At 41.8% G+C, this 63,409-nt stretch overlaps 1 protein-coding gene across 1 annotated transcript; it reads right to left on the bottom strand.

Moving 5' to 3' along the window:
* Window positions 1–1,679: 1,679 nt before the first annotated feature.
* On the bottom strand, window positions 1,680–42,319 carry etv4 (ETS variant transcription factor 4). Its single transcript, XM_008303541.1, has 12 exons — window positions 42,153–42,319; window positions 41,457–41,547; window positions 41,213–41,260; window positions 35,722–35,775; window positions 18,712–18,841; window positions 16,494–16,676; window positions 15,993–16,390; window positions 11,518–11,586; window positions 9,840–9,887; window positions 7,963–8,135; window positions 5,021–5,122; window positions 1,680–2,213 (listed from the first exon to the last, which is right to left on the bottom strand). Exons 1-12 carry the CDS (start codon window positions 42,207–42,209, stop codon window positions 1,986–1,988), a joined length of 1,581 nt encoding a protein of 526 aa, XP_008301763.1. The 5' UTR covers window positions 42,210–42,319; the 3' UTR covers window positions 1,680–1,985.
* Between the last annotated feature and the right edge of the window lie 21,090 nt (window positions 42,320–63,409).

The following is a 63,409-nucleotide window of genomic DNA, read 5'->3' on the forward strand; positions in this document are numbered from 1 at the left end:
AAAAAAGGTGAAACTGTACACAGAGGAAATGGCTGGGACTCTACAGAGACATGCACTGAAATAAGTTTTATTAATTAACATCCGGTAATTAACACATATGAGAATATGCAACGGTGAATGTATTCCAGGTCTGAGGCGCAGAAGTCACAGTATTTAACAAACACAAACTTTATGTTATGAAAAACTGTCATTTTAGTACAAACAGCCTGGAGCACACTAATTAAACATCACTGCATTATTATTCAGACACAAGCCGGTCGTGGGACGTTGTGGAGACGCGACAGGAAGCACCCCGAGGACGGGTGTAATACTCTGACTGACCAGCAGGTGGCACAGCTTCACCCTGCAGCGCCGGTGAGTCCTCAAGGATTCATTTAAGAAACTTTGATTACATTGTTCAGATTAGTGGTTATTATGAATTAAACTGTTGGCTGATGAGCAGAAAATTAATCAGACAACATTTTGTTAAGAGGAGACACAGCAGTACAATAAGTATTTAATTAATAGATATCAAACTTTTCCAGCTGATTACTTTCATTAAAACAATTATTATTTGTATTATGAGTCCTGTGACATTTTATGTTATGTAAGGTATAGTAATTGTATATTTACATAAATATATATATGCACTAATTTGTACAACACAAATCTGACTTTTGGATAAAATTTATTCATTCTTTTATACATCTGTTTTTTATATTTATGTATTTCTCTGCAAAGAAAACACTTCCAACAGTCCAAATGTATTTTCACTTTGTTTTTAGGGATAAAATGTTCTATTTATGAGGCCGTGAACCTTCAGAATATAGACGAGGATTAAACTGGAAGTGATGCTCAAGTGGAGACTCCTGACTGAAAAAAAACAGCTTATTTTCAGGAAACAGCCTTTTAAAGATTTGTTTCATGATACGTGTCTTAATAAATAATAATCATACACGTATATGAATTCCATACGTTATTATTGGAACCTTATTCTGAACCTTTTACAGGTAAAAGGTGTAACTAATAGATTAAACTTCCCCAGCAATAAAACAAACACTTGTTAAATGTAGTAAACAAATCTCCCTGACTAATTAAAATATTTGGTTTAAGATGGAACTGTCCCTACAAGATTAAATATGTAGCATGAATTTACCTGATCAATTAAAACACTAAAATAAATATCACCTAATATATCAATTAAGTTGACTAATTTAAATCTTAAGCACATGTTTCCTATACAAATTCACCCAATTAACTTAATTATTAACGTTTAGTCATTAAGATTGTCAACAAGCATTTTTTATTGTAACAATTATTTAGTCTCTTTTCTATTGAAAAATAAATAAAAATGATGTTTTCCCAGAAGCCAGCGCTCCAATTATTCCGCCGTCCTTCACCCACAGACGGCAGATTAATCAACTAATTGCTTCGGCTCTGATTTTGACTTATTGGGTCACACTTCAAATTAAATTGTCGTCATTTACTGTTAATGTGTTGGGCTGCCGCGAGCAATTAATTTAATTAACTGTATTTTCGTTTTCTCTTTCTTCAGGCTGGTGTGCATGAAGGAGGTTGTTTATCGTTTAAATGATCCAGACAGCGTCGCTCCTACTTCAGGTGGGCGTACCTCATCATGCAAGTTAAACGATGAGATGTAATACAAGAAAGTAAAAAAAAAAATACACAAGAGCTTTAACTTGGGTATTATTATGGGTATTTATTAAGCAATCTCTTCAACCACAGTCATGTTTATGGATCGAGTAGGCCTCGGATGTGAGAGGAATGCAGCTCTTAAAAACAAAACGGAAACAAAACAAAAAAAAAATCCCTAACGAGATTAATTTAAAACAAAAACACCATAGCCTTATATACAAGTGGATGGGGTGGGCATGTGCAAGAGGTGCGTGGGGGGGTTTCAGGGCGTGTATGATGATTGGTTGGTACAACAGGAGAATTTCTGGAGGCGGGGGGGCAAGAGGAGGGCAGGTGGAGGTGGGGCGGCTTTAGTACATGTAGCCTTTGGAGTAGGGCTGAGGGCCCATGTTTTGGGGGGCTTGTTCGGGGGTGTAGGGCACGCCCTCGTCCAGGTGCGACAGCGGCACCGTGTCCTCCTCGTTGACGTAGCGCTCGAACTCCGCCTTCAGGCTGGGCCGCTGATTGTCGGGGAAGGCCAGCGAGATGAGGGCCTCGGGCTCGCACACAAACTTGTAAACATAGCGCTCCCCGGCCACCTGGAAACGACGAAGGGAAACATGAGACGGGCGTCCGACACAAGTCTGTACGTAAAGCAGGTGTGTCGTTAAAGGTTGCGGTGAGAATTTTTTGAGGAAATTCTGTTTAGATACGACAGAAAGAAGAGAGGCTCTGTGATGTTTTCATGATGTTATGACATTTTATGAAATGAAAAATGCTTTATTTATCCCAGAAGGGAAATTCAATCTTGTAAAAGCTCACTTTTTTTTTTTTTTTAAATCAATATAACATATATTTATACAACAATAATAATAATCATTCATTTTATATTTATTTATTTATATATTTATTTCAATCATGACATTTTATTAACCCCACCGTGGGGACACTTGCAAACATTCAGGAAATATCACTAGAAAAAGTAAAGAATTCAAAAAGCATATTTTAATTGTCCAAATTGCTCTGGATGGAAAAAACTCTAAATTCTTTTAAGAGTAGAAATACTGACAGAGAAGTATTAATGCTGCACAGATTTGTCCACAAGTAGAAAAATAACGACTCTGCACATAAAATGCTGATATTTGTAGCTAATTATTAACTTTTTAAGGACCGACACCCAACTGAATCTAGATCACAGCAGCTTTGTGATGCTTTGACGATATTACAACCTTTACCTACAAAAAAGTAAACGTACTATTTTGAATTGTCCAAACTGCTCAGGATGGAAGGAACTATATCGTACAGATTCTTTTATGAGTAGAAATACCGACAGAGAAGTATTAATATTACACAGATTTGTCCGCAAGTAGAAAAATGCTAATAAAATGCTGATACTTGTAGTTATTTCTTCATTTTTCCGTGCTGTGACTGGTTCTACGGTGACTGTTCAGCTATTTAATCCTGCGGTGCTGCGAGTAATGAGTCTAGAAAATCAAAAATTTTCACTTTCTTAAATCTGTTCCAGCACATTCTGACTTGTTTAGATGTAGAAGTCCGCCGCCCAGCCAGTAAAACTACAACAACTGCTGCATGTAATCAATGTCAGGATCATTAAAGACACCAACACTGCATGACTGCTGCCACACGTTAGGTTTTAATTGCTGTAACATCGACTGCATGCAGGATGGATGTTGTATTGACGCTTCCTAAACAATCACAACCCAACAGCTGGACATAAACATCCAACGACAACCGGCAGGGAGTTAAAACAGCAGCAACTTCTCATAGAAATCAGACAGGAATGTGAAACCGGCCGCTGAAATCCTTCATTTAAATCACTTCCCAAAACCTAAGATGCATCTTTTTGTGTTAAATTCAGCAGAAAACGTGTGGTTTGAAGCCGGACATGGGCGAGTTATCGTCCTTATTTTTGCTCTATTTGCCTCCATATCGGTTCTTTCCACATGTAGAAAGCTCTGCGTATCATTTATTACTAGTAAACCCTCGTTTATAAGTCGTACCTACTGATTTTACGCGGTAATTAAACACGAGCATATGTTTTATGGATCGATTATCGGCCAATACGAACGACTACATTCGGGTGGAATGTGTTTTATTCTCCTCCCTCTTAGTTATTGTTCTTCCGCTCACAATCCAACTGATAAACTGCTAATCAACAGCTTCGGACTGTTAAAAATCACTATAAAAACCTCCCTTTGGCACACGGGGGAGGAGATAAAACCAGCTGCAGGGACTGTTCACGACCCGCCGGCCCAAACGTTGTTCTGATTATTGGTTTAAAAAAAACTGATCTGTGAAGAATTAGTGAAATAATTTAAAGCTTTTAGCTACGACTTAGGGAACAACTTTCTGTTTTAGTTGCTGGTGGGTGGTGCTGGACTGCATTACGTTCAAAAGTAGTGATATTTTTGCACCTTTATGGATGTTAACGGGGTGGACAAAATATTAGAAACCCTCTTAAATGTAACTTAATCCACTACACCTCCTCAATAAGGTAGAATTCAATCAAGTCACTGTTACTCAAATAGCACATTTACAACAAGAGATGTTTTAAATGTAAACTTTCCTGTAGAAAACTTAATGCAGAAAAAGATGCTTTGAGTCATTTAGAAACTGTCATCACACAGCAGCTCCTTTGTTTGCTGTCAGCTCAGTCTGCAGCACATGTAGCAGAGCACACAGCTGAGCAGACGGTGGTGCCGAGTCAACCGGTGTCTTTACATTAAAGGACGAACTAATTTGTGATTTACAGTGCTTAAAAGTTAATCAACATATATAAACAATATCAGAATTTCTGACTACTGAAAGCCCTAAAAGTCCACCATCGGTCAGGCTTTAATTACTAGTAATTATTTTTTAAAACATTGTGATTTATGATGAGAAGTTCCTCAGTAATGTAAATATTAAAGGTTAAAACCCGACAAAATTTGATAAAATACTCATTTAAGAGGCTAAATTACACAGTATGGTCTTACACTGTTATTGTTATGCAAGTTTACCTGACTAGTTTATCTGTCTGATAAAGTCTCTAAGATTTGGTACCATTAAAATGTTTAAAGTGAACCTTATATGTTTATCGAAGACACACTTCAGCAAACAGGTTAGAATGCAAGTTAAATGTAGGACTTTAGGGCTGCAGAAATTAAATAATTTCAATGCAGGGTTTTGCAATTTCAAGCCTGGCATGAAAGTCACTTTAAGACACTTTAATGGTGTGTTGTGGGAGTTTTAAATCCATTACGTAGTGAATTTTGAACCGAAGCAGCTTAAAAAACACCCAACAGTCAGAAAAATCTACGCAAAATTAGATGTTTTCCTCAAATTGTTGAGCTTAAACCGACAAGTTCTGTGAGTCTTCTGCGTGTGGAGTTTGCATGTTTTGTACCTTTTGCATGATTCCCTTCTCGTAGTAGTAGCGCAGAGAGCGGCTGAGCTTGTCGTAGTTCATGGCTGGACGGTTCTTCTGCATCCCCCACAGCCTGGCCACCTGAGCGAGGAAGGAAACCCAGTCACACCTCTGAAAATAAAGCTTAGCGGGCCAAGTTTTGGTCCCTAAAACAATAAATCAGGTGATTGTAACTCTGCTGTGCGGCCACTAGGGGTCCTCGTTGACGAGCCGAACCGCCCGGCGCTCTTTAAATTCAACTGTGTCAACATGCCAAGACCAGGGCGAGTCCCCACATGTGGATTCACTTCCTTTTTATGTAACCCATTACCACTTGAATGCAACCAGAGTCCCACAGTGTTTGCAGTGAAATAGGAGTCGGTGAAATACAGCTCCGGCCCAAAAAAAAAGAAAAAAAAGCTCCGCTGATAAAGGAGCCACCACCTCTGATGGAGAATGAATGTCCCCCACAACAAGCCCACACAGGCTGCCGGGAGGTAAATCAGGGCGTCCTGCAGCAGCAGCGGCTCAGCTTGACTAACATGTTGGGGAGAAGCTGTAAAAGTTGGGGGAAGGGAGGCGCTCGGATCCATGACTCAGGGAGACAGGTTGGATCCCACAGCAGCCCCGTTTGATCCCTGAGTGAGCTCTCAGCCCTAATTGCTCTTGTAAAAAAAAACTCTCATTCATTTTTAATGTACAGTAAAAAGATAATGGAAAAGCACGATATAGGCTGGTCCATATTCCGCCCTAAATGGACGCCGTCTGATACGGTGGGGGGGGGGGACGGCGATCAAACTGCAGACTTAAACATCGCGAAAACGTCTCGACTGGAGAAACGCGAGGAGGCGAGAGGCAGAGCGGGACGGGGGTGTTGGATGTTTCCGCGATAGCGCTCGTCCTTCATTTATCAATCCGGCGTTTCATGTGTTGAATAATGAATGGGGGGCGACTAATGGAAGACGGATCAGAGAATAGAGCAGCGAGGAAAGTGGCCAAATCCCACTCCTGATCGCTGTAATCTAGGTAGCACCTTCAAAACCCCCGTAAGCTCCTTCCAAGAATAACTTGGCCCTTATCGCATTTATATTAATGTCAGGATCTTTATCAACACGATCCTCTATCTGTGGACGTACAGTAATGGGCTGATGCTGATGCCTTCTAAATTATGTATCTGCCTCTCTCTAAACATTTAAAGTGATATTATTACTACTGAGCAAGCAGCAGCCAAAAAAAGGCCTTTAAAAGCTGCAGCATCATCAGCTGATGAGTCCTCCAAGTCAATAAAAAAAGAGAAATAATCACTATTTACGACTTGGTTCGCTTTCCAAAAACATTCAGGACTCAATATCTGACCAGTTTAATGAAAAGATCCTAATTAAAGCATCGAAATCAGGGTTGGATGTCGTTTATGTCGTCATGTTTCTGCTCATCGATCAGTATTTATTTTGATTTGTTCTTTGAGTTGCAGTAAAATCCAGCGTTTACAACAAGTAGGTTGATGAAGTAAGAGTACTTTCAGTAGATTTCCCTGATTATACCTATTTAAGTTATATTTTCACTGCAGGACTTTCACCTAAGTAGAGTTTTTCCTCTCCGTCTATCAAGGTAAACAAACATTTCATCATAATTACATGAATTAATACAGTTAGTTTGTTTTTCGGTGGTGATGTGAGAGTGGAGTTCCAGCATGCATCTCTGCGCAATTAACCAAAATATTGTCGCAATACAGCAAAGCGCAACATCCAAATTGCAGGATCTGCTATATTTAAGCATAAACATACAGTTATAAACGAGGCGTCGTGGCGCGACGGAGACGCCCGACCACATAAATCACTCTCCACATATAAGGAAACATGCTCTTTTTTTTTTTTTGGTGCAGACTAAAGCAAGAATCATTGTTTTTATATTGAATTCACTGATGTTACAGTTAATATGATTATTTATTTTGCTTATTGTTTGGTCCTACCTGCATGTTTCGCAGCTACGGTTGTAAAGTGTTGCAGCAAAATGACTGTATTCAGCCTTAATGAGAGTCAATAAGCAGAAAAGTTACTGAAAATCTGTCAGAGAAGACAAATAAAGAGTTGCTGATGGTGTAATTTTGCTGCCTACAACAGTTGAATGTTAGCAGCACAACTACGTGAACTAATCTTTCATATCATCGTGACTATTTTCGGGTTTATTCTGGCTACTTTACTGTCGTGAAATCCGGGTCCAACCATAGGGCTGGTCCGAATAGCAATTTCTGATCTCCGGACATTCGGTCCCAATTAATGACGAATATTCAGAATATTCGGGGGCGGCGACGGCTCTGTTTCCGCGGTGGCGGGGATATTCGGAGATCAAGTTTGATGTCCCGATTCCAGCACAGCGAACGAAGAGTCGGCTATTCGGGTCCAGCCCGAGTCCTACCACAAACTTATAAACCGTTTTGTGGCAGCGTTTGTTAAATTAATTTTCGTTTACCTTCTAATCGAGCAGCTCAGAAATGCCTGATTTACGCTAAACTCACGATTTACTTCAGACAAAGGCGTTAGGAGACGGGAAGGACTCGTTGGGCAGCAGGTCATATCTACGGTACGAGGACAGTAGTGCACGTCCTCAGCAGTACCGTCGATGCATAAAAAGCATGCAGCCCTACATTAGTGTCTAATGGTGCAGATGGATGTCCAGGTCCATGTGGATGAAGGGTAGGGGTTATAAAGCAGTGCGAGTGAAATGTGTTCGGTAGCCGACTCGATAAGCAGATTAAAAATTGAAATTTCTTAACGATTCCTCTAAGAATCTGAGTTTCTCCAATCAGAGAGCTCCTTGGACAGCCTCTGCCTCCATCTAAGGTCACCGATGATCACGCAGAAAACATGAAAGCATCAGGAGACAAAGCACCTCAAGTTTCCCCCACCAGCATCGACTCTAAACCGCTATAACTCCAGACGTACCTCCTCGGGCTCGATGAGTTTGAACTCCATGCCGCGGCCGGTCCAGGCGATGAAGTGGGCGTTGCCGGGGTCGTCCAGGAGGGCAACCAGGAACTGCCAGAGCTGCAAAGAGCCGCGGCGCTGGTAAGGCGTGCCCTCGCGAAAAACGCCGCCCCCTTCCTGCTTCACCTCACCTGCACGAGAAACCGAGGAGACGCACTTTTAGGGTCACATGCTTTTACGTCTGCCACAGATGTTCTGGAAGGTTCTGAACGCGTTGCCTTGGTTGCTCGGCGGTTAATCTCCAGCCAAGTTCATGCGATATTTGATACATTTTCAGCGCAATAATGCATCAGACCATTAAGATTCAATCATTAAATTATGGCCTAAGTGCTTCTTACATTACATATACAAACTTTGACTCATAACAGCTGAAAAATATAATAATGCGTCCAGCACGTCGACGGGTCAACCGATCTGTACGACTGCACACTAAACTGAAATCCTTGTTATCGAGGGAAGGCTCGATGTGTTCAGTCAGAAGATTAAACTAAAGGTCACACGGTGCGCACTGGTAGAAATAAAGAACATGACGTTTAGGAAACACTGTGTTTTAAAACAGTTTTAAAACATTAAAGCTGTCATTTTACAGCCACACGCTGCAAAAGAATAAATTAATATTTGTAAAAGTAAAGATGACTGATTATTGGCTCGTGTTGTTTCTTTCACAAAACATTTCAATTAATACTTTTTCTGCCATTTTAGTAGATATTACCTCTAAAGTAATCTTTAATTCACACAATTTTACTTTCAAGTTAAAGGCAGATTTCTGTAAAATAGCATTTTTTGCCAATTTAAAAACAGCAAAACAATTTTAGCGCCAAACATCGATTGAATTACCGTGTTGATGTGGAAATTATTTACTTGTCAACATGTAAATAAAAGCTTTTTTTCTGGGATTTTACTAAATATTATCTGTAAAACAACAGTTTTAAATGTCTTCACGAGTTCTGAATCCTTAATAAACAGAACTTTCCAATAAAATAATGGCAAATGTGTGTAAAAGAATATTTTTTGCTGATTCAAATACAGTAAAAATTGTGTAATTAGATGTTGAATGCATGACCAGATTTGTGGCCATTAAGTACAGTTTTGGTCTATTTTTGTTTATATATATATAAATAAATAGTTAACAAGTAAATTATTACTTTTTTGTGATTGTACCTGATCTTATCTGTAATTAAACAAAACGGAAAATCTGTTTAGAAAAAAAAGTTTTAAACAATTAATATGCAAAATATGAAAAAAAATGTTTACGGCTAATTTAAATTTAAAAATGTATAATTTAATGGTCACATATTATAAAAGAACATAACTATTTGTAAAAATACAGATTTTGGGGTGTAGTTTTTGCCTGTTTTGTTTTTAAACGTATCTGTAATTTAACAAAACAGGCAGTAAACTGATGGAAACTGCAGCTCGAAACCTTCATTTTTACCAGTGCAGAAATAAAAGCAACCCTGAGTGATGCAACAAGCAGGTAAACGGACACTGATTCGTGTTTGGTTCTCGGTTGTTTACCGGTCACCCGATACCTCGTACACAAGTGTGGGAACACGAGAAGCACAGCTAAGTTACCGCTGCCGAGCACTCGCACACTTCACCGGTTCAACCAGTGCCGACGCCCTCGGGTTCTTCACTCAATCTCCTTTAGCGTCAGCGAGCAGCAGCAGCATCACGAGGAAACCAAACCCACCGGCCGAGAACCCTCAACACAAGCAGCTCTGATGTCCACAACGTGACGTCGGGTACAGAGAGCGGAGAGCGTGCACGCCTCGCTGGGCCGGGCCGGGCATTGAAAGTGTGAATGCAGAGGGATTATGGGTAGGCGGGCTCACCTTCGAACTTCTCTGGAACCACGCGGGAGTCATTTTCAAACAGATAGCCTGAGAGACAAGGGGAGAATTGTGTTAGAGCTTCAAGTGGCCTTGATCCTCGCTGCTCATTTGGGATCAGTGCCAAGCTGTGAATACACCAACATACAAGGATCCACTCACGCATGAATAACATTAAGCCAATAAGTGTGCACTCTTCTTTTACTGGAGTTTACTGGAGCACTTCAGGGATTTCATGTGAAAGGGACTCGAATCTTTGCTCCCAAGACCTCTGAACTCCTCCCTAGCGTCCTTCAGGCCTTTAAACGTCTCCTGTCGGCTTCAATACGCTTAAAATAATTGAACAAGAATTTAAATTACCCAAAACAGTCCCGCAAACAATGGGAGAGAAGGGAGGGATTGTTTTCCTTTTTGCTGGGGAAATAGTGTGCTTTTTTCCAGGAGTTATGTTTATTCAGGGATTCTTGAGGCAGGGGTGAGGCGAGAGCCTCTGCCAATGGAAACATAGACACACCACCGGTTAGCCAATGGAAACAGGGACGCTGTACGCCGGTTAGCCAATGACCGCAGAGCTCGAATCAGCGAAGGCTCGATGCAGATAAAGAAGTGGAGGAGGCTGGGTCCATGCAGCACTGATATCACTGTGAATCCTTCGACTGTCCAACAACAATAATTTGGCAAAAAGCCTTTGAAGCTGGTGTGGGTAGGAATCTGGAAATGGCGTTTAACTTTGGGAATACAGTCCTCCTGCTGCAGCCCTCTGGTTTCTGTCCTAAATGAAAACATCCTGATCGAGGTTTTTTTTGCCACCGATGTCATTTATTTTTCGGTATCGGTTGATTTCTAGAGACGAGGTGGGCAGTTCTGTGTCGGCGAGCAGAGAGCATTGGAGGATTTTAGCGAGTAAAGGGGCACCGTGACAAAGTCTGCCGTGATGCTTAACGACCTCCAGCTGGTGTACGTCAAATTGGAATAATGTTCAATAATTTTTCATACAAATGAATCAGTTATTTATGGATTACGTCTGTAGCGTGATCGGGTTTAGGTTCATAAAAGTTGCTTGTGTCAAACCTGCTCCTAAAACCCTTCCATCAAACATTTTTAGATGTTTTTATCGACCAAACAACTAAATGAGAAAGTAGCTGATGGATTATGTGACAGCGAAAATAATCGTTGGTTGCGACCCTGATTAAAAGTGAAGAACTCAACATGCTGACTGGCTTTTGGGCGGGACATTGCTAAAGACAGAGCCAAACTAGAGCATTTTTAAATTCAGTTATTTTATTGGTAATTGGTTTTAAAAGAATACAGACACCACAAATCAGAAAAATGCTATGTACCGGATCTGAAAGATGCTCGACCGTAGTCCATGCTACCACTGTTTTCTAACATCTGGAGGAACGTGTATCTGCATCTATTTAACAGCCAATAGGAACGACACAGTTTCTCCGAAAAGGCCTGTCATTGGTTAAAGTCTCTTGGCTAAATTTTCTAAAACCAGAAAACAGTCGCTAAGAGATGCAGATGTCTAGTTTCCTCTGGGACCATTTGAGCTGTAGCATGTTTGATGGGGGGTTTTTTTGGAACTTTTTCACCACGTGGCAAAAACATACAACAGCTTTGATGTGCAGAACGTGAAGGTTTATACCGATAAATCGATTAGAAAATGCAAAAAATTCACCTTCATTGCTGTGCTGGGGGTTTGGGTAGCCCTCACTGTGGTGGTACATGGAGGGACATCCAGGCACATCTGTAACGGAAACAGTTGAGGAAATGTTTCATTACATTGACTTTTAGGTTTATAAACAGAGTGGATGCGTTAACTGTGCATGAAGCTGATTTTAGGTGGTGACTGATCAGAGTTTCTGCTTCCCAAAGCAACATCGCTATGAGTCGTATTATATGGATATACTGTGCGATTGTGTGATCACTGCAAGGACAAACTCTGCATTTATCATATCGCTTCTCTTGTCTCTGCCGGTATTTTTAGGCCATGAGCAAGCACCTTCACCAGACCAGAAAAGTGGTACAGTATACAGTGTCTGCACTTTGTCTGGGCACATCAGCCACTGACTCAAATAGCTGGAATAGATTTTTTCGTACCGGTTCTCAAGAGGCTCCGAGCGAAATCCTCTGCAAGTTGGGACACTTTGTGGAGCACATTTAATACGTCGTGATGCGAGAGCATTGTTGCTGCGTATCCTGTGACTGCCCTGCTCACCTTTGTGTCTGGGCTTTTCTTCAGCGCACAAACAAAACGGTGACTCACGTACTCTCCTCCAGTGTGTTTGTCTGTTTTTGTGCCGTCTGTCAACTGTATCAATGAGGCTGGCGAGTTCATGAAAACTGAAAGGTGCAGCTCTTCGCCTGTGGCTCCCGCCGTGACTCACTCGCGGGGAATGCAGCTGCAGAGCGGCGCTGCGATAAGATGCCACTGGGGAAAATCAAACCCTCCATTCCAGGGCAGCAGCACTCGATCATACTGTAAATAATACGTCTGGCCGGCTCCCACCGGGGCAGCGACGGGCGAGATTGGGTGTGAGAGCACCGGGGTTAATTGTGTACCGAGTGGCACGACCATTTTGTGTCTTTCAGACGACACAATAGCAGTGATTAAGCGATGGAATGCCAGTTTGTATGTGAAACTAGGAGCCTCCTTCTCTAACCCTGCTTTTAAAACGGGACCGTAGACTTGTGGCATCCGTCTGTCATTGTTCGCATTGTTGAGAGAAAGCGCCGGCTGCGTTGTCTTTACACGCCGTTTGCTTTAATGCGCCTCCTTTGTGTGCCCAATTACTTCTTACGTGATCGTGACCTTACAGCTCTGGGATGGAACCGAAATCAGGTTACAATAACAGAAACCGGTCCGGGTTTTGTTTACAGGAAGCATCAAATTAAAAGCTCTTTAATATAATTATGATGTAATAATTATTAATTATTATTCAATTAACTAGCAACGCCAGACTTGAAAGCTATATAAACTCTTAAAAATGGGCAAAATTTCACCATTAATAAGAGAAAAATTGGGAGATTTTTACCATTTCAAACGGTACTTGAACAAATCGTGTGTGATGTGTCGTTCTGTAAGCTTAAAATCTTTATATTTTTATTTAAAAGCACTTTATTCTACATGTTTGATCTTGAAATTTTACCAAAAATACTCATGAGATTCGTTTTAAAAAAAAAACAAAAAAAAAACTTGAAGCCATCTGTCACATGACAAAAAAAAACTGCAATATTTCGGCTGAACTGCAGGTTGTGTTTACACGGAGCAGATAGTAGACACGTATGGAAGCAAATTAGAGCCACTGAGAGAAAAATTGAATGCATGCTGCAGTTATTTTATTACTTTAGTAAGTAATAAAATAACTGCAGCATGCTTCAAAAACAGTGAACAGAGGAGCAAGCTGCTGGACGATACATTCAACGTGGTGAAACATCTTAAAGAGCTGATACCTAGTTTGTGGAGGTAGTTAAAAAAATGTTAAATATATGTAATATGTAGAGCTGCTATTTCTTTTTTCGAGCTCTGGTAACTGCTGTAGACGCTGTAACTACACTGTACACAAGTGCTTTTTCATTTTTGCTAAGTAAATTGAAGAAATGTAACTTTAGTTTTTTACGACTTAGAGCATTATAACTGCGTCACAGTGCATCAAAGTCACTTCTGAATTCTCTCTCCTTCTAGCCATGGTTGTGTTGTTTCCATAGAGGTGCAGGACTTTATACTACAGTAAAAAATGAACCCACAGTGATGCAACCACAGCAAAGAAGCTGCTCAGCATTCGGAGGGTTAAATGGTAGCAGACTGACGTTTCTCACTTCTGCGGATGTTTTTAATTGGATTTTTAGGACTACCGGGAATCGTAACTCTTTAACAAATGTGTGTTTTTATTTATAACTTCTGCTGAAACCAGCCTTTCTACGCTGTACATTAAGGAAGTCAAGATGTCTCCTTTTTACTGTCTGACTGATAAACTCTGATCTTTTCCCGATGAAACTCATATCAGAGACGCTTTTGAGGAAACTCCACCAAACTTCTCCTCGGTTATCCGCAGAAAAACATCCTTTTGTGCCTCGTTCTTTTTCCAGGTTGTTGCTACAAAAACAGTGAGTGTGCTGTTTTTTTTTTATTTGCATTAGATTTTAGCTTCGTCCACTGATGTTGGTGCACGACCTGCAGGCAATCTGCAGCAGCTTTTAGGACGGACGTGTTTCTCTCTGTGCTTGTTTTAAATTCAGAGCTGCTCTCTGTGCTCACCGCTGGTAGAGCTTGTTGTTAAACCTCCTGAGCTTCTACCCCACCCCAGCCTCCCCATTTACCCTCCTACCTACCACCCCCCCCTTCACCCTCTCCCAAAGCCCAGCCAGTGAGAGGTTCGAGTTACTGCGGCCACGCTCATTTTTCCATTATGAGTTCATCTGCCTGCAGAAAAAGGAAGCCGCTGGTGCAACCTGAAACCCTGGAGCACTCCACCAGGGACTCTAGTCTTTCCAGTGCCCTCCATTTTCTCAATGAAATTCCTCTGCCTCTCTCTCTCTCTCTCTCACAGAGGAGGAGGAGGAGGAGGAGGAGGAAGGAGGGAGGAGTGTAGCTGCAGCAGAGAAAAAACATTTTTTTTTAAGTGTCAGAGAGTTGAAAGGAGGAGTTTTGGAGGCTGAGCTGGGTAGGAGTCTGCATACAGTGGAGAAGTTTGTTTGCCTTTTGGACATTTTGTTCTAGGGTTAGCGACGCACACCGGGGAGGGTTTTTTTTTTCCCCTCGTTAAGGGACATTTTCGAAGCGGTGCCAAATGATAGTTAAGAGATAAACTGTCAGGATGTTAGTTCACGGACTGCTCTCACCGCTTTTATACGTGGAAATGTGATTTTAAAACACATTTAACCCGTATTTCTCACTTCTTCACTGCAATCCAAAGCAGAAAAAACTTGCCACGAGGCTCACTTTATTGTAACACGACACCCTCTGTAACCTTGAGAGTTAATTGAATATTCGATATAAGTCAATAAAGTGTCCATTCAGTCACAAGAGAACTGGTAATGGTTCTGCTAACAAGAATATCATGTCCTACGTTTGCTGGTTCAACCCTCGTTTTCTCTGATTCCTGTCACAGTTTATTAGCATCTTGCTGCATCTTTTTCACATTAATGTTTAGACAGAACAGGCAGGGAGGATGGAGCTCTCACGGAGAATAGGAAGTGATTCCTTTTTAGATTTTAATTAACCAGAAATGTTCTTGCTCCAGTCCTCCAGTGACTAATCGTGCAGCTAAAGATGACAAAAGTCTGACAAACAAGACTGACAGAAAGCTAACTGTCAGCAAATCACTTTCCAAGTCATTCATAAACCTGAGAGAGACGCACATTCTCTGTTTTCAGCTTTTTAGATGCAAAAAGGTTTATGCTTTCCTGTTTTACGTTTAGAAATATTCATCATCTCTGGATTTTGGACAGTCTGACGGTTTAAAAACAAGGAACAGATCTGCAATTAATGATCATTCTCACTGTTGAGTCATATTTGTGTCGTTGTTTGGTCTATAAAATGTCAGAAAATGGTGAAAAATGCAGATCAGTCTTTACCACGGGTCAAAATGACATCCGATGCAGATGTTGTGTTTTGTCTACAGCACAAAGATGTTCAGTTTACTGCTGAAGAGGAGTAAAGACACCAGAAAACATTCAGATTTAAGAAGCTGAAATCATAGAAATGTGACTTTTTTAATTACTTAAAATAATTAAACTGCATTACTCTGATTTCTCCACTGTTCAGACGTATCTTAGGACCATCGACTAATAGATCTGAGTCACCTTAGATCTATTAGTCTCAAACATATTTCTAGTTTTAATCCTACACTGACACAGGCTGCAAGTTATGTCGATTATTTTCTCATTTAATCATGAAAAATGTAAATCAGTGTTTCCCAAAGCCTCCAGAAAGGTCTTGTTTTGTCCACAACCTGTCATTAAGGTGGAATAAAACCAGAAAACATTCATATATAAGAAGCTGAATCAGAGAATTTACATCATTTGTCCTCTTTAAAAAAAAAAAAGTTTCCCAAATTGATTCATTTAATAGCTGATCATTTTGTTTGTTGGAATTAAAACCACAGAAACACAAAACAACAGTTGACATGAACATCGGTGTGCTCGGCTCACCAGGTTCGTAGGTGTAGTCTGTGGGCTCCTGCTTCACCATCATGTGGGCTGGTGGGAACCGGTGTGGGTGTGAGTGCGGGTGTGGGTGAGGGTGGGGGTGAGGTCCCTGTCCTCCCCCGTGTCCCGGCCCGGCCATGTGAGCCGCCCGCTCGTACAGCGGGTCCAGGTATTCTTGCTTAAAGCTCTGCTGCAGGTAGGGCATGCAGGGGTCGGAGTGCTGCCGATGGTAACCACCTCCACCACCGCCTCCGCCTCCACCTCCACCCCCAGGACCTCCGCCGCCTCCCGCACCACCTCCACCGCTGCCAGCCGGGGCAGAAGGCATCCGCTGAAAGGCCTGCCCTGGCGGGGGGAACTGGGGGCACATGGGGTCTCCTGAAGCACCCTGAAACCTGGAACTGAGAAACCAGACACAAACGCTCAGTTCGGGATCTCAGTCGATAAAAATGTGCAACTGGATATGCTGAGTCCCTGCTGCCGGGGTTTTGCGTGCCGTGTCACCTGGCGCTGATGGGGTAGCTGTTGCTGGGGAGCGGCTGGGAGGTGGCAGCAGGGTTCATGTAGCCAGCGTCGGGCCGTCCGGCCGTGGCGGGCTTTGGGGAGTAATGCTGCTGCATTGGAGACATGGGGGTCCCTGGGCAGGAGCTCTTCGCTCCACCCGCAGCCCTTTTCTGCTCATAGGCACTGTGGAAAAACACACGTATGGCATGAAAACACGTCTCGGCAGTCAAACCAGACAGCAGCTTTCTCTCCCAGTCAATACAACAAACATTTTACGGGGGTTTCGTCAATAACGTGTGGTCAGAGTTTCAGCTGCGTCGGCTTATTCAGCGCTGGGTCGTCGTACAAACCGATGTTGTAGAGATAAAATCACTGTCTCATTTATTCTGCCTTTGGTAACAGTGGATGTCAGTAAATGTGCGGGGAGACAATGAATCATCCTTTTGAGCCTCCCGAGAGTTCGGCTTCCACTTTAATGCAATGGAGGTAAATGGAATTGCAATTATCGGTGCTAAAAGCATTAAAACATGATGTTCATAGTTCCTCGGCAACGTGTCTTTCCAGGAACAATGTCCTGGTTAATCTGGATAACTCGGTGTGGAACGTTCTCTGCTTCCTAATGAAGAAAGGGTCCCTCTGAAATATGTGTTTTCTGGATTATCCAGAGGAAGCCGTTTCTGGAAAAAGGAGGCAGTGGTTTTCCGTGGGATTGAATTCCCCTTTGTACTGAGGTGGATGCAGAAATCCCAAAGGTGCGTTACAAAACCAAGAATATCTGCATGGCTGCTCACCGCTGAAGGTACATGGAAAAAGTATGGTTTCGTTTGCTGGCAGTGATGCTTGAGTACACCATCAGTGTAGGATGACCTTCAGGCTACATCCACACTAGTATGTTTTAGAACCAGATGAGCGCTGTAGCACTGATTCAGAAATATTTGTAGTGCATATTGAGGCACAGAAAATTAATAAGGGTGACTGCATTTTCAAATTAAAACTCCTTTCCAAAAGTCTCTGTTGTAGGAGTCGTAAACACAGCAAATTTTGTGCACTCCCATGTAGTGAAAATCCATTTTTGTTGAGTTTTTTTATGTCTTAAAAACCTGGAGTTAAAAAATAAAAGCTGCAAGAATGAGAAGACACTTACTACCTCCATTCATCCAGCTTCCTTCAACTAAACAACCTCCCAGCTTTACAAGAAATGTGTTCTGTTGGTAAATAGAAACCAAAGAACCAATAATCGTCACCTCAGTGTCATTATTTACATTCTAAAGCTGCTTATTTTAACTCTAAAATGTCTGAGCTGCGACCAAAACACACCAAACGTTCTGCTGTTGGCCGCAAGAGCGAACACAAGAGTCTTCATGCACTCCCAGCATCTGAGGAGCTAAAGACCCAGCAGATCGCTTTTATTATCGGTGGTAGTGTCTCACAACAAAAGGACAATCCTTAGTGTTATGTGTTAATGTGTGGCATACGTTACTATTAGCAGAGGGACATTTAGAGATGTTGTAAACTTTAGGCGCGATTGTAAACCAGCAATCAAGTACTGGGTATATTATATAGTGCGTTTCCATGTTGCCTGTTCTGTTAGCTTGACTCCTGCTCTCTGTGCTCACATAAACTACATTTTAATGCATCTGAATTCCCAATAAAGCTGCCCTCAGTGACGTAGTTCTCAGACAACAGAGCGAGTATGAGATATCAATTGAACCAATAACATGACTTGTTAACCAGGAGTCACTTCAGAGTCGTGTCTTAGCTACAGCTCTGCAGATAAAATGCTGATTTTATAACAACATAGCAGCATCGTCTGACGCACTCCTCGTCCAAACAACAAACATTTCCTGTCATAACATATAGAATGGTTCCTTAGAGCAACAGTTGGAAGCAATAGGAAGTCGTGGACATTCATATCTGTGTAGCTGCCAATTGTTTTGCTGTCAGACGCAGAGAGAGTGTTCTTCCTGAAGGGGAGCAGCTCAACTGAATTTAAAGTGTTAGTCACTGAAACAGTGTGTTTACATCGACTAGAGGCTCCACAGACACGGTGAAACGAACCATCTTTGTTGCATTTTGAGCTAAACAATTAAAAGACACATTCCGGGGACATGTGAGGCTTATTATTTTTGCAGAAAAGGGGCACCACATGTGACCTTTAAAACAAACAAACAGCAGCATTATTGTGGATGCAGCGTCAGCGAGGAGAAGCTGGAGGTACCTGGCATAAAGGCACTGCTCTCCACTGGGGTAGCTGAAGGTCTGCTTGTGGCTACAGGACTGGCTGGGGTCGGAGCCCGGGCTCTGCGGCTCCTTCTTGATAGTGACTGGAGGGCTGTGAAATGCCACCGCTACGAGAGAACACACAAAGCAGAGATGAGGGTTGGCGCACACACACACACAACACAACACGACACACAGCGATTGTTGGTACGTCCTTTTGTGATGCAGCCCTGCCCCGATACTGCTGTCATTAAGCTTAAAGGCAAAAGCAAATTCTTCTGTCGGCACAGGAATCTCCTCTACGTGCCAGCCAAAATGCTTAAGTGACTGTCAAGTGCAAAACACGGGGCAGCAGACAGACGCGTATAAACACACACTTCCACCAACACAAAAAAAGACACACACATGCTCACACACGACTGCATTCCTGCAGCCGTTTGGAAGCCCGGAGCGTCCTCGCCCACTTTTCTTCGCTCTTCCAGACACAACAGCAGCCAAAACTTCCTCTGTCAAAGTCCAGCTTAAAGCTAAACAACCGGGAAGTCTTGATGAAAGTGCACGTCACACGTTTTGTTGGGTTGACGCAGATTCTTTCCGACCACATGTTTGCAATTTCTTTCTACCTTTGAGTTAATAGATTTTTAAAAAAAGAAAAAAAAGAATGACAACCCTGATAATGCTCCTAAAAAAGCTTCAACTCAGCGAACTGTCCATCAAGCTGGACTGCTGGAGGGGACCTTTTGCCTTGATGGCCACAGAAACCACCCAAAGTGGAGCTTCAAACTGCGCCGAGGGCTTGTGTTTATTATGTGAGGGGAGGTTTTCACCCGGAGAACTGTACAGGATGTTTTTCTGGTCCCGACAGGGTAAACAGCAGCAGCTGTGCACTTCCAGCTGGGGAGGCATGTATTTATGTGTGTGTGTGTGTGTGTGTATAAGAACACTCGGCGAGAATATGTGTGTGCACAGGAAAAAAAAAAAAAAAAGGAGTGTGTGTGTGTTTCTGCAGTGGGTGTGGAGCTGACGGCCACACTGAAAGCTCACCCCAGGTAATTACATAGTGTCGTCCATTCACAAAAAGACGAGGAGGGAAAAAAAAAAAAAACACGTCTGGCTGACTGAATGAAGTGACGGTTCCACCAAGACGAGAGAGTAAAAAGGAAAGTAGCGCGAACACAAAGCGAGCAAAGATTACAGCACGAACCGCAAACAACGTTAAGGAGTGGCACCTGAACGCTCAAAAACTGGCTGCTCGTTAGGAATTTAATAAAACACCGAGATTTAAACGGTTTCGTTAACGGCCGGCGCAATGAGTCAATCAACAAAAATTTAGAACTAAAAACATCATAAACTGGCAATTGATCGTGTAATTTATTAGGTATAAAAGCCAAACATCCACCTGATGTTGTTTAATCTGCTTTGGATTATTGCACATTAACCCTCTGAATGCCAAACGGTTTTTTTGGGTTTTTTTAGCTGCTGCCACATTTTTCCTCACTTTAATATGAAGTCCTGCACATTTATGGTAACAGATCAACCACAGCTAGAAGGAGAGAAACTCAAAGGTGTCCTCTGTGCAGAATTATCAATTTCACCGGTCACAAATCATAAAATAGAAAATGCAAATTCCTTTGATTATTTATTTTGCAAAAAAATATTCAAAGTGTGCAACATTTTGTGCCCACAAGTGCTACCAGCACTGTGGCCCCACACATTATAGATGTTATTAACGCAGGTTTATATTTTTACACGTCTTTGCTTATCTCCTCTGTGTAAACCCTGCCTGCAGCTCAGCCCAAAAGTCTCTGAAGTTTTGTCACGTGACTTTTACTTGTCGCTAAATCAATAGTGCCTGATGCGCCAAGCAGTGAAGAATTTCTTGTTTTTGACACAATCTGTTTACTGCAAACTATTTATTTTTGGCAATTGTTTTTTAAACCAGACAAAGATTTTAATGAAATATTACGATTTTCAGCTAAGATTTGGTGAATCTTTCTGATGGAACCACACGTCTCACGGGGCCAGTTCAAGGACCATCCTTCTGGCTCGGACAAATGGTGTAATTTGGGCATTTTTTAAAAAACACTTTTGCCATTCAAACCCAAGGTTCAGTTTAATTGGTACATTTTGCAGCCCTAGATTCATTTTCTTCTCCTTAGATGTGTATAAATGCATTTTTTTAAGTATTCAAAGTGAAAGTGGCTCAGCAGCAACAACCATGGAATCAAAGAGCTCCCCTTCCAACGAGTACTTCTGCTTTGTCAAAGCTGACATACCTTCCTGTCGCGGCCTCAGATGTTTATTTCACTTTAACCTGTTTGCCTTTGAGAATGCAAAACCTATTAAATGATAAAGTGAGGCTGACAATCAAACGGCGCTGCTCATCATCACGGCCTTCCTTCCTATTTTTGGCCTGCACTCACTCTCCCATGGCAGGCAGGCAGGTGAGGAAGTGTTGGCTTTAGCGGAGGATCAACAGGATTAGAGAGCATTTACCCAGATTTCCCAGACAGACGCGATGGGATTCCAGCCTCCTCTAAGTCTCCGGCAGCTCAGGCACACACAGGGTGGCACATGACTGCCGCTCTAATAACACGAGTTTGTCTGTTGACATTCCCCCTCTTTTCTCCGCCATGGTCATGAACTGCAAACAATCCTCAGAGAGCGTACACAAGTCCACTCGGAGCGCAGCCGCTTAATGCGATTGGCAGGAATATTGCCCCTTGATGTGGCTCTCGGTTTATGAGGATGTTCCATTTCAAACAGTCCGGCCTGGGAACGGCGTCGGCTGGCGTTCGGTGGGCTTTGGGCACATGAGAGCGTGACCCTATTTGTGCTTTCTGGAATATTAATTAATCTGGCAAATGAGCACCAGGCAGCTTTCTTTTTTGTGTTTGTGTAGCTGCCTGTGACTGCGATTGCTGTCGCGTGCGTTTCCAATTAGATTGAGTCGGCTGATATTGTGGTAAACAAATGCTGGAACAATGAATACACTGATTTCTGTCGGGCTGGGCTTTATTAGAACAGTAATGTGATCTAAATGTGAAAGACCCCCTCTGATGAACACTCTGTTCTTTTTTTGCCTTTTTTAACCTCGTTAGCGTGTTCATATGCTGTTGTTTATATTCTATCATGAGCAAATTAAGCAGTCAACACTACAACCGAGTATCTCCACCTTGAAAGACTTCCAGGTTCATATTTAACAAACCCAACAAAAGAAAAATCCCAGTGAGCCCACAGGATGGGACTTTCTGTGTTTTTCTTCAGGATCAGTTTCTAGTTGAAGTAAAGGGGTGAAAAAGAAGGAAGGACTTTATTGAGCTGCAGATTCTAAATCAAGAAGCAGTGTAAAGTACCGTATAAGCCACAATAAGGGCATTATTTCCATGAAAAACCTTCTAAATATGTAGCTTTGACACATAAAGATGGGTTTTTAGGGGTTTAATCAATGACTGGGGAGCTAACACGCTCACACTGCTCATGTACTAATATTTAGCAGGTATAATATTTATCTCTCATAGTCGACACCGTCTTTGTTTGGTACATTACTGTGACAACAGTCGCTAAATCAGACTAAACTATGAATACACCAGAACTAGAGACACCGTCTTTCTTATTTCATGCATCATTGCGTGTAAAAATTTGGTGATTAAGGTGGTTTGGGTTCAAATGAGACTCTCTCTAGAGCCAGAAAATGAGCTTCCCACATGTATACACCCCAAGAACTGGAGTCACACTTATGCATACGGTTTAAGATGCACTTTGACGCTAGAATGCAAGACTTTTGCATATAAATTAACGTCTGTTAGATTCAAGACACTAATTAAGCCCATCCGTGGCAGGTAACCCTCACTGTATTTGGCAGTATACCAGAGTTTTAATCTGGTATATGTGGTGACATGCGTTTTCTGTCAACCAGCAATGACTGGTTTGCCAGAGTTGAAGAGGGGAGCAATGGAGATAAAGAAGGAAGGAGCTTTTGGTGGAAAAACCTACAAAATAAACGTTTGAAGCTCTAGAGGAGCAGAGTTCTACACTGTAGGTTTAAGATACAAGACTCACGTTGGTATAAATCACTGGATGAAACTTTGATATAGCGCTGAAATGAAAAGTCATGGATCACCAAAGTTGCTGGGATTCATCCACTGAAGCTCACAGATATCTGCACCAAATTTAATTCCATTCGTTGAGATATTTCAATTGTGAAGGGCCACCGTTACCTTCGAAGCCACGCCACTTGCCAAAAGCAGAATTTGGGAACGAATCTAACATCCAGCTCCAGGAATAGCCCTTAAAACAAACCCTGGTCTCCACCAACTGTGACAAACTCTGGCATATTACAGTAAATCTCACTGTCCAAATGATGTCAAATTTGCTGCTAAAGTTTATAAGGTGCTGGCAGTCTTGTAAACGGATCCGGGGAGAGTTATGTTCTTCGGGTTCTCTTCTCTTCCTGCTTTTATTTGGGGCAAAACGACCTCTTATAACTGCTTTGTTAAAGGTTACATCACGCTTTCACAGAAGATCCTCATATTTCACTGCTTCTTTTCTGCATCGAATGCAAAGGGGGGGAAAGGAGGAGGAGGTTTGTGAACTTAAGCACCGGAGCGTGAACAAACCTGAAAGGTGTTTAGAAGTGAAAAGACAGATACAGTACACAATAGCTGTTGCCTTGTAAAGCAGACAAATTTGAAGCAACACAGAAGTGTGCGTGCTCAAGCAGGATCCATGTGCATGTGCTTGTTCTCATTCAACGCCTCCTGAACTGATAAGACAAGTCTAGAGTGAGGAAGAACCCTTTGACCTGATCTCCTCCTTCCTTATTTCGCGGTATTCTTTACTGCCTCCCCATTCTGAGCTCCACGTATAGAGATGACCCCCCAGCTGAAGGCAGGCTGGGGACGGACTTTTTACATATGTAAATGTGGGCTCTTAGAAGGGGGAGGATGCAGGGTGAAAGGTGATGGTCATGGTTGAGTGCTTTAGGAAGTCGAGGGATCATTACATTGGAGATGGAGGGGGTTGGTTCCCATTCAACGGACACCCACCACAAACAAATCGCATGAGCAGGGATGACACTCCCCACCAACACCACACAAAACTCTTATCCACACAATGGGCCCCCTCAGCTGAGCCACACGGAGGGTAAGAAACACAAAAAGCCCTGACAGGGAGAGGTTTTAAAGCGGCAAAAATAGCATTTTTACGAGTTTTTAGATTGCAGGAGACAAAATTATAGGATTAAACTATATCTGTCCAAACATTTAAACGTTTCTCGCAGACCCGGCTATGAACTCCTCCGTCTTCTTTTGGACAGATTATTTCCTACCATTAAAGGCCGTAGCGTAGGGAAATCCAACCTGAAGACAGGAGTGCATCTGGAGTTTCTTACATTGGATGTTTATACACAGCTCGGCCAAGTCTTAAGCCTCTGGAAGTCTGCAGCACACGACAGCCTCGCTCACAATAACTCATTGGACATCAGCCCCAATGTCAAACAGGGTGACTGGATCTCGCTAAAGCGAAGAACATGCGAGCGTAACGTAAATACGCACTTAATGGGTGCCGTCGTACGAACGCGATCCAAGTCGGACTCGTCTTCGGGGCCAATCTGGTGATCTGGTTCTTATCTCGCGTGATATGTAGCCGTACATGTGCAGCCTGAGATTGCACGTGGCCTCGGTTCGCCGTGCAGACGCGCTAAAAGCTGGAAACACGGGCTACACTTGGTTCTTCCCACTCTTGCCGATTGATCCCCTCGCGTGGATCAATAACAAGGATGCCAATTGTGCCACGATGGTTTTAACAGTTAAAGAGGAAGCTATTGATTCATGCAGGCTACAAATGACATTATTTGCTTAGCTGAATACATAGGCCCATTGTGGTGGAGGCACAACGGGGGGAAAACAACTGTCAACACATGCATTATGGGCTCCACACAACCTGGACTTCAGTGGCAATTCAAAGTTCTGCTTTCGGTGGTTTAGTTTCTCAAACGAGGTCGGGTTCCTTTTTTAAATTTCTAGCTTTGTTTTTTCTTACACTAAACATTTGGATGAAAATAGATTGCTGACAGCACAGTATGTGATCCTGTAGATGCACAATGACGTGAAACAAAAGTGAAAATGTCCAAATGTTTCGGCCTGACGAGTGTTAGACGGATTGTTTCACTGGTGTAGTAATAAGTAGATCTACACAGTAAAACAACACAAAACTTCACAACACAGAAGCTAAAACGGCAGCACTGGTGTTGGTTTTACCCCTCTTCATGATGCTGCACTGTTCAAGCGGAATAATAAACCTGAATCATCAAGACGTTGGTTCAACAAGACACGACAACAAGGCAGACATCACCACAGGCTCCATTTGTATCTCAGTTTTCCAACTAAAGCACATTTTATATGCATTTTTTTTTGGTACAAATTCAAGTTATTTTCTCTATTTTTGTGCATAAATTAGCAAAACAGAGCATATTAAACCCTATTTTTAAATCGAGGCTATCAAGGATAATAACACTGTACCTCACCGAAACCAAACCTAAACCGCTTTCTAGCCCAAGCAGATCTTTTACATTAGATGGTCCTTTGCTTGAATTTTGGCACGATGTATTTCGAACGCACAAATCTACACGGTGGTGTTTACGCAACTGCATTTGCAATTTGGTTTACTGCTGCTTTAGCATCAGGCGTCATAACGTTCACGTGTGTTCAGATTTTTCTGCAGTGACTCAACCGCCGTTTTCTTCAAGTCGTAGAAAGAAAAGGTGAGTCCGGTGACAAAAGCATGTTTTACATTCTAAGTTTGGGCAAAACAAAAACTCAGGTTGTAAAAACTGAGATTCTAATTTCAGCGAAAGCGCACACATTAGGTTTCCTACTCCTTTAGCATCACACGTTTATGTTTCTTCACATTTTGTGCTGCGGCTCAAACGGCACTGGTAGAATAGAAGAGCAAAAAAAGAAAAAGAAAATGCAAGTGTGATTGCAAACTCATGTTTTAACTTTGGGCAAAACAAACACTTGAGATGGAAAAACTGAAAATCTTAAGATGACTTTGCATTAATTAAGTTGCACCAACAAACTGTTTATTTGAGGGGAATCAAATAAGCAATAATAAATAAATAACAAATAAGCGTCCCTTAGCAATTCTAGCATTCTAATTCTATTCTTTTCTATACAATGATTTAAGTAACGTACACCAGTGGCATTAATACCACTCAACCTACTTTTGGATAAACTTAATTCAACTGTGTGCTACCAGATGCATCAGTTAATGATTGGTCCAACTATTCTCTGTTTCAGTGTGAATGCAGCATCACTGCTGTACAATATAAAACTAAGCTTGAAGAGGACAACCTCAGTAATCAGAGACCATCACTAACTACATCGTCTACAGTTACAGCGTCTTCACGGGAATTCAGGAGATCGGGTTACTTATTTCTGCACACAAAGCACAGCTAACACATTTGCCGCCAACATAAATCTCTGTGCACACCAGCGTTCCACACGGCAAAACAAGACTGAATCTGGTAGTGGCTCCGCTCCGTCCAAATGTGTCTTAACAGTGTTTTTGGTTGTAGCCGAGTGGAAAAAATTCAGAGCGAGGGGAGGGAAGGGAAGCGAGGCGATACAATATGATCCAGACCGTTTCGACTGCAGAGGCTATCCAGCCGTTCCACTGGTGCGTGGAAACATGTGCTGGACATGTGTGCGCGCTTCTCAGGTCACTGCACAATCAGGAAGACAGAGCGAGACAAGCAGCCCGGCCAACGCTGACAAACTCATCCTCATCTCTGAGAGCCGGCAGGCCCGAGAGTGGCTTCGGTGTGCGTCTGCTCGGGGGAGTGTTGGATCCATTAGTGTCTGCTCTATCTGATTTACAGGTCGTCCTCTCTCATCTGATAATGGTTCAGGCTCCTTGAATATTTAAAGAATGGTTGTCAGATACCTGCCAAACAAGCCTAACGAGATTGATGGAAAGCGCAGTGGTACCAGCGAGACAGATGATTGGCCCAGACAGCGCTGTGCGGTCGCGCTCGCAAAGAGGTTTTTGTTGGTTTTCTCGTTGGCCGTTAAAGCTGCTTCTGGTGCATCATGTCGTGTTGGCCAACAGGATGCACGACTGAATGACACCAATCATGGGAAAGGCAGCAGCACGGCGAATTCTGCCGACATCATAGTTTCACTTCTCTTTCACTAACTGGAAATACATCACAGTGCCCGCCGAAAGGCGAGAGAATGTTCTCGTCTTAACGCTTTCTCAGAATCATTCCTGCACTGCGGCCTCGAAGCTGCTCAGGAAGCCCGACTGCACTGCAAAAAAATTCATGTTTTTAACAGTTTGTGATTGTTTTTTTTTTTTTCTTTTAAACATTTTACTGTTATTTTGCAGATTCTCCCTGTTTTGCAAAACCACAAATAATAACTAGTAAAACAAAGAAAATGTTTAAAATTTATATCTTAACCATTCTTTTCAAAAGCCCCAAAATGTAAATATCAAAAAATAAAAATCTGTATTTTTATAAACTTTAATTTGTTCTTCTAATATTTTTTACTGTACATAAATGAGCAGGAAAAAAAATTTTATTTTGCATTTTTAAAATAAAGAATAATTATTTATATTAAGGCCTAAAAAATGGTAAATAATATATTAAGTGTTATTTTAAAGATTTTTTATGTTTTGGTAAATTACAGATATCTTGTAAAATCAGAGGGGAAAAAAACATTAATTTACATGTTGCTGGTTTTAAAAAAAAATTCCACATCAAAAATCTGCTTTCCTATATTTAAAAAAAAAAAAAGGTTCTTTTACAATTTTTGACAGTAAAATTAAACTACTAACTTACAAGTAGACTATAAATTTTATTGTATAAGGACATATTGTCGACATCAAAAATCTGTGTTTTTACATAAAAAGTAATTTGTTCTTGTTCAATGTTTGACTGTAAAACACCATTTTATTATGGTATTTACATCTGCTAAAAATAAAAGTATGAATTTACATGTTGATTGTAAAAAAAAATGCACATAAAGTGTACATCAAAAATCTGTATTTTCACAAACTGACTTTTTATTTATTTTTTTTATTACATGCAACTATAAAATGAATCTACTTTACTGGATGTAAATCTGCTCAAAATATATTTATTTAACAGATATATTTGACATTATTTCAGCTGTTTTTCATTGTAGTTTTTCTGGCACCTTTGCTGTCAGATTATCCAGATTTTTGTTTGTTTGTTTGTTTTACTTTGTAACTCGGCAGAAAAACAGCCCAAACAAGGATGTGATTGAGGAGAACATGGACTACCGACTACACGGGAAGGAAAGTAGGAATTCATACAATAACAAGTTGATATTTCCACTTTCTTGGCAGCATAGAGGGATCACGGTTTAATCGGTAAACGTTCTGACATCTCATGTTTTCCCTATTGTCCACTTCACTTTGAATTGTGCAGCGTTGGCTCTTTATAAATGGCCATTGACCAGTCATAAATCTCGCTGCACCGCTGCTGTTTAGTGGAGCCAATACAATACATTTCTGTCTCGGGACATGTGCAGCTAGAGGGACATCCCGTCACAGGCGAGGGCTGGATGTAATTAATCTGGCACAATATTGACTCTTCACTCTCAATCCCTCAGCCCCCAATATAGCTGTCCCCTCTTAATGTTTAATGTAGGGATCGATGCAGCCCCACGCTGTTACTGAAATGATATAATGAGCTGCCCACCGGGGCACCGTGGAACGACTGTGTTGCAGCTTTTCCGTTCTGTTTGCATCCTTCTGAGTGTGTTCTGAGGTGGAATCTGCCTTATCAGGAGGAGATAAGGCACACGGAAAGGCCCGGACACCTTCCCTGAAATTATCAGCAAACATGCCACATCCACAGTTCTTCCTTCTCGCTTCTCGCAAAGCCCTCCGCCTCGACCTCCCGCTCGCCTTCCTCGATCGGGATCTCGACGGTAATGCCTCGTTTGACCCGCTCCTGCCCCTCTCCTTCCACCTATCTGCCTCTCGGCCTGATTTATCTGCGCTTTATCTTTATCAAGTCATCTATCAAGCCTCTCCATCTCCTCCTGCTCCTCTGCCGGACCGGCGAGGAATCGATATCTCGCCGTACGCTGGCTCTCAGCTCGCTCTGCACACCTTCTGGTCTGTGTCAGCAGGTTACTATACGTTCACCCCTGCAGCCTCCTCCTCCTCCTCCTCTGATGCTCACGTGCACGGTGGGTTTCAGTGTGTTGATATGTGTGTGTGCGCTGAGCTGAAACTGTAGCTGCATCCACGTTAAGAAATAATCTTCAGCCATAAGAAAGCTGTTGTTAGTGTAAAAATGAAGCAGGAAGTTGGTCAATTAGAAAAGAAAGACCAGCAATGGCGGAAAGTAAGACAGCAGCAACAGCTGCTATCAGAAACAACAACATTTGTGATTCTGTGCTGAATCAACCAGCCTTTGTTTCCTTCTTTTACACCCAATCAGAAAGCAAACACCGGTTTCCAAAAGCCTCCATTTCCACCCGTCAACCCCAATTTTCAAATCAAAACTAGGAGCCAACAAAAGTCATTTTAGGAGTCTTAAGATGATGGAATAACACGGACGACTGGGTTAAACACAGCACAAGTTGTGCGTTTTAAAATGAAAAGGTCTTAGTGTGGATGTAGCCATAGCTAACTCTGGAGCGTCTCAGCCTTAACATGTATTATAGTTTGGTCAAGTTGTGTTTTATTTAGTTTTTGTAGAGGTTTTAGTCCTTAATATGTAACTTGTTCCAGCAAAACTACACCATAAACGTTATTTAAACTTCTAGAAACACTTTGGCGCAACAGTTCTTGTCCTAAATGTGCAAAAAAAAAGATTCCTCAACCTGACTTGACTAAACAGAAACAGTGCCTTCACTCCTGTAGCTGCTGGTAAAACTGCTCCAGGACTGGAGTCACATGTCCACTCAGTGTTTACTTTCATTTTTATTCATTGTTTGGTTTGGTTTAGACACCAAAAATACTTGGTGAGGTTTAGACAATGGCTGGATAACATAACAAGCTTTTAAATAAAACACACTGTTGAAGATTAAACCAGATTTTCTGATGTCTCTAAACCGTTAACAACTCCAACAAGTTGTGATTTTTCTCTTTAAACTTGGGTTTTATTTCAGTGAAATGATCCAGTATCTCAGCAACAACAGATTTAAGAACAAGAATTTTGTTTTTTCTGCTCTTCTCTCCCATTAATCATCAGGTTTAACTGCTGATCCTTAATATAAAACTGGATATAAAGTAGTTTAAACCTGCAGCAGTAGCACGCCGCTGACACACCGATGATTCACTACTAATAATCTAATATCAGTCAGAGGGACCAGCCCTGGACTTCAACAGCTGCTCTACAGTTTGCAGAATGTACTTTCACTTAAATTATTTATGCAGTATTTTTTTACTTTGACGCATTCCTACTTGCACTCGTGCAAAGCCGAAATAAACTGACGTGCAACGAGCCCAAACTGGACTCTGCTGCGTTTGCACATTTGACCCACTTCCAGTATCTCCCCGTAAGTGATCACTTGAAGTCGGGCTACTGTTATTCTTTGGGCCTCGCCCCTTCTCCTCCACAGCATCTGTTCCCCCCCTCTCCGAGAAAGAGAAAACATTCCAGCTGCAGAAAGCGTCCCAGCAAATACGTGCATCGCAGGGATGCAAACACAAACCCTCTTTTCCCTTTGCACACCTCTCCCGCCAATCTCCTGTAATAAAACGCACACTGCCGTCCATTCACAAAGCTCTGCTGCTGCTGACAGTCGGGGCTGCGCTGCCTGGCTCGAATCCCCGCGGCCCCCTGGCTTTGACAGGGCTGTTCTGAATCAACACGGAGAAGCTCGACTTTTACTTCCCCACTGGAAGCTGTTAAACGCCTATTACGCTACATGCCAGGCCATTACTAACTCATTTTCAGTGGATTTGATTGACTTTAAATACGACTAACTTCACTAGAAGTAGCTCGTGGCGTCGCTGCATCAAACTTTTTTTTAATATTTGTGCTAAAAAAAAAAAAAACAGCTACAACAAATACAGAAAGCCTGTTTTTTCCACAGCCAAAACAAGAGCTGTTGCACAATATTGTCTGTAATGCTGCAGAAAAACAGGCTCCTCATAGGTGTTGTTAGTGCTGGAATAACTCATGTCAATGTCATGAATGAAGGTTTACTCCCCTTAATTCAATGTGCTGCCTCAGCCAGTCTTTCACAACCAACCCATTCATAAAACTGCAGGGCTGAAGTGTGTGTGTGTGTGTGTGTGTGTGTGTGTGTGTGTGTTTAAAGTGTACGCCAGGCCGTGTGTGTGTGTGTGTCTATGCATGTGCCCGAGTGAGTGGATGAGAGGCTGTCAAAAGAAATCATGTGTTCACGTCGGAGAAATCAACCATTTTACCCGTAAACAAAACAAAATGCCGCGACAGCCGTTGAGGAAGCCTCGCCTCCCCGGAGCGAGCGCTTATTTGTGCATATCTGGCAGGCACCTGGCTGTTTTTGCACACTTTGTTGCGTAGCAGCTGTATTTTGGAAAGTGGAGAACACAGAGCTGCATGTTTCTCTTTTTTTTTGTGGGGGGGAAAGAGGGAGTCGGTGGAGGGAAGGAGGGGCTCGCATCGCCCCACGCTCCAAATAGGGCCTGATTGGGCCAGTTCTGATCCAGAAAAACAGCCCAAACAAGAGGAAGGCTGTGAATTCATGACAAAGCAGAACACGCCGAGCTCGCAGGGGCGTTCTGGTTGGAGCTGCGGTTACTGGGATTCCTCCTCCTTTAGCTTCTTCGTCGATCAACAGAAAAATCTGAGTTTTATGATCCTTTAGATCACTTTTTTTCACGCAAATGCGTCTCATTGTTGAGGATTTACTGGCTTCCCCTTGTCAGAATGTACATTATAGCTTATATAGCTTTGGGTTTTGGTCGAACGAAGCATTAAAAAACTTTTTCACACGTCTTGGACGTTCTGTAAACTAAAAAGTCGACACAATAATCACGTAACTCCACTGTATATAAAGTAGAGTATGGTAGAAATTAAGGAAATGTTTCAGAAATTGCTGCAAAGCATTAAAAAAACAAAAGAGATGTAGTTTAACACTGAACCGTGTGCTTGAAAGGCTTTTATTTTCTCCTCCACTTGCCAGGATTACAGCAACTATCAGAGCCATAACAGTAAAAACGTACATTTAAATTTTTTTTTTTTTCTTTACGCCATTTCCCATTATATTTGATTTATTTGTTTATTTCTTGTTTGTCTTGTTGTTGTGTTCTAGCCTACGAGTGTCTTTAAAAGCGCTATATAAGTATTATTATTATTACTAGAAAATATTTAAAGAGTTCATTTGCAGAAACAAATAACTCCATCGTCACAAACCTTCAGAAAACTCACTTTTCCATCGTCTACCTGAGACAACATCAAACTTAAGTTGTCGTTTCTACTGAGTCAAATCCACTCAGCTGCAGTTTGATTGATATTATCTCAAGAAAACAACAACGTAAAAGTTTTCTAGAAATCTACAAAAATGGAGTTATCTGTTTTTGCAAATGAACTCTTCATTTTCAGTTTTTTTTTAATCAACTCGTGAAAAAAAAGGAACCAAATCCGAGCTCAAAATTGCTCAATTTCCTCATTATTTTACACGTTATTTAAAAACTCTAAAAGATAAACTGTTCACAGTAATTAATTTCTGTAAAAAAAATAAAATAAAAATTCTGTGTTTCTCATCACACCTGAGCAGCAACCGACAGCAACGCGACAAAAACTGAGCGACTTTTCGACTGAACTGCAGGCAGTGTGTGCACGGAGCAAAGAAAAGCAAAGAAAAGTAAAACGTACTCGGACGATAATGATAAAGTACGCAGAGGTTGTTGGAAGACGCATTCAGCACGGTGAAACTCATGTAAGTAGAGCCAGCTAGGCTCCAACTTTTGTGTGTGAGTGCATGAAATAAATAACATTTCTGTTTTCATGATTTATGTCATTCTAACTTTGTCATACTGCAAAAAAAATAAATAAAAGACGTTTCTAAGTCGTCTCTCCTTCTCGTGCTGGTTCTTTTGTTTCCATAGAGGTGCAGGACTTTATATGAGCTCAGAGTGAGTAAAAAAAAAAAAGGACAGGGTTGCATGTAACTGTGATATTTAAGGACAACTGAATACAAAAAAAGAAAAGCCTCAATAAAAATCAAAAAAAGGATTAGGTGGATTTCGAAAGAGCCTTATTGCGTCGCCGTCTCTCTTCCTCCTCTCTGAGAAGCACTGTAACAGCATTCTACGGCCACAACTTCCCATATAATTACTGCAAGGCACAAAACTAAACAATCGTCCCACACAGCTCTAAAATCGCTGGATTAGTTCACATCTTGGAACACTCAATGCAGAGAGAGAGAGAGAGAAAAGGGAAAGGGGAGGACGGCGGCGGCGGCGGTGGACGGACGGACGGACGGAGGGGCGGGGGGTCCAGATTTTTAAATTTGACTTCGTTTGTACAGACACAGGAAGGGAGGGAGGGGTTTGGAGTATCCACTTGGAGAGCGAAAAAGGGGGGGATCTGTAGTACTGTAGGGCCTTTTTTATGAATGAAGACTGAAGGAGAGAGGCAGCAGAGGGAGAGGGGGAGGAGAGGCACACTTCCTTTTACGCACACGGGGAAGAAAATTTATGAATGGGTCACATCTCTCGAGCTGCTCCAAGTGTAAACAACATACTTGGAACAAAGAAGAGCGAGCTCCGGAGCCTCGAGAAGAAGAAGAAGAAAAAACTCGAGAAGCAAACCGTTCTAATTAAGTAGGTGCTCTATAAATTTGACTGACACCTCCATGTGGTTCTTCCCCGCAGGGGCAGCGAACGCACAAAGACATGTGTAACCCTTAAAACGCTGAAAAATGAATCGACTCCTGTGGGATTAAAATCACAACCTTTCTTCCAACTGTAGGAATTAGCTGACTCACTCTCTCGTGTTTCTGATTGTACCTTTTCACGAGGAGGTGGTAATCGAGACTTACATGGAGAGTGCAAAAAAGAAAAGTTTCATCAGAACCCATAAGGTGTGATTTTACTTTTCTATTCCTTGTTCTTATGCTATAACAAAAGACTGATGCAAAAAAAACACTGGAAAATAATAAGAAATGATTCCCTTTTTAATTTTTTTTTTAAATAATGAAGGGGATTTCTTCACTTCACAAGGATGACGCGACTCACTTGTACTATTTTGCATCCCCTGTTCCATTTAAATGGGACAAAGACGGCCTCATTTAGCAAAATAAAAGCACGCTAGACACCTAAGATATCGCCTCCCTGCATAAAAATGGAAGACTCCTTCACTAAAGAGTGTTTCCAAGACTCCCAATCAGTACAAAAAAAAAATATCGTTATCACCAGCAGCGGCTCAATTACCTTTACACACACATCCACAGGCAGGTCAGCAAGTACATAAAAGTTGCATGTTTGCATAACCTTCCCTCGGCGGCGGCGGCGGCACACAGAGCAACGCTTGTTAGCTGCGAACTAAAAGGCAGAATGGACCAGATGAGATAGATTTACCAGATGTGCAGGTATTGCACAATCCCTGCTTTGCTTTGCCCCCCTCTCCCCTCCTTCCTCTTCTGTAATCTAACATTCCTACATGTCCCAGTGCCTTTTTTTTTTTTCCTTCTTCTGTCTCTCAACTCAACGCCACACCCATGCAGGTAACAACTTGACTCGGTAAACAACAATGTTTAATTTGGCGCCGTTTTCAATGCAAGCCTCAATTATACTCGGGTCACCTGGGATTAGGGCTTCGCTTTGTGACCTTTTTTTTTTTTGTTGTTTTTTTTTCCAAAACAGGTGAGTCACCTGTTTTGAAATGTACTCAGAGTGCCTTTATGGGAAAAGACGGGGCTTTTTTTTTTGTGCTCACGTAGAACAAACACAAAGGTATTTAAAGTCGCCTGTCAGTTTCGGTTTCCCGTCACTCAGGGCTTTAATAGAGACGCTCTGCGGCCATTGAGGGCGATCGGCGGGGACACCGTCTGTCAACGCCCGAGCGTCTCTGCTGGGTTTAAGTGAGCTGCCCGTCAAACTGAAGCCCCCCCCGTGACCCTGCAAATCACACCCGGGTCAACCGTTAGCGTGGGCCTGACAGCTGATTGGCCGGCGGGGTTAGGGGGTTAAGTAGACGTGACCTCTGCGCTGCCCCGGGGTTCATCCGCACTTCCTCCTCCGCATTGTTGGCCAACAGACAGCGACAGTGTCACCGAGGGGGCTGACCAGTTGTTGGTTGAATCACACGACTGAAAAGGACGCACGGAGGAAGCTGCCAGTTTCGGGATTATTCTCCTCAGGTTCTCTTTAAGTTTGCATTCAGTGTCATTGCTAAAGATGGGGATGTGTTGAATGAGGGGGAGGGGGCGGGGGGCAGAAAAAAAAAGGAAAAAGTGTTTGCAGAGCGACACGTAACTCCCACCCAGATCCTGAATCGCCATTGTTGCGACAAGAAAAGGGAAACTCATTCAAATAGCCGCTCAGTTGTGCAGCCCAGGAATTTGCTTTTCCATTTTACACCTTCCGACACGCACAAAGGCCCATCTTTGTACCTGCACCCCGAATCATTTTTTTTTACTGGTTTCCTGGGCCGTACCCATTCAGGCTTTTCAAAGGCATGCAAATGGATGACGGCAGCACATAATGCCCGCATCCAAATTCGCTTCATGATGGCGGGGTCATTAGGCCTTCTGTTTCTGCATAGCTTTGCCTGCCAAACAGATTACTGTAACATCAGCGAGTTACAGTATCCCCCGTCTAAGCCTCCGGCGGCTTCACAGCCAAAATCTGAGCCGCTGCTTTCGTCCTCCACATGCACACTTTAGCACGAGCAAAAACCCAAAGACGCACCGTCCACGGCTTGACATCTGATTGAATAAACAATAAAAAAAAGATCTGATCTGCGCAATAAACAGCATGCTCGGATTTGTTTGAGTGAATAAATCCTCTCTGACTTGAAAGTACTCACAGTTCTCAGAGTGGAAATCAGGAACGAACTGCTCGTCGCTGTCAGGAACTTGAGCTGAAAAGAGAAAGAGAAACGAGAATTTTATTATCGTTATGGGTTTTTTTTTTGACAAAATCTGACCTTTCGCTGTCTCTTCTTTCATCGCCGTCTTTTCTCTTCCCCTGAAATCTGAGTCAGAGCCGGGCAGGGCTTCGTTCAGATGACCTTCACTTCATGATTTTTGCAGCATGCCAGCACTTTTCTCGTCCATAGATCAATTCACGAGAACACGGAGCTCCTGAATGAGATGCTAACCTGCCCGCCTGCCGGGGTTTCATGTAGCATTTAACATTTCTTGGCAGTATCGACCTTTTGCTAAAGCTTAGCAATGCAAAACAAACATGTTGGTTTTTGTGCGGGGCGAGTAATAATACAGTATTTAACATTTGTTTTCATTTAATTCCAGCAGTTTCTGTTGTCTAGAGCCACTTTTAAATTCACTATTTTGATAATGAATCAGTCATTTTTTTAAAGAAAGAAAGCAAAAGTTCTTTGTTATTTTCCTCCTCTGTGACGGTAAACCGTACATCATCGGCTTGTGGACAAAACAAGACATCAGTTTGGACTTTGGGAATCTTTAATCGACACAAACAACTAATCAGGAAAATATTTGCATCCCCAGAGCCACTAATGTGATTGGACTGTTACAAAACCATTTCCGTCGACGCGTCCGATCTGAAATGTGCAATTTCTGTCCCGTCGACCCAAACCAGTCCCACATCTGCACACTTAGAGGCGGTCAACACTGACCCTAAAGCGAGTTTCTGCTCATTTCCAGTGCAGAAAAACAGACAGACAAAACAGGCTGTTCTGGCTAAACAAGTGAGGGAATCTGTCAAGCGGTGTGACACACCGGCCAGATGGATTCTCTTTGTCCCCACAGCGCTGGAGACCGACGATCTAAAGAGATGTCTGGATTTCATCGAGAGGAATCGCTTACGGTCAAACTGAAAGCGGATGGAAAGCACGGGAAGAAGTGGAACAAGAGCAAATTAGGTTTAAAGCAGATCTATTTGTCAAAAAGCAGCTGTGAACGAACGTTTCCAACAGCAACTTCAATAAAGTGACGCAGAAATCTATGCGTCTTCTCTCTTCGTCTAAAAATAGAAGAGTCAATACTGCCATATAGCATGTGTGATATCTGTGTTTGCTTGCAGTGGCGTTCACTTTCCCTCTCCCGTCATAAAACTCACCCAGGATCTAAACTGAACGAGCAGAACCGGCGACAACAAGCCCAGGTGCAGCGGAGCTCGACAGACGCTATTGTACCAACCCATTCACAATTATCCTTTTGGAGCTTTTGGACTTTTGCAAACGCTAGAAAAAGCCTAAATCGTTGGCCTGCCAACTTCTACCATGGGGGTGAGGAGGTCAGATTCACCCACTGAGCCTTTGCCTACCCTCGAATTAATGACCTAACCCCGATGGCGGAGCAGAACCGCGGCTAGCAAACCTTTACATCTGGCGGCGCTCCAAATCCACCAGTTTCCATTGCTCAGGACTCACACTTACGTCATGGTACGAGCTAACTGGTGAGGAAAATTTGATGGCTATCATTAAATATCACGAACCCAATCAGGGGTGTAATGGGCTGCAAAAACACTGCAGGTACTTGAGCTCCGTTTGCTCACTAGAACCAGACAAAGAAGCCCTTTTTTTTCTTTTTTTTTCATTGTGGATTTAGACATTTGCAGAATGCGCCACGACTCTGCAACCAGACCTTCTGATTGTAACCTCACCCAAGAACCAAAATCTGACCTCAGCGGCCTCCACTCTCTCTCCCTCTCCCTTCATCCAGCGTTTCCAGACAACGACACACAATGCAGAAACCAAAACTGAGAGCGGCGGAGACAGAGGACAAAAAGAGGAAATAAGAAATTCAAATCCACTTTCTTGTCGTCACACTCCTCCTTCCTGTGCGGAGGAAACCGGATGACTCCGTTTTGGAGCATGTTCTGATAAATGACATCGATTTCTTATATAACGCCGCATCCTGTGGTTTACTATACCATAATAATATTACCCCCTTTTAACTTTTCAGCCTTTGCGCCCTCAGGGGGTTGGAGGGTTGGGAGGGGGGTAAAGATATAAAGCCGCCGTATGAGACAGAGCAGGGGCCGATATTTAGCTCTGCAGATCCAGCAATCAATCATTTCCACTAGTTTCAACATGTCCGGGACGGAACATGCTGGACCTCATAAAGACGCAGGAGAAAAAGGAACATAAATGATGAGACGCTATCCCCCCGGTGCATGTGTTTGTGTCTGCGCACTTTCCTGTGTGCATCTGATTTGTTTCCAGGAACACCTCGTCAGGGGCTTTGAGATGCAAGTCAGCACAAGAAGGAAAGTGTGTTTATACGAGCGCAGACGCATGTTCTCCCCTCGATGCTCGCAGGCACCTTGAATGACTTTTTTTTTTTTTTTCTTCCCAGTGGGAGATCCTGGGAGGAGCTAAAGCAGCCGCAGTCATATAAACCTAAAGGCCAAAATGAGACAAGATGTGACAAGCTCCTGAACTCTTGCCATTCAGAGCTTCACCCCTTTCTGTCTCTCTCCTGTTTCCGCAAGTTAAAAAAAAAAAAGTCCCTCCAGCAAACCAGCTTTTACAACTTTGGTGAATCCCTCACAACTGCAATCAGTCATGATACGGTCTTTAATTAATGCAACAGGAAAGGAGAGGTCTTAGCTGGGGAAGCTGAAAACAAGCCAGTACTTAGGGTTAAATAACGCTTTGATAACACTTCCATCTTTCTCTGCTGCTTTTTTTTTTTCCCCATCGCTGTGTGACTCAACAATAAGCCACCGCGCAATTTGTAAATCCAGGACATCGTATAATTTCTCCTTTTAAAAAGGGCTGGTTTATCTAATTATAGAAAATAACTACTTGTTCATTTACCTCCCGCGGTATCTCGTAGTCGCAGACAAAGTTTTGTTGTTTTTTTTGCGGCAGGATTTCTGGGAGATGCATCTGAAATTTAAGCCTTAACATAATACAATAGAGGAATAAAACTATGGGAAATTTGTATTTTTACATCAATTTTCAACTGAAGTAGAGAGTAGCTCCAATGAAAACAGAGTTGTGTGGATTATTTGGAGCAACCAGGACGTTATTTCTGCATTTTTTCAAGCTAAATTTTATTCACTTCTTGTTGTATCGCAGCCTGAGTGACAACAAGCTAACAAAATATACTTAAATACCTAATAACCACTGGTGGTAAATGGGGGGGAAAGGTGCACTTTGGGGCGGACTAAACCTTTAAGTGTGGCCTTTAATAGCTAAATCTGTGAATACAAATAGGCTCCAACTTTGAAGCGACACCCATTGTTGCGGTTTTTATTGGTTCGCAGCTCTTGTCTTTGTCCCGGTGAGACGCTGGCGTGAAGTGAACTTGCTGGTGTTTGACGCTGCATGAGAAAAAGGTGTGAAAGCTAACGTGGATACGCCATTGTTTGCCGTAAACAGTGGCTGGCCAGGGAGTGGGCTCCGTTTAAATGTCTGCCTGCTCTCCAGGCAGACAAAACCACTTCCACAGAGTCGGTGATTGCAAACGCCTCACTTCCCCAAATCGTAGATCTGTCATGAATGGCTGTGAAGTCAATATTAGGCCTCACTGTGCCGGTTTAAGGGCCACACAGGCAACTCGTCAAATGTAGAAATATGAAAGTCAGCTTTGCCTGTGACACAGCAACACTGACTCACTTCAGGAGAACAGCAGGAAAAAAACAAACACAAGTTTCTGCCATAAGTTTCAGATTCCCTGCAACAACTGACAACTATGACGACAAACTGTGTTGATAATCAGTCAGTTTAAGTCATTTTTTTAAAGAAATAAAGTGTAAATTCTCCAACTCCAGCTTAGTAAATGTCAACATTTTCTGGTTTCTGTTCTCGTCAGTGACAGTTAAACGAATATCTTTGGGTTGTGGACAAAACAAGTCCTCTGAGAACGTCATCTTGGGCTTTTGGAAACAGTGATTGACATTTTAAATCATTTTTCTAACATTCTGACAACAAATATAATCGTTAGTTGCAGCGGTAATAAAAAAAAAAAAAAAGTACTCTGCTCTAAGTAATAATTTGGCTCCAGTAGGTTTTTTTTTTTTCGATGTTTAATGAGCTGCTATAAAACTCTGTGAAAACGACCGACTCCCTCTCCTCCAAAAAACACAGAATTATGAAAATCCAAACTTTTTTTTCATGTCAAATGTTTTACTAAAGGACACAACATGTCTCCTGAAAAGTCTTTCTGCACTTAATATGTGCTGGAGGTTCCAATTTTCACGCCACTCTTGTTGGTTTCCAATAAGGCTGTTGATTACTCAGTTAGTTGTTTGGCGTGTGAAAGCTCAGAAAATGGTGAAAAATGTCAAATCAGTGCTTCCTCCAATGTCTTGTCAGCCCAAAGATGTTCGCAGAGAAGCAAAGAAACCAGAAAACAGACATTTAAGCGGCTGGAATGAAAGAGTTTAAACCATGTTTCTTAGAAAATTACTTGCAATAGTCGCCGATTAACTTCTACGACAAATCGTTGCCGTTTCCGAGGTAAGTCTGATATCACAACCTGCACACGCTTTAAAACCCGCCTGCTTCACTCTGCACGGCGAAGCTCAAACGTTCACGTAAAATAAAGTACGAACACACAAAGAGACAGGATTTATCAGGTCGACGTGGCTCGCGTTAGAATATAAACGTCGAAAAATGAGCGGCGTCTCCCTTTAAAGCGCCACATCAAAGCACATCAAAGCAACAAAATTCACACCTCGTGGTGGAAGTTCTCATTTTTACTCGCAGCTCATCTCGAGCCAGTCGGCGTCCTGCCTCGGTTACTACCAAACGCTCCACAGTGACTCACGCTTTGTGTTGTCCCCCCCCCACCACTCCTGACATACAGTGTAATTATTCTATTAGGGCTCACGTCATCAGTGCACTTATTAAGTCTACTAGCTGACAATTGCCTCCGACTGGGCCTCATTTCATCGCTATGTGCCTTTGAGTGACACAAACCAAATAGCCTGTTTGTTTGCATTGGCCGGCGGCTGGCACGCACGCTACATGCCAACATGGCCAAAATAGGATATGCTCAAAGCTAATAATGTCCCGTCTGTGTTCACTCTTTTTTTTTTCAGGGGTGTTGTATGTTTTATGAGGCATGTGTGTTGCGTCAGAAAGTTCAGGCTCCCCCCCAACAAGGCTGTCTGGAAGCTAAACCAGGGAGAACTTCTTCTTCAGGAGGCATTTTTATCACATTAAAGTCTAAGTTTTGACAGAACACCTAGAAGCCAGGAGGCAAAGTCAGAATTTGTGATGCAATTCTGGTTCACGGAGGCTGGAAATCGGCACAAATGCATTTCTGTTCCCCAATCTGTGCAGACAGACACGTCATCAAGCCTCATAATCATCGCAGAGAAGCACAAATTAAGAGGTAAAGAAGCCGACAGGCGAGTCTCACCTTCTGTGAGCCATGTCTCTTGGAGTTGGCTTAAATCCTGGAAGAGGTCTGAACAGAAACATGGAGAGAGAAAAGAGTGAATAATCACCACATTTGACACCATTAAACCACCAGTTTAACCACTTTTTTACTGACGATTATGATATCTAAGGGAACAGACTGCTGACATTGCCTGAGGTTCATAGACTGTGATGTAAACATGCGTCATTTAAAGGCCAAAACTGCGAGCCTCCAACTACTTTACCTTCAGATTCCTGAGGGGGTAATTCTGTGTCCATGTATTTCCTTTTCGCTGCCATCAACAGTCTATTTAGGGGCCCATTTCCTTGCGACTTCTGCAAAACCCATAGATGTTAGAACAGAGCAGAAGTGAGAAACAGACTCCAGCAGGGCATTTCCAGCACATCAGGGTCAAAAGTGTTAACAGCATTTTTTTTTCTTCTTCTTCTTCACTGTGGCCAAAAAAAAAAAAACCCAACACAAAGTGATGCAGCAGATGCAGAAAACAACAACAAGTACTGATAATAACAACGTAAATGAGCGCCTACTGCAGCGGGTGGACGTCAAGCTCCACAGAAAACAACATTGTGGAGGCAAATCTTGGAAAAAAACAAACGCGCTGCTTGAGCAAAGTGACCATTTGCCACCACATTGACACGCTCCTCTCCGACAAACTAGCACAGAACAAACGCGCTGACAAACACTCAGAAACACACAACATGCGCTTTTTACTCTTTGGCGATATTATGATTGTTTTTTTTTTGGATAGTTTCTACGCGGGGTTCACAAACACTTTTCTATCGCGCACACACAGCTGCTTCAGCCAAAACTCGTGCAGACGCGACGCGGAGAGAAAATAAAGCCCGGTAGTCATGAGGACGAAAACAACACATATATATATATTTGAAACGCACAAGTAAAGAGTTTCATCCATACGTACATTTGCTAAAGTGTAAGGCACTTGCTGGTCCAAATATCCATCCATCTTATAATCCATCCGTTAACCGTTTGTGGTCATTTAGGCAGAGTTGAGTGGGATCCACGCAGCCTGCAGGGAGAGGAGGGAGCGCAGCTTGTGAATGGAGCTGCGTGGAGGCTGCATGCATAATGAGCTCCATTCACAAAAAATGCCGAGGGGAAGTGATGGCGAGTGATTACCCAGCGGGCTGCGGCCCTCTTTACAAATCTCTTTTTTTGTGTGTGTGTCCGTGTGTGTGTGTGACAGACAGCTCTTCACGTTAAGTTTGTGGTACTTTTGCGCCACTTTTGCGCTGTTATCTGCAGGATAATGCGATTTTTTAAAAAATCGTTTTACTCGCGCGTAAAGTTGCGTTTTGTGGTTTAACAGCGCACCACGGAGCGCGTGAAGTGCGTAAAAGCGCGCATGGATCGTGCTTTCTTAGTGCTTTTTCTTTCTGTTTTTTTTTCTTTTTTTGCCACGTCTGCCACTTTCTTTAGAGGGAAACAGATGTTTTGTCGAGTCACAGCAGCAAAACTGAAACTGCTTCGACCGCTTCAAAAAATGCAGTGCTGTTCAACTGAGTTGAATCTGCTTAAAGTTGAAGTGTTTTGGCTTTTTTATCGCCAGCTGTGCTGTCATTTCTGCACCAGACATGATTTGGGGATAATATGGAGACTTGCTTTTCTAGTTCGGCCCCAGAAACGCTCCGTGATTGGTGGATTTCCTCTTTCAAGGGCTCGAATTTCTTGCCTTTGTCCGCATGAATACACTGACTTATGAATGAAGTCTCGGTTCCCCGCAGGAGCCAATCAGAAGCCGGGTCGTCGGGCTCCTAGCAACCGTGGGCGGACCCTGCGCCCCAGCAGCCAATCAGCTCCTGGCAGGCTGCGGGCTTTTATACTGGATTTTCCAGTTGTTTTTCATTCACAAAAAAGAGAGAGAGGGAAAAAAAACGTCCATTCATAAAAAAAAAAAAAAAAAAAAACCTGCCCTGGCACGAAAAGTCCTGACATGTTTTTCTTTTTCTGCCCGGACAAACTCAAAGAGCCTCACTTTGTTTACCTCATCTCATGTCTCCAACCCTCTACTTATGACAAACAGCGATGGCAGCCGCCCTGCAGGAGTCACGTACATCAAAATCGGAGTTAAAAGTGACGTAAATCAGCTCAGGAATATGCATTCTTGTGGCTTTAAGTCTACGCCACATGAAGACCACAGGATTTAAAGCTCCTCATGAACCTTTAGACTAACAGGAGGCTGAAATGTTAGTCGCTTTACTGAAACTATTCCAGCCACAGAGGCAGGAAACAAAGTTCTGATGGGGTTTGTGTTTAGTTTCAGCGGTGAATCAGATTCAGAGATGTAACAATGAGCTCTTCCTCCGCTCTGATCTGTTAATATTCAGCCTCCACAACAAAGGATGGGCTTCTGTACAGGTTATTTCCTGCTTAATGATATTTAGATGCACATTTAGATGTACACAACAGGCTATAAATATTACATCAGCTGTGCTCAGTACAGCCAGCGCCCATCAGTTTCACTACAGAGCGGGACAGGCTCGCGGAAATTAAACATTATGCTTGTTTAGTAGTTGTTTTATCAAATTGGAGCCACTCTATAAACTCCTCTGTTGCCACGAAGGCGGAGACAGTGTGGCTTTCAAGCTCGGGTTTGCTTAAAATGAATCCAAAGGGGTCAAAAGAGGATTAAAGGGGAAAATGGGAGAAGGCATGAGGCTGAAACTAACAATTACTTTCATTTTAAGTTAATCAGCCAGTTGTTTGGTCTGTAAAAGGTTAGAAAATGGTTAAAAGTGTACATCAGTGGTTTCAAAAGCACAACATGACGCCCTCAAATGTTGTGTTTTGTCCACAAGCCAAAGATAATCAGTTTAATGTCAACGAGGAGGAAAGAAACCAGAAAATATTTAACAAGCTGGAATCAGAAAATGTTAAGTCTGTGTAGATTCTTTGTCATTCAGGTCTTGGTAGCTTTAAGAGCCTCGGTAGGAGACAGTTCTCTTTTTGGTTCACCTCGTATCTAAGAGGCTTTTTCAGTGTTTTAAAATTGAAGGTAGCAGATAGTTGCGGACCTGGGAAGATGACGAAATGTACTTCACACAGATCCTCATATACTTGCAGGCACAGAAAGTAAAACATTGAGGTAATCACACGTTTCAACACGGCACAGCAGATCTTTATTGAGTTACTTGTTATAAGCAGCAGACGCTACAGTCTGTAAAGCATCCAAACTTTGGAGAAACATTCCTTAAACCAAAGCTAAAATAGTCCAACTTCAAGCACAAACTTTCTGAACTGTAAAATTTTAGTGGAACTTTTATATGCTTCCCTTCCACTGCATCTGTCATCTTCTTTGTGTCACCGTTTCTGGCGTGGCTTATTTAATTGTAGCTCTCTCACACTCAGCCATCACCACCCTCATACCTACCTGTCTGATGTGTCTCCTGATGATCAACATGCTCTCCTCACCGTCTGGTCTGGAGCCTCAAGAACCTAAAACTGAAATGTTAGAAACAGAATTAGGATTGTCTCCAGCATTTTGTGTTCAAACTTGCTTGAGCACACCACATAAAATAGGATGTAGCTTTTGTATTTATGGGTTCTAATTATTTCAGTACAAAAACATCCAACTAGAAATTACACGGAGAGCTCAACACTTTAGTGTAGCCTGACAAATGATCATGATGCAGTGACTTGGCACAGTGACTCCTGGTGAAAACCAAGAATTAGACTGGACTACAATAAACTAATCAGTTGTCAACTATCTTGATCATCTAATAACCCGTTTAAGTAATTTTGTTATGAAAAAAAAGTCTAAATTCTCTTAATTCCAGCTTATTAGATGTGAATATGTGAATAATGCTTGGCTACAGCCCGAAATTAGGCTGCAACTAGTTTGACATATAAAATATGAATCAGAATAACAACCAGAACAAACACAAAATATACTGGATTTTATAGCCATATCTTCTGGCTATACGATCCCATGTTTCACTACAGCTACCAGAAGTATTTTACCTGATTAACAGGTTCCTACAGTAAAGCTACCTCTTTAATGTTTAAAAAAATAAACCAGATTCACATTACTATGCACAGATACAGCAATTTGTATATTTCTCATTGACGTAAACATTCGTTTTTAGCTAGCTATTAGCCTACTTCCAACCTAAAGAACAAGCTTCTGCGAGTACAGACACGCTTCACATTTAATTATCTATGTAGAAAATATTTGCTTGACATTTCCTACATAATATTCCACCTGCTGGTTGACAGTTCAGCTCTTAATCTCTCTGCTGAAGTCTCCTCCTGTTGGAAATTAGCTTCTTCGTGTTAGCCTGCTAGCACGCTAGCTAGCTAAGTTCGGTTCATGTGTTAGCATAATTTAAGGCGAAACAGCGCGACGTGGTTTAAACGTGACAATCTGCGGGTTGTTCAGGAGTATATGTGGATGTTTTCCATTCACAGGGAGTCCCGCTGGTTTTTAATCATTCGTTATTAATTATTACCACAACTTTGAAAGACTCACCTGGAGCCCAAACCAGAGACAACTAGCCAAGTTTGACCGCTGCCGGGTCACGTGACCGGGTCAAAGGGCGCCGCTTGCGTCAATATTTTAAAAATTATTTATTTTAATTTATTTTAGTTTATTAACGTCCTTGGGCAGATGTGTGCCTATTGCAAACTTTAAAAAAACAACTTGTATTTCATTTGCTCTAATTAAAAAAAAAAAAAAAAAAGTAAAATTCTTATTATTTTAGCGGGGCAGTTCAGCCAAATGGGCTGTTGTTCATGCCACTAGCTTTGTGTCCATCTTGATCTGCTGGTTAGTTGGTGCACCACTTCCTAAAGTATCTCAGAAATTATTGTATATATATATAGACAATAAATTCTATAAAAACATTTACAGTGAGGAAAAAATGAATTCTGTTATAGTATTGTTTGCAGATGTGGACGTGGATGGAAAACTGTCCTTATCGTGTATTCACTGTAATTTACAACATGCAGACTTTTGTGAACCTCTATCAAACTCAGGAAAACACACAGGGCTCCTGTACATGTATCTAAAAGGCTGGGATTTTGCACTTTTTACAGATCTACATAAAGCAGCTGGTGTGGTAGTCATAATTCCTGAAGTAAATTCACTAGAACTCCTGTACGATGTCCGCCCATGTGCTGACAGAGCACAGGATTTCTGGAGAATTTCCTGTAATTGGGCAGCATCAGCGTGAAGCACCTTCTAATCAAGTCTGGCAGCAACTACTTTGAATACAACTCCTTTACTGGTGAATTTATACAAGTGTGGATTACTGAGAATTTCCTCACAAAGTCCGTCCACATGATAAAGTTAGTTGGTATTAGGCACCATTTGCTTTCTTGGTGCATCAACAGTTTTGCAGCACATACAGTCCAACGTGATCACAAATGAGGGGATGTACATGCACAGAGGGCTCGTCTGCACAAACTGTCACAGACTTGGGTGGATGATGAAATTTACGCTGAAAGCATGAATTGGCCTTAAAAACTGTCTTAACCCTGGAAAGTCCCTCCACCGCTAGCAGTCGGCCAGTTTTTTAAGATGGTTTGGCACAAACTCTTGCACAAAAACATGGACACCAGAGGAAGCATCCCACTGGCTGTCTCATCTCCTGACCGGTTTTCTATCGCGCCACCATGAGAGGGACTTTTGTGATTTGGATTGAAATGTACTGACGTAATTCTGATATAAAATTGGATGCATCTAGCAGTAGGTTTAAACTTTACAGCATATTGTTTTAGAGCCACATGTGAGCAAAATGAGTGGAACGTCTGCTTGTGTTTAAAGCTAATGATATGAATATGATATAACTACAAAAGACGGTAAACATTATGCTCGCTAAGCTTCTCCATGTCAGTGTGAGCAGGTTAGAATGCTTGTTTTTGGTTAAATACTTTTATCTTCTAAATTGTCTGAAATCAATGACACAGAGAAAGATAAATCATTCTTTGCTTTATTTGCGCACTAGTTATGTCTGCATCAAAACTAAGGCCTCTTTCTTGCATGAACTGATGGAAAAAAAAAGAGAGCTTGCATTTCATTTCCACAACCTAATTTTATCCCAACGTATCGAGGCATGACTCAACATTATTGTGCTGTCACCGCAACTTATTGCTAAATTCCTACTCTAGCAAAAAAAAAAAAAAGTTGCATGTGACATCAGGGCACATGAGATTCTTTTGTGGACATAAAGTCACACATTCTCCATGTTAAGATATCAGTTTTTCTGTGTTTACGTGAAGTCAACTTTACAGATGTGAGAAAAACACTGATGTGATTTCAAGTGAGCAAACTGGAAACTCCGTCTTCTCGGCTCAGTTTCACAGTTTGTTTCCCCGGCGAGTCCAAATTTTTGAAAGCGTCACATGGGATTTTGGGATCGAATGCAGCGCGGAGGAATTGACCTTTGAAATTCGGCACGTGTCGGGAAAGCACATGTGTTTTTAATTCGAATGAAGAAAACAGAGGCGTGTGATTCACCTACATTTACTTACTATTGTGCTGCTAGAGTCAGCTTATAGATTTACAACTTCTTTAGATCCTTCAGGATGAATTGAAAAAGTGGCGAACATAGGCAGCGGCCATAGATCACCACCCATGTATTTCATTTACACACACACACACACACAGAGCGCTGAAAAGCATTGTGAAATCTATTGTAATAGTCATCCACCCCTGAGTCTAATATAGCTTTGTCAGCAGGGAGATAAGTACTAACAGAGACAGAGGGGAGACATTTTAAGTTCAGTGCGGTGCTGTGGAGTGGACTCAAAGTGCTTATTGATCAAAGCTGGCTGTGCTTGATGGATGGATGAAATGTTATTATAGCTTCAGCTGTTGTAGTTATGGAGGGACGGGAGCGAGACGTAGGCGGCGGAGAAACATGCAGAAATAACATCCTCGAGAAAGAAACGGGGGAAAATTAAAGAATGAACGGAGAGAAAAGAGGACGATGAAGCTAAAGAGGACGGGGGGAAGGAGAGGATGTGGAGGAGAGGCGTCCGTGGGGGGATGGTGTCGTGTGGACGGCTCGTCGACAACACCTCTCTGTCTGTCCTCTCTCTGGAGCTTTTAGTCTTCCTCTCTCCTCGCTCGCTCCTGATAAGGCCGATGGTGGCTGATAAACAAATGAACAAGGACATCGCACGGGGGCTTTACTGGAAGCACGATCAGAATAATCACATCCATAGCTCAGATTCTTTTCCTTGAAAATGCCAAAATCTCAAGAATGCACCGATTTTCACGCAAGCTTTGTAAATAAAATTCTTGGTATTGCAAGACCTCCTCCAGCTGTGCACATTTAAAGCGTGCATTGTAAACATTTTGCATGTTTAGAAATAACGATGCAGGAAAGATTTTTTGACATTTGACAAGATTTTGTGCAAGGTCAGTATTTCTTGCATCAGTGTTTCCACTCATGGAAGAATTTGTGCAACACCACTGATGTGGGCGATGTTGTTATTTTCCATGTCAAGAGGATTTTTTGTTGTGTGTGTAATATCTGAAAATCAGCATGTGCAGGACTAGTTTTTGTTGATTTTCTACTGTTTCCTACACGTTTGCACGATCTGCTCTGCTGCTGTAACACTGCAAATAATAATAATAATAGTAATAATAAACTTCATTTATATAGCACTTTTCAAAACAGGGTTACAAAGTGCTGCACAGATTCAAAGAGAAGTGTACGGAAAACAACATTAAAAAAAATATTAAAGGAAGTGAAAAGCAAAAAATACATAAATAAATAAATAAAAAATGGTGAAGGTGGAACACATAAAGCATGAAAGACAATAAAATCTTTCCACTGTGGCATTAAAAAAAGCTTTTCTTATCTCATCTTATCTGCTCATGAAGTTTGCGACCATGTTCAGTTTTCCATTTACTTATGAAAACTAGAAAGTTGCGTTCAGTCACAGGGTGTCTCCAAAAAACTACAATCTGATGCTTAAAATGCACTAAATTTTGAGGCAAACATATTCCTCCCAGATGATGTTTCTTTGTGATGCATCATAAATACAGTCGTGACATAATCAACATATTGATGTTCTCCCCGTGCAGCGTGGGTTCTCTCCGGGTTCTCCGGCTTCCTCCCACACAGTCCAAAAACATGTTGAGGTTAATTGGTGATTCTAAATTGTCCGTAGGTGTGAATGTGAGTGTGCTTGGTTGTCTGTCTCTAAGTGTAGCCCTGTGATAGACTGGTGACCTGTCCAGGTGAACCTGCCTTCACCCTGAGTCAGCTGGGATAGACTCCAGCCCCCCACGACCCTGGTGAGGATTAAGGTGTAGAGATGATGGATGGATGGATGATTGAAAGCTGATCATTTCTAAATCAAACTGATGCTTTCAGATGAGACAAGAAAGTTTTGTCTTTACTTCTTTTTCTTTTGACTAAAGATGCAGTGAGATCACTCTTAGCTCCACGATGAGCCATCGCCCTTTGCACTCACAAACAATCCACTTTTCAGTCTTTGAAAAACACCCTTATATCCCAGTCAGTGTGGCCCTGCTGTCTGAGATATGAATTTACCATATCTTGTGAGCGTGGGTTTACCTGCCGCTGCGCTGATGGTTATCGCCGCTCATTTTCATTCATACAGTTGCCCATTTTCAAAAAGCAGTGGTCCATAGCTTGCGTGCAGCAGCTGCAACCCCCGCTGGGAGTGTAATGGATTCCCCTCAGCAGCTATTGTTGTGCTTTGCTGAGCAATGGTTGTTAAGGAGAATCCAAAACTGAAGCATATGGGTTCAATCTATGTCTGTGTTTATTTGTTCATTCTTTTTGGTGTAGTCACTCAATGCACAAGTTAAAATCCATTATATCTCCACATTAAAGCTCTCGCTAAATTCTCAGATTTACATTTTTTTTAAAAAATGCTGTTCAGAAGTTTGAAAAGCAAGACTGATGTGTGTGTGGCCACTTGAGGGCGGTGGAAACTTTTAGCGCAACGCTAACATCCGTCTGTTTAACTATGATGCCAAACACGATCGCAAGGAAACACTTCCTGAGGACACAAAGCAGCCAATTCAGAGGAAAGTTTCTCCAACTTGTGCATAAAGTGAAGCAACTGATAATGAAACAAGCAGCTATAGAACAAAGTCAGCTGTGCAACACTCAACAATAACAACTCAATACGCAATGCAAGTCAACAAACTTCCAAACCCAAACAACACGCAGCAAAAATCTACTTTTACATTTATGACAAACTGTAATGTCCAAAACACAGAGTCATCAACAGGTCAGATTCACGAGACTAACAGGAAGTGCAGTTTAGTTTGCTGCCTCCAGCTGCTGAGGACGATCTCCTCTGATTTTACTGAATGCAGTGGATTTGCAGAGCTCGAAGCAGCTGCCTGAATCAGAGCTGATGAAAGTAATGAGAATGAACCAAAAAAGACTAAAACAGTGAGTAGAAATATGATAGAACCATAGACTGTAAAAAAGATGGACGTAGCTTCCGTGACGTCACCCGCTGGTTTCTGCACTGAGAACATGAAGCCAGGGTTTTGCTACTTCCTGGTTGACATCTTGGATTTTTGGAGCCAGTGACGCAAAAATCGTCGGAGGGGGGCGGAGCCATAGGAGGAGTGATTGGTCAGATGGATTGAGAGGCGGGCCCTCTCTGCCCCGCCCACATTTACCGCCTTCTGCTCACTTCGTCTGTATGGTCGCTGCCGACTGTCAATCAAGCCAGCCACGCCCCTTGCCCTGCAACATGTTGAGGATTTTTTAAAAATTCAGTATTGATTTATTTTCAGATTGGCCACCTGATCTCTGGATTTGACCATGAAAACTAATAAGAAACAAATCCTGAGCTGTAGGAATGCAGTATTTCATGATCTGTGATCACTTCTTTTCCAGTTCAAGTCTATGGGAGCCAGGGCTGTTTGGAGCCAGCAGCTAGTGGACGTAGTGATAGTGCAGGTTTTTAACACTTCCGGGTTGGCTTCATTTTTCAGGGCCGGTTGCTACGTCCATCTTTTATACAGTCTATGGATAGAAATCGGGACCTAGAGGTGATCTGGGTGAAGTAACCCCCTTTTTGCATACAAGTGGAGTTCTCTGTTTTTGCAAATGAACTCTTCATATTTATAAATTATATCCAACATGGAGACAGGCTCAATCAGGATCTAACGAATCATTTTCTTCATTCACATTAAAAGCAGCCGACGTCTGAACCACTGATAAAGCAGCAAGGTGACAAATCCAGCGTGTCGTTTGTTGATTCCAGCTGTTTAGAAGTTTTTCCTCTGAACTTATTAAAAATCTAAAGCATCAGGATCCATGTTGGCGCCTCCAAAATAAAGGCGTTGCATCCATTTATGCACATAGCTCGGCAGATGTCACTTTGTTTATAACTTAGACATTTTCTTAGTTTTCTTTAAAAGCGACCTGTTTGAACGACAGGTCATTTTACCGGACTGATTAAGGAGCAAGGTGGCGTATCGAGCCTAACAAGAGGCATAAAGTGGGTTTGTAGAGCTTAAAGCAGCTGCCTATCATAGATGGAATCAAAGCAGGAATCAAAAATGGACAACAGCGAGCTAAAAGATGCTAAAGACTTCAAAAGAGCTGAGGGGAACCGAGGGGCTATGTCACTACAATCGACTCTTTTACACACAAGTAGTCACATTTTCAGCATCTAATCTGCTTTAAAGATCTATTCTAATAATCCGAGTGGTTCAAAGTTTCCTCGTATCTCAAACAAAAAAAAAAAAAAGGCATGAAATTATAATTTCTCTGATGACGGCGTACATCAGTTTTCTCATCGTGGACGGCCGGGGGCATTAAAACAAACACGGCGCTCTCTCAGGCCCGGTTTGTTTGGAGTGTGGAACAGTTTCTGCGCCTCTCTCACGTGCCATCCCAACTGGAAAATGATTCCCAGTGCAAACACGTATTGTGTGAAACGCGGCGGTCGCCGTGTGTTTGTGTGCGTTTCACATGCCCTTGTAACTTGCTCGTGGGCGTGTTTCCAGTTTTTTCCAAGGTGACCAAAAATAATATCGAGTCCACGTAAGTTCCCCAACTATCTCACATCCTCAGTGTGTCACGCTGCCAAATCTGGACCCCCCAGGGCGGCCTCGTGTCCTGCCCGTGTGAAACCCAAGGTGGCTGATTTACATCCAGGAGACTGTTTCCTTAGCAAACAATACGTACCTGAAAATAACTCCAGACAAAATAGAGCCAGTTGTGTTTGCTGCATGATTTTAAAAAACGCAAAAGGACACTTCCTCGAAAGGTCAAGCTGGATTATTTGAACTTGCGACCTTCCTGAAAAGATTCCATTGTTCGGGGCGTCAGAGTGTGTTGGCCTGAGCAGATATGCATCACTGAGCTGATTGTAGCGGGACCCCAAACAGCCAGCGTACTGTATTTCAAGCTGAAAGTTGATTTGTGAGTCGCCTCTGTTGACACGATCGGTTCCAGGATTTTGATTTACACCTCCTGAGGCCGGTGCAGGGGGCTCGTCTCGGCCCGCTGGGCTTCAGATACATGCGGAGTGATTTCCCACCCGTGCACCACCCTGTGGAATTCCTGGCAGCGGCGTTCGGTCAGCGCCCCCAGACGCTCGCCTCAGCTGAGCCCAGCGCCGCCCTCCGCAACAGATGAGCCTCAGTGGAGGTGTCTGTGCGAAGAAAGGCCTCGAAACAGAAAGAGATCTTTTTTTGTTTTTATGAGAAAGCGCCCGTTTCATGTTTAATGCATACGTCTACGCATGTGCGCTGCCTCTCTTTTGCCCGTGTGTGCTGTAAACTCCACCCTGGTCCCTGTTCTTCATTCCCCCAGGACGCTGCACCGTTGCTGGGATGCCTGCTTGTGTAAAGCCATAGTCAGGAAATGTCACTGTTGGCATCTGACGAGGACTAGTGCGCCAACCCAAGCGTGCCTCCTCGCCACCTGCGGCCCAACCTCCTCCGCTGCAGACACTGGCTCGCTTGTTTGTTCGCCGACCAGTCCTTGCCATTCCCCTCCAAAGTCAGCCTGTCTGGCCTGCCCTGGGCCTGTGAAAGATCAATCAGGTGAGCACAATAGCATTTATAGGGGTGTTTTTGACTGGTCGCCCTGTAGAGAAGTGGCTGCCATGCAGCTGCACCGGCCCAGCTGAGCTGCCAGAAGCACAAACACAAAGCCGACTCTAAACTCTGCTCCACAAACACACAAACACACAAACGCTGCAAAACTCCCGTTTAAACGGCGTGAAATGGGAGAAAATACATCATAAACATCGACGTGAAATCCATCCTGGTCTGCTGATACATTTTCTCATTTTACAGTCCTGAGTCCAGCAGAACCTGAGCACTTCTCCTGTTATTTCTATTTTTATAAATAATCTGTTTTTATTGTAAATACGAGAACAATTTTGCACCTTGTTTCTTCCACCAGCCTGATTTGCACATTATATTGCACATTCTTTTGCAGATTAGCTTCCTTATCCTTTTCTATCAGTCTTCTTTTGTCTATTTTATTATTTGCATTCTTATTTAATATTCTTGTTTTTTATCCACAATTTAATCTTTTATCATAAAGATTAAAGAGTTTAAAGGTTTGAAGAGTACCTAGTTTCCTTCTACCTATTAGTGCACTTTGGATTTATTTAATTAAGAGATTATTTACTAATTCTGTCGAAAACTTACAATGACAATAAAGAAATTCTATTCTATTCTATTCCATAAATATTTCCAGAAATATAACATTTGATTCATTAACTCAAAGCGTAGTTCAGCATTTTAAAGGGTGTATATTCTTTTTTTTTTAAATTAATATTGCCATGAAATGACCAAAACCAAACAAAGCGGCCATGAGTGTCTCAAAACTTTATCACTCCACTTTTCCTGAAGTTATAAACACTTTAAAAAAAATAAAAAAAATACAAGAAAAACAAATTAGTAAATTACCTTTTTAAGTTTCTAAAAATACAAAAATTATTCACAAAAGTAAGTTGTGTATTTGTCTTAGACTATTTTTTACTGTAGGTTCAAACACTTTTGATGCTCTGGTGAGTGTTTTAAGCTGCAGGTTGCTGCATTGTGTGTAGAAAATAAAGCAAAAAGTTAAAATACATGCTTTTAGTACTGAAGGAACATTGCAGTCAGCTGAAGATATCTGGATTTTCTTTGTTAAAGTGAACAAATCCTCTCATATTTTGGTCTTTTCATTGGATTTTATATCACAGCATTCACATAAAACATGTTGTTTTGCGTATTTTATTGAATTTAAAACTCCTGCTATGGCGTTAACTCGTGTATTCGGATTGGATTAACATTCTAGAGGACACGCTGCTTTCCGTCTGCCCATATTCGCGCTATAAAACCGGCCCTCCATTGCTCTCCAGAGGCACATCGAGGAGACCAAAGACACTGTTGTTGGAGACATTGTTTTGTGCTAATAGCAGAATGGCTTCAGGAAGACACAGAGGAGCCTTGTTGACGTCTTTCTCTGCTCGCACACTAGTTTGGACTAAACCCCTCCATTGTTGCCACCAGGCCCCTCTTCACCCACATTTCCATTTATATCCCATTTTCCACTTCATTTCCATGCTAATTTGGGCGGACCAAAAAAAAAAGGAAAAAAAAAAAAAAGGCCCGTGTTATGTCATTTACAGTGATGCAGCTGGTTTATCTATCCATACGAGGGGAAAACCAGTGGGGCTGGCCTCGGGGCACGGCCTCCCCTCCATCAAAACTGCCTCTGTTGCATCAAAGGCAGCACATGTCGATGGCGGGACTGTTTGGCATACTCACCATAAAGATGTCTATTATGAAGTTAACATAATGGCATGCTTTGCGTTGGGGCTGGAAACGGATTAATAACCTGTTATTTTAGCTTTTCTGAGCTCCGCTGCACATTTTCTGTTGGGGTTTCATGGTTTTGCAATCCCGCATTGTGCTGTTTTCACAAGGGAGCCCGTCTAATTTTGTTGGATTCCTGCTTGTAATGACTCTCGATCCTTGTAAACTCTGTGGTGTAAACAATGCCTCCAGATCTTTCCACCAAAACAACACACAGGCCTGTTTGGAGGCCAGAACAAGTGGGCGGCTGTGTTTAGTTTGGGTTTATCCGGTACTGGGAGACCTGATAACGCAAGGTCACTCAGCTTGACCGCAGATGTCCAACAAGGGGTGATGGTGATTTTAATGGGACGTGACGGCTGCAACAACCCGCCTCACGGATGTTCTGAAGGTCTCAATGTGATCCTTTGTATCATGCGCCACAGAAGAAATGTTTTGTTATTTAGTGTAATTGAGAAGTTTTTTTGGAGATGTTTGGGATCCTCCAATAGCAACAGCAAAACAGAGTCTGAAGCCACCCGGGCAGCTCCGAAGGATGTTTGTTGTAAAGAAAACTGAAGGTATGACGGGTGAAAGTCGAGATCCACAGTTAGCTCTTGAGCCTTGGCAGTGGAAGTGAAATGATCGTGGTATCCTGTATGTTAGCACGTATGATGTTCACCAAAGGCAGGTCTCACCATCATGCAGTCATCTTGGTAGCGCTGTAAAAATAATGATCTGTAAAGAAACAGAAGGAAGAAATAAAATGTTTTAAAAAACAGTTAAATAATGTAGCGGTGAAAATAATGGAAATGTCTAAAATAACGACATTTTAACTCATTTAAATGAAGTAAAACTGTGTAATTTTATGGCCACAGAAATACAAAAACTGTAAAAATACAAATTTTTTGATGTGGACATTATTCACAGCTTTGACCTACTTTGATTTAAAATAAATATAATAATAATAATAATAATAATAATTTACCATTTTTAAATACTTAATATACTTTTTTTCCCCCAAATAACAGCAAATATCTGTAAAATAATATTTTTTGCTAATTTAAATACAGTAAAATGTATAATTTCATTCAATTTCATTACAAAAAATGCAGATCTATGATGTGGACATGGCTTTCCTTAATATGCTTACTTTTTTTTTTTTAAGAAATACCTGGAAATATCAGTAAAATTGTATTTTTTCTAATTTAAATACAGCAAAACTGTATAATTTTACCATCACACATTGTAAAAAAAAAAAAATTAGTCACTAATTGTAATAACACGTACTGCTAAAAACAAAAAAAAATTGTGGTTTTGTTCTGTTTTTATTAAATTCATTTATTCATTTTTACAATTTTCAACGTCTGCAGCGAATTTTGCAGCAATCCATCAGTTGGATGTCAAGAGATTTTACCTTAATTTTAATTTGATTTGAATTTAAGTAACTTCTGTCTCCACTTACAACTGTTTTTGCACAATTTTGTTTTTTTAAATACTTATTGTGACACGTTTAGATAACACATCCATCAGCCACAACATTAAAACCACCGACAGGGAAACCTGTGGCTCGAGGAACACAACAAAGAGCTCATCAGCTCCTGATCCGATCTGAGGGATGCACCAGAACAAACCTGATCCACAGAAGCTGAACTCTGCAACCCACAGGACCCGACTTATTCCATTGTTTTGACGTTTATTAGTCCCTTCATCTAATTTTAACATCCTGTATTCTGTCTGTCGCTTGTAAAAGCTCTTTGAACTGCATCTGACTTGTTTGAAAAGCGCCGTAAAAATAAAGTTTGATGGATTGATAAGACAGTAAATAGCTCTGATGACGGGCGCTACTGTAGCATGAAATGCAAAACATCTGAGACATGCATAATCCTGCAACGCTGCACAGGAGCCCGTATTCAACATTCACACAAAGTAAATCCAAAGACACAAGGTGACCTCCTGCACCTGTACGAACCAGCTAATTCCCTTCGTGCACGAAATGCCCCACACCTTCCACGCTATCTTTGAAGTTAGCTTCTGGGTACGAAACTGGCACCTGTGCCATGCGGGCAGGAATGTGAATGACTGCCCTTGATGGAGCTGCATGACCACTACAGTGTACCAGGGTGGACAGTTCGGGAGCAGCGGGGACATTAAGCTGTGTGGAAATACCACTAGGGTTGTGTGATGTTGCCCTAATGAATGGCGTCCTCTGTCAGTGATATTAGCACAGCATTTATAGTAATTGGGGGGTTACTTTAGCAGAGCCGCCATGTGAGCGTGTTCTGTTGACAGAGCTTTATGTTCTTTGAAACGTTCGGCGCAGGAGCCTCGGATGAAAGTCCGTCTGAATTTCACTTTGGGAGTGTAAAAACTGCCGCTACATTAATTTAACGGAATGCTTTTGATACCGTCGACATCCATCACACGTGCTCGCTCACAATAGCCCCTTGTAAAAAGTAACACATCTTTCTTGACCTTGGGCCCCGACATAGTTTTATCTGACGATGAATTGTGCATAAAACTCCTCAAGCATTTGCTGATTGCACGGAAACCCAGCGCCGAGCCATCTGGAACCTGATGGGAGGTGGACCGTGGTGGACTTTGGGACTTTAGCCTAATACTGGGAATATACTGTGCTCTCTTAATCTAACCAGTAAACATGAACTGTGTACTCAGTGGGTTTCCTGATACAACAACCTCCGAGAGCAGTTAAACAGTTTGTCCCTGCAAGTAGGCGTCCTACTTATGAAGTCATGTCCAAAGATAGGCCGGAGCGGACGTCATGCACGCAAGACATGTGCAAGTTTCATCAGGGTTTACGATTTATTAGCGTATAAACTGATGTCATGAAACTCGATTCTTAATTCCTCTACCTGACATTGTGCTCGGTTCTTATGAGGGGCTGGTGAAATCTATGAAGGGTCGAGGAAACACAAGTGGTCAGACGGGTTAATAATAACGTCTGTCAGATGTAGCTGGATGAGAAAACAAATGGTAAAAGTTTTCACTGAACGTCAGCTAGAAAACCTTTGTGAGCAACATTCCCAGCAGTTTTGAATTTGAAAACTGCATTTGTTGTCTTTTTACTTTTTATCTTAAACAGTAAATACGGCTGCATACAGTTTGCACACATTTGGGATATACTACTTTGACATACCTTCAATTTTTGGTGTCCAGACGTAGTAGGACATCCTCATATTTCTGGCCTACTGCATTTGACACACTATGCATTTTCTTTTTCTGGTGCACTATTTGGTATAGTAGCTTTGAAATCGGAATGTACGTTGAATTTAAGGGCCTCAACTGTTGCTCATATCTAGTCTGTGTGCTCCTCCTTAATCCTGGTTGATCCAAAAATGAACAAAGAGGTTCACTGACTTTTCTACAACACCACCCACCTATCAGCTAAAGTGGTCCTACCCTTAATTATGCAGAACTTTAAGCTTCAGCGCAACTTAAATGAATAAGTTATATAAAAATCCATCCCCTGTGCAGAAGTCATAGATGGAGGGATTAGCTGTAGAGACCAAAATTATTTTTCGTACCAGGCTGTAAATGTGTTTATTTCTGTCATAAAGTTGGACGTTTTAACACGGGGATCTATAAGGATTAACTCAAACTTGTAGATAGCCTCTAGTGGACATTTGAGGAACTGCGGTTCCCCCAGATGTTGCTGCGTGGTTTCTATCTGCTTGGAAAATATAAATTTAGTATTCACTCTTTTAGCTCTGTTGGTGGTTCTTGCTCTTCTCTCTGCTACGTTCTCGACGATGTTTCACAGCTAGTAGCTAACCGTGTATGTAAAACAATTGGTGCTGTCTATGAGTGTACAAACACTTTTAATTAAGCATAACTTATTACAATTTAAACGGGTATGTTAAACAAAAATTAATCCTTCATACAGCAGTCATGAATGGGGAACTTAGCAATAGAGGTAGGTTTTAAACGGGTTTATTTCTGCTGTGAAGTCATTTTAACATGGAGCTCGATGGGGATTGACTCGTTGTGTAGCCAGCCTCAAGTGGCCACTCGAGGAACTGCACTTTTTTTTTTTTTTTTTTTTTTTTTTTTTTTAGAGGTTGCTGCTTATTTAGAACAAACAAACTGAGCTTTGTGTTGTCGTCAGAAGGTGGACAGTGAATGCTTGGGCATGAACCAGATAGGAATGACTTGTTTGTGAACTGCCAAAAACCTGAAAGAAGAAGAAGAAACAAAACTCAGCCTCATAATGGATTAATAGAGGCATCACAGGTGCACTCACTTTAATTTCTGCCTCCAATTAAAGTGATTCATCGTGCTTAAACTGTTGGCTTCCTTACAACCTCTTAGACAATCTAAACATTTGTGTTTCTTGCTCTTCCTTTTTTTTTTTTTTTTGCTATGTTGTTGCTTTCCCCAAATCGCAATTACTTGATGAGCTCAAGAAATGATCGCCAAAAGTAAGGAAATAAGACCTACGGTGAAATAAACCGGAAAAACACTTCAACAAACGATGTTTGAGAAGCAGAAACTGGGCGTGGGCAGTTTCATGTAACGTACATGCCACCTTGTTTTCTTCTTCGGCCCATGCTCGGAGGGCATAACGGCATGACGTAATAAAAACACAACTCCCCCGAGAGCGCCTGGGTCCATATTGAAGTGACCACTCCCTTCTCGTGTCAGGCTGTGTTTTCTCCGCTCAGGTAAAGCTGCGCTGATGTCAGCCCTCTCTCGGCCCAAACATCGGGGTATGAAGTCAGTGGTGTTTGAAGGAGTGAGATCATTTTTCCATTGACTGCAGAGTGGGGCAGTGTAAGGGACACCTCTTGTGGCAATCAGGGAGATGTTGCTCGACCGACCGGCTGCTTGTCTGTCTATCGACCTGCCTGTCTACCTGCTTTTATACTGACCTACCTGTCTGCTTGCTTTGCTCAACCGTCTGTCTGAAAGCAGCTCACTTTCATGTCATTCCAAAGACATGATGAACTGAGGCTGGTTGTGATTTTACTTTTTCTTTTTTTCTTTTTGTTGCAGTATAAAGTGTAGACCTAATACACACAAAAGCACATATTGCATGCACTGGAATATAAAGAGGGAATTGGCAGATATGCAGAAAAACAACCCATGATACTCACAAAAATGAATAAGAAATGTGGCCTCAGGATTAGAGTTATTTATTGCCACTTCTAAAAATAATTCCCCCAAAATGTACTTAACAGTTTTTTCTTAAATTATCACCACAAAACTACATGCTGACTGCCATTTTTTTCACAAACTGTACATAAAAGATGGACGTAGCCTCCAGGAAAAAAAAAAATGAAGCCAATATGGAAGTGCCTTAAACCTGCATTCCTTCTAACAGCCAGCAGGGGGCAACACCACTGGTTGTATAGAAGTCTATGAGAAAATTACCCTCCTTCTCACTTGATTCGTTACCTCAGTAAACATTTTCCTAATGAGTTTATGGTCTCAATTGCTAGTTTCAAGTCTCCTTCAATACAGCATGATGTTTATTTAGTAAATTATGGTCCCATTAACAGGATAATAAACTTTACAGCACTGGATGTTTTAGGGCGTAGCTAGCTTGTGATTAAAAGGTCACTATTATATTGCAGTGTTCTCAGTCAGATCCACGCCTTGCTTCTTATGTCCAGTTTCAAAAGATCAAGATGGCGACGGATTAATTCCAAACTCGAGGTTTCAAAACAATAGTTTAGATTGATAAAAAATATTTCGTTCAATTTAAATTTTCTGTTCATTCAGTAGACTGATAGAAGCATTAGAAAGACCAAATTTTTTAGGCCATATTAAGCCCGGTTTGTCGTGCTTTTTCTGTTTTTTTCTTTCTCATTTTATTGGGATTTTTTTGTTTTCTCTCTTCTTTTATTTTTTTTTTGTTTTAAAAAAGGTCCTTATGTGCGTCTTTTACATATCAAAAATTGTTATTATTGCTTTTTGTCAAAATTGTTTTTTGCAGAAGCTCTTGCATAAAAATGTTAAAATAAAAAATATTCAAAAAAACAAAAAAATAAAACAGTAATCTACAAACCGTTTGTTGGCAGCATTTTTATTTATTTATTTTTATTAAACCAAAAAATGCCTACTGTTCCATCTACCCCATTCGTTGTCATTATACTAAGTCAGGTGAATCACTCCCAACTGTTTTTTTTGTTTGTTTTGTGCACAAACTTCATAAGAACACGAACAAATACGAATTGCAAATTGTTCCATTGAGAAATTCAATTCAACTTAATATTATGTATATTGCGCCAATTCTCAACATTTGTCATCTCATAGCACTTCACATAATAAAGACCTTACAATTTTTTAAACAAAGAACCGAGAGAGAACCCAACAATCAACAAAACGAGAAATTTGGGGAAGGACAGGATGAAATATGGACGATACCAGCTGAAAAAAATATGTACAAATATGACACCCAAAGTGGCCACACTCTTAATAATTCATAACTTTAAGCCTTAATACAATTTAAACAGGTGAGTTATTTAAAAAGTCACCTCTTGTGGAGTTGTCACGAATGGGGGACTTATCTATAGAAACCAAAACTGTTTCTTGTACCAGCTGTAAACATGTTTACTTCTGCTGTGAAGTTGGACATTTTAACATGGAGGTCTATGGGGGATCGGAGGCAGCCTCAAGTGGACATTTGAGGAACTGCATCCCTACACTGGCTTTATTTTTCAGCCAATAAGTTGCTATCTGATTTCCTTTTCATGTTTTTTTTTTTGGTAGTTTTGGCTTCCTTATCTTCTACTCTGTTAATTACAGCCATGTAGCCTATAGCGCCACCTTCTGACGACACCACACGGCCTCATTTGTTCACTCCAAAGCAGTTTGCATTGTTTTTTTCTTTTCCTTTTTAAATGTTTGCCAGAAAATGGTTTGACAGTCATGTGAACACATCTACTGACCACGCACTTTATAGCTCCTGACAGTAAGACCGAGAATTTAGGAAGTCTTCAACCTCAAACAGCCTCTCTGAAGTTTCTGCCGGCCGACCAAACTGTCCTCACAAAGCAAGAAACGTCCTCACAGTGGTTTTTCCAACTTGCCCACACACTCGCATTTCACCAGTGCTGCCTGTGTTACATCAGATGGTCCATGGGCACGGTTAGTCATCCTCACATGACTTAACCTCATCACTGGACCTCTGAGGACAATGCAAGCCACACACTCAGACAGAAACACACACTCTTAATCAATCTCTGGCTCACAAACACAAACTCTCAGATGAACACACACAAACACACACACCACCGCCTCCTCCTCCTTCGACTGCTTCACCCATCTCAGCATGACATCAGCTCATCCTGGGTTACTCGGCCTCCCGAGTGTCCTGATAGCAGAGATAAGGTTGGAAAGTCACTGATTAGCTGGGAATCTCGTTACACAGGGAGCAACGGATCCCTCCCTTCTTCTTCCTCCGCTGATGCCATGCACCAGCGGTTCTGAGGCCGAATGCAGAGTAGATAAAGAGGAAAATGATGCTGAAATTAAACCCCAAATAAATACATTCCTACAGACGTAAACTACAGATTAATGCATGTTTTATGTTTAAAAGTGAAAGCAAAGAGAAATACCTAATACCTACAACGACTGTCTGGTTCTATTATAAACTCATCATGTTTACGCATGTTGGACGGATTACAATCACGTGATAAATAAACATTGCACAGATATTCATGATTCACTTCTCTTCTATCTTCCACCAACATATCAGGAAGTTTCATAAAATGTCACCCATACAGTCATGGTTCCCAGATGATACGCACCAACAACTTAAGTCTTCATTTGAAGTTTCCTCTAGATTCAAGATTGAAGCCTGTTCATTGTCATCATCTGTATTTATTGTCAGTATTTGGGAACAAAATTGTCACGAGATTCAAGATTCAAGCTTGTTGATTGTCATTGTCAGTATTTAGGGACAAAGTTCTCTTTACCTAGGGGCTAACACAAGAATACACGCAACAAGAAAACTCATAATTCTCACACTAGTGTCACAACTGCTATAAGAATTATTAAATATAGGTATAAAGGTATATAATAATAATACCGTTCAAGTGATTTAGAATACCAACAAAATACTACCTTGTTTGTGTACTTAAAGGTAGTATAAATTAGAGGTAAAGCAATTATTATAATGGTGCGACGTAAAGCTTCTATTTAATGTAAAGTAACTGAGGACGGATGAATCGACTTTCCATTCGTACGTTCATGGTTCCCAGATGATAAATCCCAGTGACTTCTGACCTTACCGTAAGATTCAAGAGTCAAGGTTGTTTTCTGTCATTATTTGAGTAGTTGGGAATTAAATTCTCATGACCCAGGTGCTAAGACAAGAATACAATTAAAACAATTTAAAAAAAAAAAAACACAATAAATAAAATATGTAAAGTTGACAGTGTGCA

Source organism: Stegastes partitus, unplaced genomic scaffold (genome assembly GCF_000690725.1).
Source record: "Stegastes partitus isolate 25-593 unplaced genomic scaffold, Stegastes_partitus-1.0.2 Scaffold2029, whole genome shotgun sequence".
Classification (NCBI taxonomy): domain Eukaryota; kingdom Metazoa; phylum Chordata; class Actinopteri; family Pomacentridae; genus Stegastes; species Stegastes partitus.

Bases quoted from the DNA above. Each gene is read 5' to 3' on its own strand.
- etv4 (XM_008303541.1), bottom strand. From the start codon at position 42,209: ATGGATTATAAGATGGATGGATATTTGGACCAGCAAGTGCCTTACACT. The intron at 35,776-41,212 runs GTGAGACTCGCC...TTCTCTTTTCAG, and splicing joins AGAGACATGGCTCACAGAAG to CTCAAGTTCCTGACAGCGAC. The intron at 8,136-9,839 runs GTGAGCCCGCCT...TTTCTCGTGCAG, and splicing joins GGTTCCAGAGAAGTTCGAAG to GTGAGGTGAAGCAGGAAGGG.